The sequence below is a fragment of the Oncorhynchus kisutch genome, linkage group LG1 (genome assembly GCF_002021735.2).
Source record: "Oncorhynchus kisutch isolate 150728-3 linkage group LG1, Okis_V2, whole genome shotgun sequence".
NCBI lineage: Eukaryota > Metazoa > Chordata > Actinopteri > Salmoniformes > Salmonidae > Oncorhynchus > Oncorhynchus kisutch.
The window spans coordinates 17,647,281-17,718,475 of NC_034174.2; the positions used below are offsets into that span (position 1 = coordinate 17,647,281).

Below are 71,195 nucleotides of genomic sequence, written 5' to 3' on the forward strand. Positions count from 1 at the left end.
GATGATCATTTTTATTTATTTAATAAATCTGCACACAATACCCCATAATGACAAAGCAGTAACAGGTTTTTGCAAATGTATTAAAAATCAAAAACAAATCTCTTACATAAGTATTCAAACCCTTTGCTATGAGATTCAAAATTGAGCTCATGTGCATCCTGTTTCCATTGATCATCCCTGAGATGTTTCTACAAAAGTCCACCTGTGGTAAATTCAATTGGTTAGACATGATTTGGAAAGGCACACGCCTGTCTATATAATGTCCCACAGTTGACAGTGCATATCAGAGCAAAAACCAACCCACGAGGTGGAAGGAAATGTCCGTAGAGCTCCGAGCCAGGATTGTGTTGCGGCACAGATCTGGGGAAGGGTATCAAAACATTTCTGCAGCAGCATTGAAGGTCCCAAGTAACATGGTGGCCTCCATCATTCTTAAATGGAAGGAGTTTGGAACCACCAAGACTCTTCCTAGAGCTGGCCACCCGGCCAAACTTAGCAATCGGGGAGAAGGGCTTTGGTCAGGGAGGTGACCAAGAACCCGATGGCCAGCCTCCCGAGTGGAGCAGCGTTCTAAGGCAAAGCATCGCAGTGTTGCAGCGTCACTACAGCCTGGGGTTCGATCTGGCCGTGACCGGGAGTCCCATAGGGTGGTGCACAATTGGCCCAGCGTCGTCCGGGTTAGGGAAGGGTTTGGCCGGGGGGGGCTTTACTTGGCTCCTCACGGTCTAGCAACTCCTTGTGGCGGGCCAGACGCCAGAAAGCTGAATTCGGTCATCAGTTGAAAAGTGTTTTCTCCGACACATTGGTGCGGCTGGCTTCCGGGTTAAGCGAGCGGGTGTTAAGAAGCGCAACGTGGCGGGTCATGTTTCGGAGGATGCATGACTCGACCTTCGCCTCTCCCGAGCCCGTTTGGGGAGTTGCAGCGATGAGACGAACATAATCATAAAAAGGGCGTAAAAAATTATAAAATAAGGAACTCAATGGTTACTCTGACAGAGCTCCAGATTTCCTCTTGTGAAGATGGGAGAACCTTCCAGAAAAACAACCATCTCTGCAGCACTCTACTAATCAGGCCTTTAAGGTAGAGTGACCAGACGGAAGCCACTCTTCAGTAAAAAGCACATGACAGCCCGCTAAAGGACTCTCAGACCATGAGAAACAAGATTCTCTGGGCTGATGATACCAAGATTGAACTCTTTGGCCTGAATGCCAAGTGTCACATCTGGAGGAAACCTGGCACCAACCCTACGGTGACGTGTGGTGGCAGCATCATGCTATGAGGATGTTCTTCAGCTGCAGGGACTGGGAGACTAGTCAGGATCGAAGGAAAGATGAACAGAGCAATGTACTGAGAGATCCTTGATGAAAACCTGCTCCAGAGCACTCAGGACCTCAGACTGGGGCGACGGTTCACTTTCCAACAGGACAACGACCCTAAGCACACAGCCAAGACAACGCAGGAGTGGCTTTGGGACAAGTCTCTGAATGTCCTTCAGTGGCCCAGCCAGAGAAACTCCCCAAATAAAGGTGTGCCAGGTTTGTGGCATCGTACCCAAGAAAACTTGAGGCTTTAATCGCTGCCAAAGGTGCTTCAACAAAGTACTGAGTAAAGGGTCTGAATACTTATGTAAATGTGATATTTATTTTTCATTTTTATACATTTGAAAAGATTTCTAAAAACCTGTTTTAGCTTTGTCATTATGGAGTATTGTGTGTAGATTGTCCCCCCCCCCCATCAACGTAATCAATTTTAGAATACGGCTGTAACGTGGAAAAAGTAAAGTGGTCTGAATACTTTCTGAATGCACTGTATAAAGTGCAGTACATGCAGAGCATTTGCATGTTAGAATATTACTAGTTTATACTAGTCTTCAAGGTAGTACATATTGTGTGTGTGTGAACATATTAATTTAATGTATTCCTCTGGATCTCCATTCTGGTTTTCAAGCTTATGTTGCTCCCTACAGGAGAATGCCAATACATCCACTGTAAGAGGCGGACCGAAAGAAGCAGGCTTCCACAAGGCTGTCTCTCCTCAACAGTCAAAGACCCCCAAAAGTGAGCCAAACACCCCAGGAGGTGAACTGAATACCAGTAGCTGGGTGGTGGACAGCTCAGGCTTCCTCTCTCCCAACGGCCCAGCATTAAAAGAGGTGATGGAGATGGTGGATGGGGTAAGAGGGCTGGATGGGGTCATAATACCTCTGTTTTCTGAATTTCACCATGTTCATCTTCTGCTTTGAATGGAACACCAAAGTGATCTCATTTGATGATCAGATATGGCAGACAAGATGTCTGACTATTTTGGTATGAATTAGTTTGTCAAATTATATTTATTTTCATAAACGTCTTTACTTTGTTTCTGTTTCTTTTCCTCTACCAGGACTTGGATGGCTGGTGTAACATGGCTGTCTTTGATCTGCCCGAGGAGAGCCAGAGCCCAGAGCGGACCCAGTTCCGTCTGGAGGGCAGTGCCCTACAGGAACTCAGTAAGGGTAACCGGGGGGAGCTGATCCCCATCTCCCCTGGAGGAATCACCCCACCTTCCATACTGACCCGCCGCAGCCGCCGTCGCATAGCTCTGTCCCCTGACTCCAACAACTCCAGGACCCCTAAGAGCACCCCGGTCAAGATCCTGCCCTTCTCACCCTCACAGGTAATGGCTCAACCACAATAACCTAACACAGTAAAATGACTCGTCGTTGCCATTGTTTTGTACAGAATCATGTGGCCAAAAACACATTTTTACCATGTTTAATTTCCCTAAAATGAAATTCCATATTTTTATTTTAAAATATATATACATATATATTTCACCTTAATTTAACCATGTAGGTTAGTTGAGAACAAGTTCTTATTTACAACTGCGACCTAGCCAAGATAAAGCAAAGCAGTTCGACACATACAACAACAACAACAACAAACACAGAGTTACACATGGAATAAACAAACATTCAGTCAATAATACAGTAGAAAAAATCTATATACAGTGTGTGCTAATGAGGGAGGTAAGGCAATAATTAGGCCATGGTAGCGAAGTAATTACAATATAGCAATTAAACACTGGAATGGTAGATGTGCAGAAGATGAATGTGGCAGTAGAGATACTGGGGTGCAAAGGAGCACGATAAATAAATAAAATACATTATGGGGATGAGGTAGTTAGATAGATGGACTGTTTACAGATGGGCTATGTACAGGTGCAGTGATCTGTGAGCTGCTCTGACAGCTGGGGCTTAAAGCTAGTGAGGGAGATATGAGTCTTCAGCTTCAGTGATTTTTCCAATTCGTTCCAGTCATTGGCAGCAGAGAACTGGAAGGAAAGGCGGCCAAAGGAAGAATTGGCTTTGGGGGTGACCAGTGCTACGAGCGGGAGCGCGTGCTACGGGTGGGTGCTGCTATGGTGACCAGTGAGCTGAGATAAGGCGGGGCGTTACCTAGCAAAGACTTGTAGATGACCTGGAGCCAGTGGGTTTGGCGATGAATATGAAGCGAACGCCAGCCAATGAGAGCGTACATGTCGCAGTGGTGGGTAGTATATGGGGCTTTGGTGACAAAACGGATGACACTGTGATAGACTGCATCCAATTTATTGAGTAGAGTGTTGTAGGCTATTTTGTAAATGACATCGCCATAGTCAAGGATCTGTAGGATGGTCAGTTTTACGAGGGTATGTTTGGCAGCATGAGTGAAGGATGCTTTGTTTACGAAATAGGAAGCCGATTCTAGATTTAATTTTGGATTGGAGATGTTTGATGTGAGTCTGGAAGGAGAGTTTACAGTCTAACCAGACACCTAGAATATGTGGACAACTACAAATACCTAAGTCAGAATTGTCCAGAGTAGTGATGCTGGGCAGGTGCCGGCAGCGATCGGTTGAAGAGCATGCATTTAGTCTTACTTGCATTTAAGAGCAGTTGGAGGCCACGGAAGGAGAGTTGTTTGGCATTGAAGCTCGTCTGGAGGTTAGTTAACACAGTGTCCAAAGAAATGCCAGAGGTATACAGAATTTTGTCGTCTGCATAGAGGTGGATCAGAGAATCACCAGCAGCAAGAGCGACATCATTGATGTATACAGAGAAGAGAGTCGGCCCGAGAATTGAATCCTGTGGCACCCCCATAGAGACTGCCAGAGGTCCGGACAACAGGCCCTCCGGTTTGACACACTGAACTCTATCAGAGAAGTAGTTGGTGAACCAGGCGAGGCAATCGTTTGAGAAACCAAGGCTATTGAGTCTGCCGATAAGAATGTGGTGATTGACAGAGTTGAATGCCTTGGCCAGGTCGACGAATACGGCTGCACAGTAATGTCTCTTATCGATGGCGGTTATGATATTGTTTAGGACATTGAGCGTGGCTGAGGTGCACCCGTGACCAGCTCTGAAACCAGATTGCATAGCGGAGAAGGTACGGTGGGATTCGAAATGGTCAGTGATCTGTTTTGTTAACTTGGCCTTTGAAGACTTTAGAAAGACAGGGTAGGATGGATATAGATCTGTAGAAGTTTGGGTCTAGAGTGTCCCCCCCCTTTGAAGAGGGGGATGGCCGCGGCTGCTTTACAATCTTTGGGAATCTCTAGACGATACGAAAGAGGTTGAACAGGCTAGTAATAGGGGTTGCAACATTTTAGGCAGATCATTTTAGAAAGAGAGGGTCCAGATTGTCTAGCCCTGCTGATTTGTAGGGGTCCAGATTTTGCAGCTCTTTCAGAACATCAGCTTTCTGGATTTGGGTGAAGGAGAAATGGGGGAGGCTTGGGCGAGTTGCTGTGGGGGGGTACTATTGCAAATGGACGTTAGGTGTCATTTTAGTGAAATGGTTTCTAAATGCAGTGTGTGTTTCCAGTTCCTCAACATGTGGACCAAACAGGACAACTTTGAGCTGGAGAATCCATCTCTCACCTCTACGCCAGTGTGCAATCAGAAGTCTGGGGTTACCACACCACTACACCGTGACAAGACTCCACTCACACAGAAGGAAAACTCTGTTTGCGCATCCAAGCTGTACCCAAACTCAGTGTATGTAATAAGGCATTATTGACACACAATTGTCTTGTATGTGCTAAGTTATTATTGGCATGCGATACGATTAATCTCTCGTAGCAGTAGAGAATTATATTTAGTTTGTCTTTTTATCAAGGTTCATCACACCCAACCACAAGTCAAATCTTGACACCACCCCAAGGACTCCAACTCCATTCAAAAATGCCATGGAGAAGTATGGTTCTCTGCGACCAATGGTGAGTCCCTCACTTGCTACTGTTGTCAATGAAAGCACCTGGATTGTCAGACGATAATTTCTTCAATATCTTGCTGAAAATAGTTTATTTCTGTATGTCTTAGCCTCAGACTCCGAATGAGGAGGACTTGAAAGAGGTCCTCTTGAAAGAGGCTGGGATTGAGCTGATCGTGACGGATGAGAGTCCACCTGAGCAAAGACGCAAGCAGGTGGTGAGTACGATGAAATTTTACGATAATTTACTTTCACAGATGATGCTTCTCAGTCTTATGGAATGGTCTGACTGTGGTCCATTCCTTTGCTTTCAGCATCGACCTCCAATGAAGAAAGTGCGTAAATCTCTGGCTCTGGATGTCATGGACTGCAAAGAGATAGTCACTGCGAGGCGTCAGTCCATGAAGTCCGAGCCCAAAACCTTTTCTAAGGTACATTAATTAGAAATGGATTTAATTCTGCTGTTATTGTTGATGGTGATTTCCTCCATTGATTTGTATATTGTTATCCTTGTGGCAGGCTGAGATGTCTCTCAACTCCTCGTCCTTTTGTATGAAGACTGAAGATAAAGAGGAGAATGTTCTGGATCAGGGCTTCTGTTTAGGACCCAGTGAGAGTGGTGCATATTCCAACCCAGTGCCCCCAACCCCAGTGAGTACTCTAATGAAACGCTACCATTGGCTGCTATCTAAGTGAAATTATTATTAAATAGCTGTCTTTTCCCATGTTTATTAGTATACTATATCATAATCAGGAGTTTTCTAATAGCCTGTAATGCATACATATTTTGTTGTTGTACATGTCTTTTATCATCTTTTGTAATGGTTTTCATTTCCCTCTATTTGTCTGTTTTGCATCTGAAGTTATTGATATGCTTTGCTGTGTTCTCAGATGTCCAAGGCATGGGAAGCAGTGGTATGTGGACGTACTAAGGACCAGCTCATAATGACAGAGAAAGCAAGACGTTACCTCCGTTTACTGAAATCCCACGCTCCTAACCGGGCCCTCATCCTGTCCTGAGCCCTCACTAACCTCGTTGTCCTCTGTGCAGACATTTCCATTGTGTTAAATATAGGGTTGCAAAATTCTGGTAACTTTAAATTAATTGCCTGGTTTTCCCAAAATCTTCCTCAAATCTTCCTCAAACCATGATTTCTAGAAAACCAGGGAATTTATTGAAAGTTCCCGAAATGTTGCAACCCGAGTTAAAAAAAACTCCCCCGTGTCGATGTATTCAGAGCCCTTGACTTTTTCCACATTTTGTTACGTTACAGCCTTATTCTAAAATGGACTAAATCGTTTCCCCCCTCAATCTACACACAATACCCCATAATGACAAAAAAAATACATACCACATTTACATAAGTATTCAGAACTGTTACTCAGTACTTTGTTGAAGCACCTTTGGCAGCGATTACAGCGAGTCTTCTTGGGTATGGCGCTACAAGCTTGGCACGCCTTTATTTGGAGAGTTTCTCACATTCTTCTCTACAGATCCTCTCAAGCTCTGTCAGGTTGGATGGGGTGTGTCGCTAAACAGCTATTTTCACGTCTCTCAAGAGATGTTCAATCGGGTTCAAGTCTGGGCTCTGGCTGGGCCACTGAAGAACATTCAGAGGCTTGTCCCAAAGCCACTCCTGTGTTGTCTTGGCTGTGTGCTAAGGTTGGGAAGAGACGCATTGAAACATGGTCATTGTCAGGGGTCGTTGTCCTGTTGGAAAGTGAACCTTCGCCTCAGTCTGAGGTCCTGAGTGCTCTGGAGCAGGTTTTCATCAAGGATCTCTTTGTACTTTGTTCCGTTCATCTTGCCCTTGATCCTGACTAGTCTCCCAGTCCCTGCTGCTGAAAAACACCCCTACAGCATGATGCTGCTACCACCATACTTCACTGTAGGGATGATACCAGGTTTCCTCCAGACGTGATGCTTGCCATTTAGGCCAAAGTGTTAATTCTGGTTTCATCAGACAAGATAATTGTGTTTCTCATGGTCTGATAGTCCTTTAGGTGCCTTTTGGCAAACTCCAAGCAGGCTGTCATGTGCCTTTTACTGAGGAGTGGCTTCTGTCTGGCCACTCTACCATAAAGGCCTGATTGGTGGAGTGCTGCAGAGATGTTAGTCCTCTGGAAGATTCCCCCATCTCTACAGAGGAACTCTGGAGCTCTTTCAGAGTGACCATCAGGTTCTTGGTCACCTCCCTGACCAAGGCCCTTCTCCCCTGATTGCTCAGTTTGGCCGGGGAGCCTGCTGTAGGAAGAGTCTTGGTGGTTCTTGGTGGGGACCTTCAATGATGCACAAAGTTTTTGGTACCCTTCCCCAGATCTGTGCCTTAACACAATCCTGTCTCTGAGCTGGTCTGAATACTTATGTAAATAAGGTATCTGTTTTTATTTTTAATACAATTGCAAAAAAAATCTAAAAATCTCTTCTCACTTCTCTTGTCGTTATGGGGTATTGTGTGTAGATTTAGATTTTTATTTCATCTATTTTAGAATAAGACTATAACGTAACAAAATGTGGGAAAAGGGAAGGGGTCTGAATACTTTCCGAATGCACTGTATATATGGAGATAGTTTAGTGCCTTTTAAAATAAAGGGTTAAATACACCCCAGCTTAGATTCTTATGGATTAAACATGGTAAACATGTTTCAATGCGTCTCTTCCCAAACTTAGGCACCATTTACACAGGTAGCCCAATTCTGATATTTGGGCTGCCTGAGTAAACCCAGCCTTGATTGTGTTGGTATCGATGATAGCATGGTTTTAGGTTTCTAAAACAACATTTTGTAAAAAATTGATCTCGTGCTGTGTTGAGCGTGCTCAACTGAAGTAATGTTTTCTCAGTCCTGGATACTTGTAAATATGGAAAGAATTGTATTGTAGGGCAACTTTATGGGTATATAAGTGTTTCAAATGTAATGCAGTTTGAATCTACAAACATCGTTCTCTCGTAAAGGTCTTAACACTGTACAAAAACAATTTAATCCACATTTTATATCAAATTTGTCATACTCAAATGTAATAGAAAGGTCTAAATGTTTTCCTTTTGATATCTAAAGTTCACATGTCATTTTGCACTTACATCTATCAGTATTGGAGTTGTTTGTAACTGGGTTTGTCATGGTTGCGTTTGATTACCTGATCAATCAATAATGAATCTAAACAAGTTGACTCACACAAGTGACCAGATGGTTGGTGAGGTTGCAGAAATGTTTGTTTCCAATGATCTATTTTTACATACTATGTTAAGAGTAGAAGCATGTGACGTGAATATGCATCACCATAGAAGAATCATACACTCGTGTTGTCCTATTCTCATGTCCAAAATGTTAAGAGGTACAGGATTTTTCTATTGAAACCTGATAATGTTTTGTGCAGATAACAAAATGTATGAGAATCTCTCTTTTTTTTTTTCTAATGTAAACAAACTAAAAATATTAAATTATATGAACAGTTTGTAAAATTGCCTGTGCATTTGCAATGTGTGATTGAAAAATATTAAATGTATGTTGTCTTTTTATTGACTTAATCGGTTGGTGAGCTATTGATTTTGTGATAAATCAAAGATGGGCCAGATTAGGAATTTTGAGTGGGGTTTGTTTCTTGATGAGGACCAATGAAAAACGGACACAATGCTTATGTGAACCTGCCCCTTTTTGTGTTGAGGGGCAGTCACATGAGCCCGGTAACGTTTGAAAGGCACTGAAATAGAATGTAAATGTATAATATTTGCACAGATTTTACCCGATCATTTGATCTACATTTTTTTGTTTTGTTATTCTGGCCCACATTTCCGACATGTCCAACAACCCTCTGGGTCTGATATCAGAACGCGTTCATTCATTTGCAGCAGTTAGTTGTAACCAATTATACGAATAGGGGTAACGACACTAGCTGTTAGATTTGGCATTTCATAAAACAGCATCTGAGGATATATGATTTTAAAATGTTATTTTATTGTAATATATTTGGGAAATAATACGTTTTGTAATAGGTGGTTGTTTAATAATAACACATACCAAGTCTGAAAATGCAATTACCACCCCATGTCTTTGACATTGTAGTCTCCATGGCTTGGAACCCGGAAGCAATTGCGGCTCTTAGGTGACGATACATTAGACGACAAGAGTGAGCCAATGATCTATCTATACATCATTGGAGTGGACATGGCCCAGCCTCGTAAGTATAAAGCGTTTTTTATCTAAATACGATCGATGTAAACTTCTTATTACTAGTTGCCACCCATATGTAGTAATATAGTCTAGCGCTGATTTTGCCAAAGTCTACAAATGGTGCGTGCAAGTATGTAACGCCTGGACTCCAGGCTGGAGTGACAGGACCAATGTGGAAGCTAACGTTAGCAGGTAGCTAGGATGTCGTAGACTCGTAGCTAACTAGATATTGCTATACATGTACCTTGCATGTACATCATCATGAATTGGATTGTATACAAGTGTACGCTGTCTGTATTATGATTCCCAACGTTAGTTTTCCACAACGTTGTGTGAACTCTATCGCTCACGTTAGCTGGTTAGCAAGCTTTCTAGCTGGATCCTCTAGTTAAGAAATGGGAGTGTTATGCATCGGTTACTGTGCAATGGTTGCATGATCGAGACTACAAACAAGTCTACACTTCTAAAATGGGAACTCAAATAGTTGAAATCTTTCCTCTCCTACTGACCTGGCTGTAACCATCATGCATGTGTCCCCACAGGTGTGTTCTGCTTAGTCCTCCTCACCGTGGCTCTCGGGGCACAGGCTCTGACCCCATCCCATCACCTCTCCCTGTCAGACGTGGAGAGACTTAAAGGCCTCCTGAGCCAACCCTTCACAGACCTGGCATCAGCATACTACTCCATCGTTGGTTTGAGCAAGCTTGGAGCCGCAGTTGCTGATGAAAATGTAAGAAAATTAGCTTCTAATTATTGAAGGAAAGTGGCTTGATTGTTGTATCCAAAACGTGTAGCCTATGGCATGTTTAGTTACCTTAGGCTATTCACTTCTATAATCACCACAATGTTTACCTATGTGTTTTACTGTACAGATTGTTGCCTTATTAAATCCTTGTTTTTTTTATTTTGCAGGATGCTTGTCAGTTTCTGAAGGCCCAATTGGACCCCATGAGTGTCGACTCCCTCTTCTTCGCTGCTGAGGCCAGTCAGGCCATCGCAGACTGTGAGGTAAGTAGTCCTATAGGGAGCTTACTTATGTATGACAAAAAAAACATGTAATTTGCTCTTCCAGTAACATAAATGGTGGCTTGCATGGAATTAAGTCAACATTTATAATGGTGGTTTTGGATGCTCTGCCAGTGAAGTCCTTGCTTAGCTCTGTGTTCTCCCTCTTTATGAATGACTTATTTAGATGCCAGTATCCAACGAGACCCGTGACATCCTTCTGGCAGCAGTCAGCGAGGACTCTACAGTAACACAGATCTTCAGAGCTGTCAGCGCCCTCAGTTCCCTGGGGCTTCCTCTGGCTTCACAGGAAGTCGTCGCTGCCCTCGTCGCCCGTATTGCCAAGGAGGACAACGTCTTGGCGTGAGTAATACCCGCTGGCCTGGCAGATAGAACAGACTTGCTGCTGAATCGTTTCTTTGATCATTTGGGTTTTTGAACTTCATTGTTACTTTGTCCTTTCTAACAAACTTTGCTTTTGAACAGATAACGCATTCCTATGGCCATTGATCTAAAGACTTGACACCGTTTTGCCATAGTAAAGGGACTGTTTTTTTTCTTGTCTCTCTGTACAGGATCACTACTGCACTCCAGACTGCCACCCGTCTCTCCCAGCAGGCTGAGCTTGGAGGAATCCTGGAGGAGATTGAGGTGAGTTTCACAAGTCCACTAGGTGGTGCTGTGCTACAGGTTTTGTCAGATGAATTACTTTGCAAAGTTGCACATTTCCCACATGCAAACTTGTTTCTCAAGCAGAGATGTTGTATTTGAACCTTTCTCTCCCTCGTAAGGATCTGGCAGCACGATTGGATGACTTGGGTGGAGTGTACCTCCAGTTTGAGGAGGGACTTGAGGCGACCGCCCTCTTTGTGACAGCAGCCTACACACTGTCAGACCATGCGGACACGGAGCCTCCTCTGAAAGAGGTAACCTGCTGTCACCATTTATGTGGGTGGTAGAAGGGACGCAGGTTGCATGAGGCGGTGTGACTTTTTCCCGATCATGTGTTCTGTATTAGATCTCTGGAATGGAACTCCAGAGTAGCTTGCTTACTTTCTCGTGTTTATTTTATGTTTCTCGTGTCTTTTGTTCTACTTGACTTTTACATAGTAAAATAGTACTACTGATATCGATTACTGCATTGTTGGGAAAGAGCAAGCAAGAAAGGATTTTCAGTGTACTTGTGCAAGTGACAATAAAACTTGATACCCCAGCTATCTTATCAGATTACTATAAATGTGAGCTTTTATCCCCACAGGACCAGGTGATCCAGCTGGTGAACTCTGTGTTCAGTAAGAAGTCCTGGGATTCCCGGTCTGAGGCGTTCAGTGTAGCCTGTGCTGCTGCAGCTCTCTCCAGCAACCGCTTCCACGTGCCAGTCATCGTCAGTACCCAGGGGCCTGCAACAGTCTCCCACAGCCAGCCAATCCTGCATGTATGCTCTCCTCTACTACTCCAGTGTTTATCATCCAGTGACATAAAAAAAAGAAGTCTTTTTTAAGTTTATGATTTAGATGTCATCAATTGGAAACACGTTTGAAGGATGTCACATGAATAGTGTTTCTTACTTGAGCCCTAACCTTGTTGACCTTGTTCAGTGCCCTTGCTAGTCCACCACTGGGTAAGGGTCTCCACCCCATTTTCTTTTCACTGACCCTTTATCTGCCTCCTTCTCTTTACCCACAGCTTCTGGTGACAGACATCCTGTCCAATCCTCTTGCCTCAGCCAATCTGCTGGTGGAATCTGCACAAGCTGTTGCCTCTAAGAGTGTTGTACTCAGCCAGGCACCTTTCTCCCTCAGAGAGTAAGTATGGTAGACAGACTGATTTTGAATTTGTCTGGGCAATAATTTTGTGTAGATTAATATTGAGTGTTATAGAATCCAAGCTTTAATCAAATCTTTGCAGTCAAGGAAATATCTCTGCTGTTCATGCATGTTATTTGTATGTCAGCGTTGAAGTGTTTAATAATTATGTCCAACTGTTTTACAGTGGCATTTTTGAACTTAACTTTATGGCTAGCCAGCCAGCCAGTGGATATTACCAGTTTACTGTGGCTGTCACCGGGGACAGCCGATTGGTTGCCAATCAGGTTGAGGTGAGCTCGTCTTTTATTCAAAAGACATTTATTGGGAATCATTTGATACCCACATAGATGTAACATAAACATAATCTTCTATATAGTATTTGGTAGTTTAGTATTTTCTTAAATGGGGGCATGGTACACACAAGGCCAAGTAAAGAAGATCTATAGTTTTGGATTTGTTATTTTGAGAACCATCAATTAGTCTAAATGTTGTTGGAAGTTAAGTCATAGTTGCCTCTTTGGGATTGGTCAGAAGGTTAGCAGTTCATTGTGCTTGCCAAGGAAGGTTATTCCTACAAAGTAGCCTTTTCCATTAGCGTACATAACCTTTTATGTTACTTGACCAGGTATGAAAACTAACTAATACATGTGACAATCACTCTGCTTCATTCTAATTTCTTCATATGAGTTCCATTTTATTCCTTCATTTCTCACTCTCCACCTGTCTTCAGCTGAAAGTAAAGGTGTCCACTGAGGTAGCCGTCACTAATATGGACCTGTCTGTAGTGGATAAGGACCAGAGCATCGGCACCAAGACATCCAGGTCAGAGAGCCCAATCATGTATATGAAGGCATTTTAATACTGCCCTTGTGAGACCCATAACACAGAGGTTGTCCTTACCCATAGCCACACAGAATAAATCTAAAGTATGTCATTTTCAGGGTGGACTATCCCTTCAAGGCCAAGGGCTCCTTTACTGCAGACAGCCATCAGAACTTTGCCATGAATTTCCAGTTAGTGGATGCCAACACTGGAGTAGAGCTCACTCCCCACCAGGTATTTAGCTTTTTCTGTGTTAACATTTTTCTGTTCCTGCTCTCATTCTGTCAACATTGCATTGTGCTACACCTCTTGAGGGTATTTTTTTTTCTTTACAGACCTTCGTGAGGTTTCACAATCAGAAAACTGGCCAGGAGGTTGTGTTTGTTGCTGAGCCGGACAGTAAGAACCTTTATAAGTTTGAGCTGGACACAGCAGAGAGGAAGTCTGAGTTTGACTCCATGTCTGGGACCTATGTCCTCCACCTCATCGTGGGAGATGCCACCTTGGAGAACCCCATTCTGTGGAACGTGGCTGATGTTGTCCTGAAGTTCCTTGATGAGGAGGCCCCAGCAGCCATCCAGTCCAAGACCCTTTACATGCCCAAACCAGATATTCAGGTTAACAACAAGCCAAACACTTGCATATAATTGAACATTGTGATGAGTTATGTAACATTTTGTTTCGCTACTCTTGAGGCTACTAGTCATAGCTTGAAATGACTAATGAAGATAAGATAAATCTAACTCGGGTGCATAGTCGCTGATAGATAAACTAGTTAAGTGATAATGCCCGAGAAGCTGGTGTTTTCATATATTGGCAAACTGTGCCAATAATATATATACTCCAAACACTGGCTTCGAGGGCATTATCACTTTGATACAACATATTCAAATACTGATTGGCATATTTTCATTAACATTATTTTGATGAATTTATTCATAATATTTTATCCCTCCACAAGATTTAGTCCCAACGCAAATCTAGGGTTGCTACCCAAGCCGGCTGGTCATTTGTTCTATCGGTTCGGTTGCTAGAGACGTGACCCAGTCGTTCAGTCTTTTTGTTCTGTATCTATGGACGCAACCCAGTTGTTTGTTCTAAATGTTATATTTCCACACTGGCTGGCAATGTAATTATCCATTACTTGCTAGCTAGCAAACCAGGGCTAACTTAGTCACGTCAAAAAAACTGAATAACAGAGTAGCCGCATTTGTTTAAGCTGTTTCTAATGCCATTTATCTGGACACATCCATAACAATGAGCTAATGAGGCGCGCATAGAAAATGTGCTCACTCATCAGGACACTTGTTTAGAGGAGCTAGTCAACAACACAGCTAACACAATAACTTCAAACTGAAACTGGAATGACTGCAAACTAGCTGCACATTGTTTAGTTTGATATTTTTTCAATTGACATTTCTTTGTGTATATATCCATAAAAATGATGCTGATTCATGATTGACTGGCTGAGAAAAGCTCCCTTCCTGTCTCTCATCCCGACTCCCGACACATTCATTACTATGGGACAGCTGGAGATCGATTTTGAATATTGAAACAATGTTGGAAATGTCGGAGAGACAGACAGCAAGGTTTATACAAAGCTTGGTTGTTGAAAGCTAAATATTAGTCTAAAAGAAATGTGAGCTAATGTTTAGATTCTTTTTATAGTGGAGATCAAGTTTATAAATTGCTTGGCTGGGCAATTGCGTAGTCAAATGGAACACAGTAAATAGGCATTTTAACTTCATAGATTTAGCTGGTGGTAACTTGTGGAATAGACACCGGCTGCTATGCAGTTTTAACCAATCAGCATTCATGATTAGACCCACCCGTTGTGTAATAAATGGATAAATAACTGGACTTGAATGATGTTCTCCTCCTCTGTAGCACTTGTTCCGGGAGCCTGAGAAGAAGCCACCCACGGTGGTGTCTAACACCTTCACAGCCCTCGTCCTCTCTCCGTTCCTCCTGCTGCTTATTCTTGTGAGGCTCGCTTTACTTCTCTATGTTTGGAATTGTTCAATGGTAACCTTTTAGAAAGGGTTCAAATCTGCCTCTATTCAGTCTGAATGTTTTGTATTTACCCAGGCTTAGAATAAAGCCTTGGTACATCCTGAATGAACCTAGGTTTTTGATTTAACTGAACACTGATTTTAATTTGAAATTGCAATAGCAATGCTGTATGACATAAAATGTATTTTCTATGACATATACAGTTTTGAGTGACGACATTGTCCTTGCTGTGTAAGGCTTGGATCACTGCATTGTGTGCTACCTGGACAATCTATTTTCAGACCCTTTGTACTGTTGTGGTTTTTGTACTGTTGTGGTATAGTTTATTCTTCTCTCTCCCTCTCTGTTCAGTGGTTCAAACTCGGGGCCAACATCTCAAACTTCAGCCTCTCCCCCAGCTCTGTGCTCTTCCATGTGGGCCACGCATGTGAGTACTGAGCAATGATGTAGTTCTGAGTCTAGGGTTACAATGGGAACTACTGGCATTGTCACTCCACAGATACAGTGCCTTCAGAAAGTATTTACACCCCTTCACTTTTTCCACATTTTGTTGTTACAAGGTGGGATTCAAATTGATTTAATTGAAATTTTTGGTCAACGATCTACAAAAATGAATCAGCAATGTGAAAGGAAAAATTATATACTTTTTTTAATGAATAATAGAACACTAATATATCTTGATTAGATGAGTATTCACTCCCAGAGACAATACATGTTAGAAACACATTTGGCAGTGATTACAGCTGAGTCTTTTTGTGTAAGTCTCTTAAGCAATTTACACACCTGGATTGTACAATATTTGCCCTTTTTTATTATAAAAAAACTTCAAGCTCTGTCAAGTTGGTTTTTGATCGTTGCTAGGAAGCCATTTTCATGTCTTGCTGTAGTTTTAAGTCAAAACGAACTATTCACTCGGGAAAGTTCAATGTTGTCTTGGTAAGCAACTCCAGTGTAGATTTTGCCTTGTGTTTTAGGTTATTGTCCTGCTGAGAGGTGAATTCGTCTCCCAGTGTCTGTTGGAAATAACATTTTCCTCTAGGATTTTGGCTGTGCTTAGCTGTATTCTGTTTATCCCCCCCCCCCCAAAAAAATCCTTAGTCCTTGCCAATGACAAGTATACCCATAACATGATGCGGTTACTTTTTGAAGGCTGTGTATATCTTTTTCCTAGTTGATCACCTTTACTCTGTTCTTGTTGTTCCAGGCATGCTGGGTCTGATGTACGTCTACTGGACTCACCTCAACATGTTCCAGACCCTCAAGTACCTGGCTATCATTGGCAGTCTTACCTTCCTGGCTGGAAACCGCATGTTGGCCCAGAAAGCAGTGAAGAGGTATGGCCAGAGCTCTACGCTGACATTTTTTACAAGGCGCACGTGTGAAAATTAGAAAAATGTTGGCGCACAGTAAGAAATTTAGGAGCACAATTAAACATGTTTCAGGTACTTAAGCTAGAATCCTTCATTTCTCTAGGCACACTGGTGCTCATAAATAAAAAATGCCAGGCTGCGCAGCCAAATATTTAGGCGCATATGCAAGTAAAATGGTCGCACTGTAGAGCCCGAGGTTAGGTATGGCTCCTGTTAGCGATCGCAACACAGACTGTCAGTTTCTCTCTAGAGAGCTCTCGACCACATGTAGAAAGTTTGATGTCTTTTTAATATGACAAGGACTCTGGGGGCATTTAATATGACAAGGACTCTGGGGGCATTTAATATGACAAGGACTCTGGGGGCTTTTAATATGACAAGGACTCTGGGGGCTTTTAATATGACAAGGACTCTGGGGGGCTTTTAATATGACAAGGACTCTGGGGGGCTTTTAATATGACAAGGACTCTGGGGGGCTTTTAATATGACAAGGACTCTGGGGGGCTTTTAATATGACAAGGACTCTGGGGGGGCTTTTAATATGACAAGGACTCTGGGGGGCTTTTAATATGACAAGGACTCTGGGGGGGCTTTTAATATGACAAGGACTCTGGGGGGGCTTTTAATATGACAAGGACTCTGGGGGGCTTTTAATATGACAAGGACTCTGGGGGGCTGTTAATATGACATGGACTCTGGGGGCTTTTAATATGACATGGACTCTGGGGGGCTTTTAATATGACATGGACTCTGGGGGGGCTTTTGGACCTCTTTGTTGGTTGTCAGAGATGTGGCTGACTACTATTCACTCAGGGCCTTTGAGAGGGTGTGTAAGATCCTACAGTGGCGCACTGCCCCCTTGGTGTATGTCACCTGTGACCCCCCCCCCCCCCCCCCCCCCTGACCGTGCCAGGCCAGCAGAATAGTGGAGCCTCCACTGTAGAGCGTATAACCACTGGGACCATGAGGGCCTGGCCAGATTGCACCGTGTGGGTGATTCCCCTCATACCTTCTCTCCAAAGGCCATAGAGACAGAGGTAATATGTGTCACTGGCTGAAGACGTTAGTCTAATTGGCCAATTTTACTGTGGAATTACTGCACCTTGTTCATGCCATTTTCTAACCGAGTCCTTTCAACCATTTGCTAGTCTAATGATCCTTCTGGTTGATGATGTGGTGTCAGTGGATTTAATTTAGATTTGTTTCTGCTTGCCTGACTTGCTTTTCTTTCTTTAGCCACTGTCTCTTATAGTGACTGCCTGTCTCCTTAACTCTCCTGTGTACTCCTTGCTACATTTATCTTTTTCAGGATTGCTGCAGAGCAAAGTAGTAGGTTGGCAAAGTATAGGAGCCTGCGGTAAAGGCCTGTTTTCTAATAACAAAGGGCCAGTCTTCCAGGCTGAAGTAAGGGCATCTCTATGGACTGCATCCCAGTGCATCCCCATTGCCCTGTATAATGCATGGCTGTGTGGTGCAGTCAGGACTCACTCTCTATCTAGTGTTCTGGCCAGCATCTTGCTCATCCCACCACAAAATCATCTGCTCACCTTTTACAGCTGGGACTATAAACAAAAAATAATCGACATCAACCATACCGATCACTCATCGCAGGCATTTTGCTGATATCTTTCATTACGATAAGTAGCCTATACTAGAGAGATTTGAAATGAGTTTGCTAATATGGGTTATTTGTTAATGGGACAATTGATGGCTACAACCATCAAACTAGTAGTAGTTTAAAGGAAAAAAATAAAAAATAAATAAAAAAGCTATGATGCACATTGTTATTAACCTAGAGCTCTATTTATCTTTATTGCAATATGGATTTTTGACCTTTAACATCCTGTCTGTCACCATTTTATTCATCTTCATATTGCCTGCCATTGTACATAGTTATTCTCAGATGCAACATGTGTGGTGTCATTATTGGCTGAGCTCAGAATTGACCTATGTCATCCTGATTGTTCTGCAGTTCATGTTCTGTTGCTGAGAAAGTCCTGTACACTTCATCTTTATGCTGTAAAGAAATGCATGAGGAAGTTTAACACATCAGATGTGTTAAACATGTATCCAGGACTTGTCATTCAGTTAAAAGGCTTTAAATTAGATGATTGTTTAAAGCTTACAAACATTCTAATGTATGTATTTTCTTCTCTTTCAGACTTGCAAGTAAATGACAAGATTGAAGAAGATTTAAAGATGCTTAATTTTTGGTTTTCAAGGATTTGTTTGACACATCGTCAACCATCAGACTATCAGAGGTTATACCATGAATCCAATGGACAATTTGAAATGCAGTTTCACTTTTCTTTTTCAACTTGAAAAGAATACATGTTATAATCCAAGGTGTTGGTAGAGGGTCCGGACAGACTCTGACACAATACTCTTACTGAGGACTGGAAAGAACCATCCTTGCACTTCATTTTTCTGTAACTTTGTTTGGCCTTTTTTTTCATATTTTTATTTTTTTCACAACTGGCTTGGTTGGATATCATTTATGGTTTCAAAATGTAATTGAGATTTTTTTTCTACGTTCCACGTTCTCTGTGCCCATCTTACTATGGCTATGTATCAAAAGGTGCATCAAGAAGTAAGCCATAGATTTTTTTTTTTTTACAAGTCCTTTTGATTAAGTTTATTGATGGTGGCTTCACTGACATGTTCATCATAAGTCTGTAATGTATGCTTGTCTTCTCAAGGAATTACATGTGGAGGGTGTGAGCTATTTTCCCCTTACAATAAAGACCTAACCCCCTCTAGAACAACATTTTGATGGGCAATTCAATAAAATCACATGTTTTTGTAATGAAATAAATAAAGAAATGGGGATTAAGTGTACTGCTTTTTCTTCTGGGTGCAATACACCCTTTGTAGTGTTGTAATATATATTTTTAAAGTACTTAATTTTATTTATTTATTTAACCTTTATTTAACCAGGTAGGCTAGTTGCGAACAAGTTCTTATTTGCAACTGCGACCTGGCCAAGATAAAGCATAGCAGTGTGAACAGACAACACAGTTACACATGGAGTAAACAATTAACAAGTCAATAACAGTAGGAAAAAAAAGAGTCTCTATACATTGTGTGTAAAAGGCATGAGGAGGTAGGCAAATAATTACAATTTTGCAGATGGATGCCCTCACCTCCTCCCCGAAGGCCGTCTCGTCGTTGTTGGTAATCAAGCCTACCACTGTTGTGTCGTCCCCAAACTTGATGATTGAGTTTGAGGTGTGCGTGGCCATGCAGTCGCGGGTGAACAGGGAGTACAGCAGAGGGCTCAGAACGCACCCTTGTGGGGCCCCAATTTTGCAGATTGATAACACTGGAGTGATAAATGATCAGATGGTCATGTACAGGTAGAGCTATTGGTGTGCAAAAGAGCAGAAAATAAATAAAAACAGTATGGGGATGAGGTAGGTAATATTGGGTGGGCTATTTACCGATAGACTATGTACAGCTGCAGCGATCGGTTAGCTGCTCAGATAGCAGATGTTTGAAATTGGTGAGGGAGATAAAAGTCTCCAACTTCAGTGATTTTTGCAATTCGTTCCAGTCACAGGCAGCAGAGAACTGGAACGAAAGGCGGACAAATGAGGTGTTGGCTTTAGGGATGATCAGTGAGATACACCTGCTGGAGTGCGTGCTACGGGTGGGTGTTGCCATCGTGACCAGTGCACTGAGATAAGCTGGAGCTTTACCTAGCATGGACTTGTAGATGACCTGGAGCCAGTGGGTCTGGCCACGAATATGTAGCGAGGGCCAGCCGACTAGAGCATACCGTTCGCAGCGGTGGGTGGTATAAGGTGCTTTTGTAACAAAACGGATGGCACTGTGATAAACTGCATCCAGTTTGCTGAGTAGAGTGTTGGAAGCAATTTTGTAGATGACATCGCCGAAGTCGAGGATCGGTAGGATAGTCAGTTTTACTAGGGTAAGTTTGGCGGCGTGAGTGAAGGAGGCTTTGTTGCGGAATAGAAAGCCGACTCTAGATTTGATTTTAGATTGGAGATGTTTGATATGAGTGGAAGGAGAGTTTACAGTCTAGCCAGACACCTAGGTACTTATAGATGTCCACATATTCTAGGTCGGAATCATCCAGGGTGGTGATGCTAGTCGGGCGTGCAGGTGCAGGCAGCGAACGGTTGAAAAGAATGCATTTGGTTTTACTAGCGTTTAAGAGCAGTTGGAGGCCACGGAAGGAGTGTTGTATGGCATTGAAGCTCGTTTGGAGGTTAGATAGCACAGTGTCCAAGGACGGGCCGGAAGTATACAGAATGGTGACGTCTGCGTAGAGGTGGATCAGGGAATCGCCCGCAGCAAGAGCAACATCATTGATATATACAGAGGAAAGAGTCGGCCCGAGAATTGAACCCTGTGGCACCCCCATAGAGACTGCCAGAGGACCGGACAGCATGCCCTCCGATTTGACACACTTAACTCTGTCTGCAAAGTAGTTGGTGAACCAGGCAAGGCAGTCATCAGAAAAACCGAGGCTACTGAGTCTGCCGATAAGAATATGGTGATTGACAGAGTCGAAAGCCTTGGCAAGGTCGATGAAGACGGCTGCACAGTACTGTCTTTTATCGATGGCGGTTATGATATCGTTTAGTACCTTGAGCGTGGCTGAGGTGCACCCGTGACCGGCTCGGAAACCAGATTGCACAGCGGAGAAGGTACGGTGGGATTCGAGATGGTCAGTGACCTGTTTGTTGACTTGGCTTTCGAAGACCTTAGATAGGCAGGGCAGGATGGATATAGGTCTGTAAGAGTTTGGGTCCAGGGTGTCTCCCCCTTTGAAGAGGGGGATGACTGCGGCAGCTTTCCAATCCTTGGGGATCTCAGACGATATGAAAGAGAGGATGAACAGGCTGGTAATATGGGGTTGCGACAATGGCGGCGGATAGTTTCAGACATAGAGGGTCCAGATTGTCAAGCCCAGCTGATTTGTACGGGTCCAGGTTTTGCAGCTCTTTCAGAACATCTGCTATCTGGAGTTGGGTAAAGGAGAAGCTGGGAGGCTTGGGCGAGTAGCTGCGTGGGAGGGGGGGGGGGGTGGAGCTGTTGGCCGAGGTTGGATTAGCCAGGAGGAAGGCATGGCCAGCCGTCGAGAAATGCTTGTTGAAGTTTTCGATAATCATGGATTTATCGGTGGTGACCGTGTTACCTAGCCTCAGTGCAGTGGGCAGCTGGGAGGAGGTGCTCTTGTTCTCCATTGACTTCACAGTGTCCCAGAACTTTTTGGAGTTAGAGCTACAGGATGAAAAGTTCTGCCTGAAGAAGCTGGCCTTTGCTTTCCTGACTGACTGCGTGTATTGGTTCCTGACTTCCCTGAACAGTTGCATATCGTGGGGACTATTCGATGCTATTGCAGTCCGCCACAGAATGTTTTTGTGCTGGTCGAGGGCAGTCAGGTCTGGAGTGAACCAAGGGCTATATCTGTTCTTAGTTCTGCATTTTTTGAACGGAGCATGCTTATCTAAAATGGTGAGGAAGTTACTTTTAAAGAATGACCAGGCATCCTCAACTGATGGGATGAGGTCAATATCCCTCCAGGATACCCGGGCCAGGTCGATTAGAAAGGCCTGCTAACAGAAGTGTTTTAGGGAGCGTTTGACAGTGATGAGGGGTGGTCGTTTGACTGGGGATCCGTAGCGGATACAGGCAATGAGGCAGTGATCGCTGAGATCCTGGTTGAAGACAGCGGAGGTGTATTTGGAGGGCCAGTTGGTCAGGATGACGTCTATGAGGGTGCCCTTGTTTACAGATTTAGGGTTGTACCTGGTGGGTTCCTTGATGATTTGTGTGAGATTGAGGGCATCTAGCTTAGATTGTAGGACTGCTGGGGTGTTAAGCATATCCCAGTTTAGGTCACCTAACAGAACAAACTCTGAAGCTAGATGGGGGGCGATCAATTCACAAATGGTGTCCAGGGCACAGCTTTGAGCGGAGGGGGGTCGATGGACCTGGAAAGTATGAAATGACTTTGCAGGCTATCTCTGCAGTAGACTGCAACTCCGCCCCCTTTGGCAGTTCTATCTTGACGGAAAATGTTATAGTTGGGTATGGAAATCTCCGAATTTTTGGTGGCCTTCCTGAGCCAGGATTCAGACACGGCAAGGACATCAGGGTTAGCAGAGTGTGCTAAAGCAGTGAGTTAAACAAACTTAGGGAGGAGGCTTCTGATGTTGACATGCATGAAACCAAGGCTTTTTCGATCACAGAAGTCAACAAATGAGGGTGCCTGGGGACATGCAGGGCCTGGGTTTACCTCCACATCACCCGCGGAACAGAGGAGTAGTATGAGGGTGCGGCTAAAGGCTATCAAAACTGGACGCCTAGAGCGTTGGGGACAAAGAATGAAAGGAGCAGATTTCTGGGCATGGTAGAATATATTCAGGGCATAATGCGCAGACAGGGGTATGGTGGGGTGCGGGTACAGCGGAGGTAAGCCCAGGCACTGGGTGATGATAAGAGAGGTTGTATCTCTGGACATGCTGGTTGTAATGGGTGAGGTCACTGCATGTGTGGGAGGTGGGACAAAGGAGGTATCAGGGGTATGAAGAGTGGAACTAGGGGCTCCATTGTAAACTAAAACAATGATAACTAACCTGAACAACAGTATACAAGGCATATTGACATTTGAGAGAGACATACAGCGAGGTATACAGTAATCACAGATGTTGATTGGGAGAGCTAGCTAAAACAGTAGGTGAGACAACAACAGTTAATCAGCTAGCACAACAACAGCAGGTAAAATGATTTTGACTAGGCAGAGAGGGTCGGATTAACCACACACAGAGCCTGAGTCCATAATAGTGCTTATGCAATAAATGTATTGGACGAAGGAAACAAACTCTGCTTTGTGAAAACTGTGCGGTTACGTCCTTCAGTACAATTGTGTTTGGCAGAGTAGTGTATGAACTGAGCAATGTGTTCATTTGAACTCTAAGCATTGATAGGAAAACAGCATTTTCTTTTCTCCTACAAAATAAACAAAATATCGTGTTGACATACTTTCAGGTCATTTGAAGAGTGATGTTTAGGGTCAGAGAACCAGATTATACTTTGTCCTCACTTACATTCGCTACATAGAAGTCTGGACGAGAACCGTAAGTAGGAATGTCAGTCAAATCCTAAAATGCATTTCCATGTGACAACACACTTCACAGATGACAAATTGGTAATGTACACTCCCCTATGTATTTATTTGGACAGTGAAGCTAAAACTTTTAATTTGGCTCTATACTCCAGCATTTTGGTTTGAGAATGATTTGTGAGGCGACAGTACATAATGTCACCTTTTATTTGAGGTTATTTTTAATCTGTTTTACCGTTTAGAAATTAAAGCACTTGATGTATCAAGTGAATTTGTCAAAGGTTTAGTATTGGTCCAATATTCCTAGCACGCAATGACTACATCAAGCTTGTGACTCTACACACTTGTTGGATGCATTTGCAGTTTGTTTTGGTTGGGTTTCAGATTATTTTGGGCCTAATAGAAATTAATGTTAAATAATGTATTTTGTCATTTTGTAGTCACTTTTATTGTAAATAAGAATGAACACTTCTGAACACTTCCACATTAATTTGGATGCTACCATGAGTATGCATAATCATGAACTAATTGTGAATAATGAGTGAAAAATTAGAGGCATAAATATCATACCTCCCCTGTTATTGGTAATGTTACCAAATACTAAACTTTTGACTAAATTGACTGTACTATAAGTGAATGTCTCCAAATATGTTGGACACCTTAAAATGGGGGACGAGATACATAAAGTGCATTCATTTCTAAACAGTAAAACAGATATGCATGAAAATAACCTCAAATAAAAGGTGACACTTTACTATAGCTTCATATAAAAAAATAAACGTTTGCTCTCAAATCCAAAATGCTGGAGTATGAACTCGACCTTGAACTCATCTGTGTGTTTGCCAGTACTGTAGTACTGTAGTACAGAGACTGATAGATCCAGATTGCAGAGAGGACTGTGGGTTAGAGGGATACGATTCTGAGAAAGCGTTGTCGCCACACAATTGACTGTGACTTCATTGTGCCAATACTAGATACGTTTATTTTTACTTAGTTTTAACTGTTAGTTTGTTTTGCCATAATCTCATTTGTTGTCAAGTTAAGGTTTCTTTTATTTTCAAATATCAGTTACTGGCCGTGTTCAAGAACATAAAACATGTGATTTAAGATTAGGATCACTTTATTGGTCAATAACACACAAGGTCCAACCAAAATGTTACTTCAGCTTTTAACCCAACCCCTCTGATAGACACATACATGTTTTGGAGAGGTGTAGGGAGCTGCCACACTGGGCACCTGTGGAGCTGTTGTTGTGGGGGGTTATGTGCCTTGCTCAAGGGCAGGCAATGTTATCTAGGATCTGATACCAGCAACCCTCTGGTTGCCAGCTCACTTCGTGCCAGAGTTTTCTTATTGACCAAGGATTCGAACTGGCAACCTCGCCGCTCTAACTGGTAGGTTACCTGCCACCCTATTCATAGGTAAATAGTGTCTGACTGACTGATCTGCAAATAATATTGAGTAGTTATTTATGATGCAAGGTGATTTGTGAATCAGTTAGTCTCGACTTGCCTTTAAATTCTGCACACCCCCGTTGTCATCAGTCAAAATGTATAATGGATTGCCCCCTGCTGTTTATCTATGCGATTACGTCAGTGTTCAAATGTCAACCCCCCCCCCCACACACACCCCCACACACGCACAAATAAAAAACATATGCTATGTGCCCGTTGGGAACTTTATATTTGTTGAGATGAGACAGGGACTCAAACTAATACAACTTTATTCTCCATATGAATTTTCTGTAATTTCTTAACTCCCTCAGATAACGTACATCACACTGACACACAGAGCACAGGATCAAGCCAGGCCGCAGTGCCGCAGTGCCGCAGTGCAGCACTGCACCGCAGGCCGCAGTGCAGCACCCCTGGATGGAGAGCATGTTGTTGGTTCCTTGGGGACAACTTACAACTCTTCAGTGATCACCTTGACGTTCCCATTGACTATGAGCTCTATGGTTTCCCAGTCAAAAATGTTCCCTCTGGGAATACGTTTCCCAACATGCAAAGCCTCTATCATGGCATCGGAGAGCACGTAGTCCCACATGTTGACGTCTGTGATCTCTCCGACGAAACTCTGCTTGCTGTCAAAGTCCTTCAGGAAAGAGTCTGGATCCTGTCCCAGGATGACCTTACCTCCATTCTGCACTTTGTGTCCTGGTTTATACATCTTCCTAATGCTCCTCTTCCCATCTACGTGGAACGCGGCCATACCTGACTTCGAGTCCCAGGTGAGACAGAGGTGGGTCTGGAAGGTGTTGAGCTCAGGTAGGTGGAAGAAGACCCCTTCCCCACTCATAAACAGACCGTACCTGCCGTCAGCTTCTCTCCACATGTTGAGCTCGTCGTAGTACAGTGTACGGTAGGCGAACAAGATGATCTCACGGTTGCCCTTTGCCAGTTCTGTGGCCACCCGCATGCACAGGGTGAAGGCTCCCATGTCAAGATCCTTCTGAGGGACCAGCTCCACGTAGCTGTTGTCATTTTCCTTTGGGAACACCAAGGATCTTCTCATGGGCCTCTCTATAGAGAGACAGAGAGAAGAATCATGCAGGCCTGGGTTCAAATTAAATCTTTGTGGCAGATGGCCAGGGTTTGCACTTTCAAGAGTTTTCTATTGGTTCCATTGCGACAGGCAAGCTCAATCCAACACAGCTAAAGTATTTGAAATGATTTCAAATCGTATTTGAAACTAGGTGTGGAGTCATGTGACAGTGACACAGGCTTGAGGGGTCAATTCCATATGTCATTCAGTCACTTCAGGAAGTGTAGTGACATTAATTGCTCGAAGCAAATTAAAACAACCCATTTTCAATTCAGGAACATAGGACGACAGTTTCCTTATCTAAATGTGCACACACAATGCTAGAAGAGTAAAATGTCCCCCATTGTGTGAATATTGTGTGAATATGAATATAAATGGACCAGATTTGTGTTTTAGGAACTGTATTAGTACCCGTCCTAGACTGTTCACTGTTCTGGGAAGCTTTATAGCACCACATTTGGTTAAGCTCACACCTAAATTCTCTAAACAATTATCATAATAGATTAAATTTGAAGCGCTTTTCAAAACACCAAAGTCACTTTACAATAGTGACACAGAAATTAATAAATAACACAAGTGATTGACTATCTACAAATTCGACCACAGAAGTGAAGTTCAGACTACCTGCAGAAGCTAAGGAGAGAGAGACACCAAAGATGAGAAGAGTTGCCAGCAGCCCCATTTTATCCCACAGAGCCTATGAAGATAAATACATTAAATACATGATAAATATACATACATACATAAATATTATATACATTCATTACAGCAGAGACAGTTTTAGATGTTTTTAGATGTCTTTTTGTCACTACAATGTCCTATTATTACAATACCCACATGGTCAGATGAAGCAGATGCTAAACTACAGGACGGTTTTGCTAGCACAGACTGGAATATGTTCTGGGATTCCTCCGATGGCGTTGAGGAGTACACCACATCAGTCACTGGCTTCATCAATAAGTGCATCGATGACGCTGCTGCTACTCTCTGTAATTATCTATGCATAGTCACTTTAATAACTCTACCTACATGTACATATTACCTCAATTACCTTGACTAACCAATGTCCCGCACATTGACTCTGTACTGGTACCTCCTGTATATAGCCTCGCTATTGTTATTTTACTGCTGCTCTTTAAATAGTTGTTTCTTTTATTTCTTATTGTTCTTTTTTTGAGTAATTTTTTTAAAACTGCATTGTTGGTTAAGGGCTTGTAGGTAAGCATTTCACGGTAAGTTCTACACCGATTGTATTCGGCGCATGTGACAAATAACATTTGATTTGATTTGAACGTAAATGACGCATTCAGGTTTTAACCACTAATTATGAGGTATTAGGTAATGCAGGAAAATGATTTGTCTACTTACCATTGTTGATCCGCCTTATCAAATGGTTACCTAGTGTGCCTCTCAAACTGTACAGTATATATACACTCACCCAAACTCTTAGAAATCCATTTCAAAACATGTGACACTGATAACCCAAACCCTGAATTCCAAGTTATTGATTGTGTGTGTGTTGTGAAACTTAGTCTAGCTAAAAGCAAACAACAGACCCAGTGTCTGTGGCATATTACATTTTTTTGGGTAATTTGAAAACTCTTAGTACAAAACCCCCAACTGGTAACATTTGTAATGCAGCCAATCTTACATTCAAAACCTTTCACTGTGCATTCATTTGGTTTGTAGACATCTTTCATCACACAACTATTGATCCAAAAGATGCACTGAATGTACAAAACAGCGTATATAAATTGAGTTGCACCCCTTTTTGCCCAATCTCAATTCCCTGAGGGCATGGACTCCACAAGGTGTCGAAAGCGTTCCACAGGGATGCTGAACCATGTGACACAGATCTGAACTGGTGTGGGACAGTGACTATGCATTTTTACCAACCAATACAGAAGTCACAAACTATGTACAGTGGGGCAAGAAAGTATTTAGTCAGCCACCAATTGTGCAAGTTCTCCAACTTAAAAAGATGAGTGAGGCCTGTAATTTTCATCATAGGTACACTTCAACTATGACAGACAAAATGAGAAAAAAAATCCAGAAAATCACATTGTAGGATTTGTATTTATTTGCAAATGATGGTGGAAAATCAGTATTTGGTCACCTACAAACAAGCAAGATTTCTGGCTCTCACAGACCTGTAACTCCTTCTTTAAGAGGCTCCTCTGTCCTCTACTTGTTACCTGTATTAATGGCACCTGTTTGAACTTGTTATCAGTATAAAAGACACCTGTTCACAACCTCAAACAGTCACACTCCAAACTCCACTATAGCCAAGACCAAAGAGCTGTCAAAGGACACCGGAAACAAAACTGTAGACCTGCACCAGGCTGGGAAGACTGAATCTGCAATAGGTAAGCAGCTTGGTTTGAAGAAATCAACTGTGGGAGCAATTATTAGGAAATGGAAGACATGCAAGACCACTGATAATCTCCCTCGATCTGGGGCTCCACGCAAGATCTCACCCCGTGGGGTCAAAATGATCACAAGAACGGTGAGCAAAAATCCCAGAACCACACGGGGGGACCTAGTGAATGACCTGCAGAGAGCTGGGACCAATGTAACAAAGCCTACCGTCAGTAACACACTACGCCGCCAGGGACTCAAATCCTGCAGTGCCAGACGTGTCCCCCTGCTTAAGCCAGTACATGTCCAGGCCTGTCTGAAGTTTGCTAGAGAGCATTTGGATGATCCAGAAGAAGATTGGGAGAATGTCATATGGTCAGATGAAACCCAAATAGAACTTTTTGGTAAAAACTCAACTTGTCGTGTTTGGAGGACAAAGAATGCTGAGTTGCATCCAAAGAACACCATACCTACTGTGAAGCATGGGGGTGGAAACATCATGCTTTGTGGCTGTTTTTCTGCAAAGGGACCAGGATGACTGATCCGTGTAAAGGAAAGAATGAATGGGGACATGTATCGTGAGATTTTGAGTGAAAACCTCCTTCCATCAGCAAGGGCATTGAAGATGAAACGTGGCTGGGTCTTTCAGCATGACAATGATCCCAAACACACCGCCCGGGCAACGAAGGAGTGGCTTCGTAAGAAGCATTTCAAGGTCCTGGAGTGGCCTAGCCAGTCTCCAGATCTCAACCCCATAGAAAATCTTTGGAGGGAGTTGAAAGTCCGTGTTGCCCAGCAACAGCCCCAAAACATCACTGCTCTAGAGGAGATCTGCATGGAGGAATGGGCCAAAATACCAGCAACAGTGTGTGAAAACCTTGTGAAGACTTACAGAAAATGTTTGACCTCTGTCATTGCCAACAAAGGGTATATAACAAAGTATTGAGATAAACTTTTGTTATTGACCAAATAATAATTTTCCACGATAATTTGAAAATAAATTCATTAAAAATCCTACAATGTGATTTTCTGGATTTTTTTCTTCTCATTTTGTCTGTCATAGTTGAAGTGTACCTATGATGACAATTACAGGCCTCTCTCATCTTTTTAAGTGGGAGAACTTGCACAATTGGTGGCTGACAATTTTTTTTTTTGCCCCACTGTATATGTATTGGGAAGACATGGTTGTGTTAACTAAAATCTATTTGAAATGTACTTGGGAACATATATATGTAATAAATGTATTATTTTTTATAGAGGACCTGTGGTTGCGCCACCAATATAATCTAACCTGAGCCAGATGTGGGCGTACACAAGCCAGTACTAAGTCATAAAGATAATGGCGATGCAAGGCTAAGGGGAGTTAATCATTTACATAGGAAGGAGGGAACATGTCTGGTGGAAATGTATAAATACTGATGTTCTGAACAAGAAGAGTCAGTTCTTCCATGGACCAGCTCGGCTTGTTACTGTTTGTAATAAAGTCTATTTCAATTCACAAGCTCCGGAATCTGAGAAATATTTGATTCAATATTTCCACGACAACTGCTGCACCTCACATAGTAAATTCTCTATTAGATACAGAGGTTCTATACTCTGGAATTCCTATCTCCACAATGCCAAAGCATCATCATCCCTCAATAACTTAAAGCATAGACTAGAGGTCAGCCTGAAGAACCAAACTACCCAGTAGTCTCCTCCATGTAGCCTAACTCTCTCTCGCGCACGCGCACACACACACACACACACACACACACACACACACACACACACACACACACACACACACACACACACACACACACACACACACACACACACACACACACACACACACACACACACACACACACACACACACATAATCAAAGAAGGTTTTTCTTCTATACTGTACAATTATAATTAATATGATTTGTTTAACTGATTGACATTTTTGTTTTGACTTATATTTGTGGTGTGGTTTTCATACAAGCCCTTCAGGTCTTGCTTTTGGGCTTCCAACCTCACCTGCACAACATTTGTAAAAAAAAATGTTTATGTGTGCTGTTTTGTCTTTCACATATTTTCTTTGCTGCAAATAAATAAAACCAAAAACCTTCTCATAAGTGCTTTTGTTGCTATACAGTAGTGAATAATTGAATAATAACAATAAGGTTAACCGAACTTTCAAATTCTATACATTCTATCCATCAAATGATCTGTCATGTGCTCCCTCCCATCTTTCATCTCAGATCAGGAAGACATGCTGATGCGATCTTCACCAACAGCTACAGGAAGGTTCTAGGCCAAATCTCAGCCAGGAAGTTCCTTCAGATCATTCTGGAAAAACAGCTACGGGGAGTAGTGCATGTTTAGGACACACTTTATTTGGATAATCCAGATGCTCTACAGATGGTCATACCATCAACAACCTATCTGTTGATAAGCAACTGCTTGCTAAGGTTACGGTTAGGTTTTGAATACAGGTTAGGGTAAGGGTTAAGGTTAGGGTCAGTGTTAGGGCTAGGGTTAGGATAAGAGTTAGGTTTAGGGTTAGGATAAGAGATAAGAGATAAGGTTAGGATTAGGGCTACACTCTAAAAATTAGGGGTTCAACAAGGGTTCTTCTAAGTTCTTTGAAGAACCTTAGGGTTCTTGGCACTGAAAATGGCCCCCAAAAGGTTATTCCAAGTACCCCATAGGAGGTGGGGTTCATCGAGGAACCTCCGTAGTTGTTGGAGGTTCTTGCAGGAACGTAACTGCCCAACTGAAACACTTGGATTTGAATATTAAAGGACAGAATATGCAGTCACTTAACTGAAAAATGTAAAGAGCTCCTCAATTTAAGGTTGTTCCCTTGTATGATTTAAATTGATATTGTTTTATGATGATACCATCTGTCTTTTCATATCTGTGCAGATCTTTCTAAAACATAGAATGGACACAATTCAATAGATACCAATCAACAAAGAGGTACGAATATGTAGGCTATAAGAACATGTTGAAGGCTATAAGAATATGTTGAAGGCTATAAGAACATGTTGAAGGCTATAAGAATATGTTGAAGGCTATAAGAATATGTTGAAGGCCATAAGAATATGTAGGCTATAAGAATATGTAGGCTATAAGAATATGTTGAAGGCTATAAGAATATGTAGGCTATAAGAATATGTTGAAGGCTATAAGAATATGTTGAAGGCTATAAGAATATGTTGAAGGCTATAAGAATATGTTGAAGGCTATAAGAATATGTAGGCTATAAGAATATGTAGGCTATAAGAATATGTTGAAGGCTATAAGAATATGTTGAAGGCTATAAGAATATGTAGGCTATAAGAATATGTTGAAGGCTATAAGAATATGTTGAAGGCTATAAGAATATGTAGGCTATAAGAATATGTAGGCTATAAGAATATGTAGGCTATAAGAATATGTAGGCTATAAGAATATGTTGAAGGCTATAAGAATATGTAGGCTATAAGAATATGTTGAAGGCTATAAGAATATGTAGGCTATGAGAATATGTTGAAGGCTATAAGAATATGTTGTAGGTTATGAGAATATGTTGTAGGCTATAAGAATATGTAGGCTATAAGAATATGTTGAAGGCTATAAGAATATGTTGAAGGCTATAAGAATATGTAGGCTATAAGAATATGTTGTAGGCTATAAGAATATGTTGAAGGCTATAAGAATATGTTGAAGGCTATAAGAATATGTAGGCTATAAGAATATGTAGGCTATAAGAATATGTAGGCTATAAGAATATGTAGGCTATAAGAATATGTTGAAGGCTATAAGAATCTGTAGGCTATAAGAATATGTTGAAGGCTATAAGAATATGTAGGCTAAAATAATATGTTGAAGGCTATAAGAATATGTAGGCTATAAGAATATGTTGAAGGCTAGCTGTATTGGGTGCAGATGACTGCTCACTTTTGTGTTTGTGTCTGCAGGTATGCAGACAAGGAGACAAACAATGGTACGTCAATTGGTACTGGTATGTTATACATATCCCATTTACCGTTCTCCTTCCTTACCTCATCAATGAATATCCCATAGGCCTCTAGATTACAAGGTATGTGTCTGAAAACCATTATCAAAACAGTTTTTTTCATTCACCACAAAAACCTATGTATTTATTTAACTAGGCAAGTCAGTTAAGAACAAATTCTTATTGGCAATGACAGCCTAGGAACAGTGGGTTAACTGCCTTGTTCAGGGGCAGAACAACAGATTTTTAACTTGTCAGCTCAGCAATTTGATCTAGCAACCTTTCGGTTACAGGCCCAATGCTCTAACCACTAGGCTACCTGTCTCTAAGCACTAGGCTACCTGCCTCTAACCACTAGGCTACCTGCCTCTAACCACTAGGCTACCTGCCTCTAACCACTAGGCTACCTGCCGCCCCAAAAGTATGAATACTGCCGTGTGCATATTTTGTCAATCATCTGTATAACTACTATTGTTTGGATTCACAGACCTCACCCTCCCTACACCTCTGATGAATATAAGGGGAATAAAAATGGCATAAATAGGAAAGTATACCAGTTTCATTTGAGGACCAGGATGTTGACAACTGTGCCATACAGATTGCAAAATAGTTGGGAAGAGATTTTTGAGTTGAGTTGATATATAAAACAACACAAGATTCAAGACTTCGTGTTTTTCAGCTAAAATTATTGTATAGAATTCTTGCCACCAACAAAATGTTGAATATTTGGGGCATAAAATCATCGAAGCCCTGCAGATTCTGTTGTGAGGATACAGAATCAATAGACCATTTATTTTGGTATTGCCCTCAGGTAGCCTGTTTCTGGTCTCAGGTTCAGGAATGGTTGAAAATGCATAGCATAGATCTTAAATTGACCCTAGAAATAGTACTGTTAGGAGATCTGGAGAGACCGGGTCAGTCAATTACTAATATACTAATACTCTTAGTAAAAGTATTTATCTTCAACACGCAATCTGTAGATTCTATTCGATTAGATAGATTGAAATTGTACGTTAAACATCACAGCATAGTTGAAAGATATGTGTTGCGTAGAAACACGAAGTGGGTGGCCAGCAGAGAGAGGTGGGATGGGCGGAGGGAAGCTGAGGGTTGGGATGTGGAAATGGAGACAAGTGGGAGTGGAGTTGTTGTGGGAGATAGAATGATGGTCAAAGATAAAAATAAAAAATAAAAAAAGTAAAAATAAAACATAGAAGTACATTTGAATGACACTAAGTGGCAGTGTTTTTACAACTAATGCCGGTTTGCCTGAGGCTGATGCCGTGCAGGTGTTTGTACACATGCATATACACACACGCTCATTCAAATAAACACATACAGAAACACACACATACATGTAATAGTGCCAGACATGCACACAAACACATACAGTTGGCATTGCTGTTATGATTTCAGTTGTCCTTCATGTCCTTTGTTATAAATGTATTGTTTAGTTTTATTTATTTATATATTATTGTTGCATTGTTGTTTGCTGTTTTCTTCTGTCTTTTCCTTTTTTCTCCTTAATTCATTCTCTTGGTTGTTGGTGCATAGGGATCTTGGGGTGGGGGTTCATTCTCTTGGTTGTTGGTGCATAGGGATCTTGGGGTGGGGGTTCATTCTCTTGGTTGTTGGTGCATAGGGATCTTGGGGTGGGGGTTCATTCTCTTGGTTGTTGGTGCATAGGGATCTTGGGGTGGGGGTTCATTCTCTTGGTTGTTGGTGCATAGGGATCTTGGGGTGGGGGTTCATTCTCTTGGTTGTTGGTGCATAGGGATCTTGGGGTGGGGGTTCATTCTCTTGGTTGTTGGTGCATAGGGATCTTGGGGTGGGGGTTCATTCTCTTGGTTGTTGGTGCATAGGGATCTTGGGGTGGGGGTTCATTCTCTTGGTTGTTGGTGCATAGGGATCTTGGGGTGGGGGTTCATTCTCTTGGTTGTTGGTGCATAGGGATCTTGGGGTGGGGGTTCATTCTCTTGGTTGTTGGTGCATAGGGATCTTGGGGTGGGGGTTCATTCTCTTGGTTGTTGGTGCATAGGGATCTTGGGGTGGGGGTTCATTCTCTTGGTTGTTGGTGCATAGGGGGGATCTTGGGGTGGGGGTTCATTCTCTTGGTTGTTGGTGCATAGGGGGGATCTTGGGGTGGGGGTTCATTCTCTTGGTTGTTGGTGCATAGGGGGGATCTTGGGGTGGGGGTTCATTCTCTTGGTTGTTGGTGCATAGGGGGGATCTTGGGGTGGGAGTTCATTCTCTTGGTTGTTGGTGCATAGGGGGATCTTGGGGTGGGGGATCATTCTCTTGGTTGTTGGTGCATAGGGGGGATCTTGGGGTGGGGGATCATTCTCTTGGTTGTTGGTGCATAGGGGGGTTCTTGGGGTGGGGGTTCATTCTCTTGGTTGTTGGTGCATAGGGGGGATCTTGGGGTGGGGGATCATTCTCTTGGTTGTTGGTGCATAGGGGGGATCTTGGGGTGGGGGATCATTCTCTTGGTTGTTGGTGCATAGGGGGGATCTTGGGGTGGGGAATGGAATGAATTAGATTTTTTAGTAGCTGTCGAATGGTTGAGGGACAGCTATTGGGGAACTGGGGGGGGGGGGGGGGGGTTCAGGGTCATGTTTTTTGGCATGGTGGTAGATTGGCCAACATGCCCTTGAGCAGGGCATTGAACCTGGATGCTTGTGTGTGTCACTCTGATCTGTTGGATGACTGGTATGATGTAGTTATTGAGCGGCTTCACTGCAAGTATATTGTATGTTTCGAATATTCAATAAATAATAATAAAAAAATACTTATCTCTCGCACTCTCTCAATTATACTCTATGAAAGTAACCATATCTACATACTACCTCAATCAGCCAGACTAACCGATGTCTGTATATAGCCTCGCTACTTTTATAGCCTCGCTACTTTTATAGCCTCTCTACTGTATGTAGCCTCTCTACTGTATATAGCCTCGCTACTTTTATAGCCTCGCTACTTTTATAGCCTCTCTACTGTATGTAGCCTCTCTACTGTATATAGCCTCGCTACTTTTATAGCCTCGCTACTTTTATAGCCTCTCTACTGTATGTAGCCTCTCTACTGTATATAGCCTCGCTACTTTTATAGCCTCGCTACTTTTATAGCCTCTCTACTGTATGTAGCCTCTCTACTGTATATAGCCTCGCTACTTTTATAGCCTCGCTACTTTTATAGCCTCTCTACTGTATGTAGCCTCTCTACTGTATATAGCCTCGCTACTTTTATAGCCTCTCTACTTTTATAGCCTCTCTACTGTATATAGCCTCGTTGCTGTATATAGCCTCACTACTGTTTTTCACTGTCTTTTTACTGTTGTTTTTATGTCTTTACCTACCTATTGTTCACCTAATACCTTGTTGCACTATTGGGTAGAGCCTGTAAGTAAGCATTTCACTGTAAGGTCTAATACACCTGTTGTATTCGGCGCATATGACAAACTTTGATTTGATTCAAATGTTTCATTTCATGTCCATTTCAGGTGCTTATAATGGCGTATGAGTGCTTTTATAGGGATTATGAGACACCATCATCACTGGGGCACCATGTTCAGACCTGCTCTGCACTGTGACTGACTGGCCTGTCTCGAATACAGATAACATCAGCCAACTCAGAGAGCCTGAGAGGCCAAGCCCTCAGCCACACCTCTGAGTGACACAGCTACACATCTATCTGACCATCACGGACAACTGGCTTCAGTCTGACCCACCAACACAGTGTCTAGTCCTCTGGTCCTCTGTCCTCTGTACCCTGAAGGTGAGTGTGGAGTGGACATCCTTTGTGGCACCACGGTGCTGAGCAGTGCTTTGCTGGCTTTTTGTGGGCATAGCTCGTTATAAAGCCAGCAGTTGATGGACAAAGATGTTACCTCAAACCAGAGACAACAGACTGAAGAAGATTGTTGTCGAATAAAATAAAGCTTTACTGATATTTGTTTATTTATACAAATGTATTCAATATAAATTACAACATTGAATAGTAGTGGAATACTGAAAAGATTGGAAGATACAGTATTTCATTTCAGAATGTGGTGCATTGTTTGAGAGTATATATGTACAGTATAATAGATTTGATTTGCAAACATTAATTACATGTCTCATTGGTTTGATTTGATTTATGATTTGATGCATGATCAATCATCGATTAATGATGACTTGCACTGGGATTTACATGGCACTTATCCTGTGAACTGAACGTCTGTCCCAATCAGCATGTAGTCCTGGAGACAGAGGAGCAACAGTAGTTTGTCAAATATAGGACACACACTGGCTATAGTATAAGAGCTATTGGACATGAGAAGAGATGTAGGAAGCAATGAGCTCTTAGATATCTGATTGTACCTTCAGGACTTGCAGTTGAGTGTTGATAAGGTTCATCTTTCCAATAGTGGGCAGGGGAAAACCCTTCTCTAGGCGAGCTATAAGATACAAACACATGGTTTTCCAGTGGCCAATCAGTGCAGAAACAATGATTATTCATAAACATGGAAATAAAGCACTCACCATTGACCTTAGGTATCACAACCACTTTCAGAACCATCAGGAAGATGTTGTCAAGGGGTTGAACCTGTTTGATATAATTTCATTGTTTAGGTTCAGTGGTTCAGTGTTAGCAAGTTATATGCATGTCATAAGCTCTGAAAATATCATTCTTACCTGAAACTGTCCCACATAACTAGTTCCCAATGTCATCTCAATTCTGTGAAAAGCAGACAGTATTAATTTACTTTGGTCAGTGTTTAAAGGGCTTTTCCCACCCTTTTGCACCAATCATACTCACTTGTTCAGAGTGATAGCCCCAGCCAGCTTCACCCCAGTCACGTTCATTTGAGCGCTGACACTACCCTCCTGCAGAGATAGAGAAAGCTTGTAGAGTTAATTATCACTCTCACAGTCTAAGCTACAGTATTCTACTTCCTGAGTGACTGACAGACTGACTGACCATGTTGAGGACAAAGAGGGGAGAGAGCGTGGTGTTGGGCTGGATGGCGTAGGCCGTCACTGTGCCGCTGGCCTGGACTGTCACGTTGTTGGGCTCAAGAGAGATGGTGGGCTCCTTCACAGTCTTCACCAGCAGTTTCATCATCATTCCAGGAAAACGCTTCGCTATCTGAAACAACACACATAATCTTTCTTTAATCCTGAGAAGAATGTTAACTTTATCTTCTCTTAGATACAAACACAGAGTAAATGTGTTTGAACAAAAGGCTAATTTCCATCTCTGGATGGACACTAAAACCAAACTAATTTCATAGATCGTTTTTTCTAAACAAATGAAGTCATATGATATGGAGGTAGAATAGTGAACGTGGGGTCTGGTGTATCACCTCTGGAATGAAGACTCCAAACGTTCCAGTGTTCAGACGGATGGGAGAGCTAGGAGGGATCTGTCGGGGGAAAACAGTTATGTTTAACCTCACCCCTGAGGCAGATGGGACTATGTTAAACCTCACTCCCTGTAGATGGGAATCAGATTCAGACTCACCATATCATCTGTGACATATAGGCTGAGTGCTCCAGCATTGTTGTACACAAAGCCTGCAGAGTTGGGGGTGAAGGAAGAGACCCCGATGTAGAGCATGTTGTTGTCCTGAGGAGGCAGGGAGAAGGGCGTGGGAGAGAACGGAGGCTCCCGGTGCTTCCCAATGTTGTAGAACTCACCCTGCAGAGAGAGAAAGAGAGAGAGACAGAGAGAGACAGACAGAGAGTGAGTTAGAGGGAGAGTCAGAGAGAGAGAGGGAAACAGAGAGAGAGAGAGGAAGACAGAGAGAGAGAGGGATACAGAGAGAGAGAGAGGAAGACAGAGAGAGAGGGATACAGAGAGAGAGGAAGACAGAGAGAGAGACAGAGAGAGACAGACAGAGAGTGAGTTAGAGGAAGAGTCAGAGAGAGAGAGGGATACAGAGAGAGAGAGAGAGGAAGACAGAGAGAGAGTTAGAGGGAGAGTCAGAGAGAGAGAGGAAGACAGAGAGAGAGAGAGGAAGACAGAGAGAGAGGGAGAGTCAGAGAGAGAGAGGGATACAGAGAGAGAGAGGAAGACAGAGAGAGAGGGAGAGTCGGAGAGAGAGAGGGATACAGAGAGAGAGAGAGGGATACAGAGAGAGAGAGAGGAAGACAGAGAGAGAGGGAGAGAGAGGGAGAGTCAGAGAGAGAGAGAGGGATACAGAGAGAGAGAGGAAGACAGAGAGAGACAGACAGAGAGTGAGTTAGAGGAAGAGTCAGAGAGAGAGAGAGAGGGAGAATTGACATCTCACCTTACTGAGCCCATATGTTTGTAGCGTTGAAAGGTAAATTGGGAGTCTGAAGTTTTTACCTTTAAGCTGAATTCAATGGAGGACTTTGAAATGGTGGGTGATGTCACCATGGAATATTCAATTTCAGCATACTGGTCCACTTTGGCTAGAACTTCAAGATGGCAGAAAATAAATATTTAGGATCCATTTAGTAGCCTATGAATACACCATAATTTGTCACTTTAATAACATAAAAGAAAATATTTATTTTACCAGGCAAGTCAGTTAAGAACAAATTCTTATTTTCAATGACAGCCTAGGAACAGTGGGTTAACTGCCTTGTTCAGGGACAGAACAACAGATTTTTAACTTGTCAGCTCAGGGATTCAATCTAGCAACCTTTCGGTTACTGGCCCAATACTCTAACCACTAGGCTACCTGCCGCTCCCGAAATAACTCTACCTCAACATTGACTCTGTACTGGTACTCTCCTGTATATAGTCTTGCTATTGTTATTTTACTGCTGCTCTTTAAATACTTGTTACTTTTATTTCTTATTCTTTTTAAAAACTGCATTGTTGGTTAGGGGCACGTAAGTAAGCATTTTCACCTGTTGTAGTCGTCACATGTGACTAATAAAATTTGATTTGATTTATACAAATATGTTCATGAGGATAAGTGCTTAAAGGCCCAGTGCAGTCAAAATTATGTTTTTCCTGTGTTTTGTATCATATTGTACAACAGTTGATGAAATAACACTATTAAAACACTAATAAAAACATGTATCAGTGTTATTTCCTGATAGTTTCTGGTTAAAAATACAATCCACACAGGACCTTCTAATCATCAGGTTTGCATGGGCGGGAGATTTGGCTTTCCATTGTGACATCGCCATGCTGTAAATTGGTTAATAGACCAATAACAAAGCGAGTTCCAAACCTCTCTGCCAATAACAGCTTGTTTTCAGTTTTCCCCTCCCACCTCAGACCACTCCCAGACAGTCCAAGCAAAATTTTTGCTTGAGAAATAATTGTTTTGCTTAAAAGCTATTTTTGTTCATTTGAATATAAATATATTACAATAATGTACTTCATTGTTACCCTGAAATAATTTGATATAAAACTGGCTGCATTTGGCCTTTAAATCTTGTTTTACCATTGAACGTTTTGAGGTGTGGGTTCATGTCAGTAATAACATCAGCCACTAGGGGGCAGATCTGTAATATTAAACAGAGGCATTGTTATTGTCAAGAGAACCAAACAAGATTAATTTGAGTTTGAAGTCTGGCATTACACTGTCCCTCACCTGTTTCTGCAGAGCACTGCGCAGGGCCTTGTCAATGTAGGACTTGAAAAGATTGTAAAGCCAGCTGGAAAACAGGAACCAAAGCATTTGAGGAAACAAGTAAATCCACATTGCAATCATTTTTAACATTGTGGTTTGATGATTCCTAAATCTATAACATGTGTTCTCACAACGTGAGACAGCATAATGTTAAGGGCCTCTATATACTCCATGGGGTGGCAGGGTAGCCTAGTGGTTAGAATGTTGGACTAGTAACCGGAAGGTTGTGAGTTCAAACCCCCGAGCTGACAAGGTACAAATCTGTTATTCTGCCCCTGAACAGGCAGTTAACCCACTGTTCCCAGGCCGTCATTGAAAATAAGAATGTGTTCTTAACTGACTTGCCTGGTTCAATTAAGGTTACATTTTTAAATGTACCTGGCCCCGCCATGGAACTTGATGCTGGCGCTGCCCACGTTGGCCACACAGTTGACAGTGCTGACCGTTGGCCTGCCAGTTTCATCACTCTTGATTGCAATATCGGCAGTGATGGTGAGTCCATTTACCGTCAGGTCGAAGGAGCCACGGTCTTGTCTAGATTGTTAACAAGAAAATAATGTTGTTTGAGTCCTTTGGGGTATGGATAGGCAGACCCAAGAGAAAATTGTGCAGTGTTTTAGTCTTGTTCAATCCTGGTCCTGGGGATGCACCGGGTGTTCAGACCCTCCCTCATGAACTCACATGAACCTGAAGTATCGGACCCTCCAGTTCCCGTGCAGGTTGATGAAGGCATTAGTAATAGCCAGCCTGACTCCAGTACCTGGCATCAGTACCAAAGCAGACTTGGGAAGTCCCAGATTCACTATCGTCATTCTGGAGGTTAGAACACAGTACATAGTTGGTAGGATAGTGGCATGTTGTGAACACAACAGCATTGGTAAACACAGTTGATAATCAACAAGTGATGACATGAGATAAGCAGACAATTAACAATGTGCTGCAATGTATTTTTTGGGGGAAAAGACATTGTTCTCCCTTACCCTGTCAAACTGTACTTGACCTTCCCAATGGGAGGCACTTTCTCTGTTCCAGAGAGATCTGGGACCTTAATGGTCTTAAGTTTCTGTTGCAGAGATGCCATCCCAATCTGTTTACCTGTGGACAGCACAGAGCAAGGCATTGAGGCAGAATGGGCTGTGAGGAGTATAGTACATTTATTTGCCACATGATCATAATACACAGCCTCATCTTGATCTAAAACCATGTAATGTTATTGCCCTTTCCTCAAACATACCATATTCAATGCCCTTGTCTGTGAGTTTGACCTTGACTCCAGGGCTGGCAGCCAGAGTTAAGGAGATTACAGCCAACAGAGCCAACAAACAGCATGGAGACATTTTGACTGCAGTCACCTGTAGGGAAGATGAACAAACAATAATATATCTACATTACAATACAGGTGTATTGTTTATTGTCTAATGAATAGAATTGGGGACAATCATATCTTATGACTTTTAGGCTTCTGTTTTCATGGGAGGAACATTAAGGTTGAACAGTTTCTTGTGTAAAGCCTTATTTTCCACTGCACTGTAGTTTCAACACTAATATTGACCTACGTCTGACTTGGTTTCTTTTGACCAATAATGAAACCATATTTTGCCACAATCTTATAACTGAGCAGGGGAATTTCTAGAATGGACAAATACTTCCTGTTTTGTTGCATGCAGCTTCCCTTATACCATCAACACTTTGTGACACAAAGTCCCATATTTGAAATTGTTTTTACGGAGCATTGGCACCTTCTTGGGTTCACAGACATGTGACTGGTGTGTTTCTCAAGGAACTCTGTATCCAGTGAAAGACAAAGTACCCCATTGTCATACTTGAGTAAAGTATAGATACCTTAATAGAAAATGATTCAAGTAAAAGTGAAGTCACCCAGTAAAATACTACTTGAGTAAAAATCTAAAAGTATTTGGTTTTAAATATACTTAAGTATCAAAAGTAAAAGTATAAATACTTTCCAATTCCTTATATTAAGCAAGGCAGACAACACCATTTTCTTGTTTTAAAATGTACAGATCGCCAGGGGTAGGCACACTGCCACACTTAGACATCATTTACAAACAAAGCATTTGTGTTTAGTAAGTCTGCCAGATCAGAGGCAGTAGAGATGACCAGGGATGTTCTCTTGATAAGTGTATGAATTGGACCATTTTCCTGTCCTGCTAAGCATTGAAAATGTAAAGAGTACTTTTGGGTGTCAGGGAAAATGTATGTAGTACATTATTTGTTTTAGGAATGTAGTGAAGTAAAATGAAAAGTAGTCAAAAATAGATATAGTAAAGTACAGATACCCCAAAAAACTATTGAAGTAGTACTTTAAAGTATTTTTATTTAAGTACTTTACACCACTGTCTGTATCTATAGAAAGTTAGCTGTTTGCTGATTGCTTCCCCATTGGAATCAGTTTTCTGTGTTTGTTTTTTTACCTCGCTTGAGCAAATGAAGAATGTTTAAAACCGCTAATGGAGAATGTTTAAAACCGCTAATGGAGAAGGTTTAAAACCGCTAATGAAGAATGTTTAAAACCTCTAATGGAGAATGTTTAAAACCGCTAATGGAGAATGTTTAAAACCGCTAATGGAGAATGTTTAAAACCGCTAATGGAGAATGTTTAAAACCTCTAATGGAGAATGTTTAAAACCGCTAATGGAGAATGTTTAAAACCGCTAATGGAGAATGTTTAAAACCGCTAATGGAGAAGGTTTAAAACCGCTAATGAAGAATGTTTAAAACCTCTAATGGAGAATGTTTAAAACCGCTAATGGAGAATGTTTAAAACCGCTAATGGAGAATGTTTAAAACCGCTAATGGAGAATGTTTAAAACCTCTAATGGAGAATGTTTAAAACCGCTAATGGAGAATGTTTAAAACCGCTAATGGAGAATGTTTAAAACCGCTAATGGAGAAGGTTTAAAACCGCTAATGAAGAATGTTTAAAACCTCTAATGGAGAATGTTTAAAACCGCTAATGGAGAATGTTTAAAACCGCTAATGGAGAATGTTTAAAACCGCTAATGGAGAATGTTTAAAACCGCTAATGGAGAATGTTTAAAACCGCTAATGGAGAATGTTTAAAACCGCTAATGAAGAATGTTTAAAACCGCTAATCATATAGACAGTTTCTCAACTACCCAGGGACAAAGATAGCACTTTTGAAATACTGTATAATTTCCACACTGTATGTCCATGTCAACCCACCATCTAGGCTGCTTACTTAGTGGAGATTGAGGAGTGACAGCTTTCATAAAATTACCCTACAATACATTTTCCCCGAATACCTGCAAAACACTTCCACCTACAGTATGTACATATTAGCTCAAATGATAAAATGGGGTTCTCACCTCAACCTGACACACTTCTGTAAAAGAGAGAACTTTTAAATTGACAGAGAGAAACAGGCCAGTCTATGTTGTATGCACAACTCTGTAGTTACCTACCTCATGCACTGGTAAGAAAGTGGATCTCTTCTGTTGTTGTCGCTCCCTAGCTGGCGGCAGAGCAGAGTGAAAGGAGAAGAGATTCACATGGCCTTTGATTCACTTCTCTGAACCAGGAAGAGCTGCTTGAGAAATGGGCTGACTGATATCCATTCTGTAAATAATGCAGAGAGCATGGAGCAAACATTGTTCAAAGAAGAACAATCTAAGCTATTCCCTTAGTTATGTCTGCAAATCTAATAGATTCATATTTTCAGACTCCCATTCATATCATTCAGAGAAGGATTTGTTCAGGACATGCAGTAAAGAGAAAGTAAACAATGGCATGTTTATGAGTGCCATTGAGAACTAGGTCACAAGGTTTGATACAAATCCAACCAATAATTGCAGTAATAAAGTAATGTCTTGTAGAGTGTATAATTCGGTCATAAGCTCTTATCAAGAACATAAGAATTACTGTGGTCTGGCTTCTTGAAGTCAAACTTGTCCTGAGGAGGCAGGGAGAAGGGAGTGGAGGAGAACGGAGGCTCCTGGTGCTTCCCAATGTTGTAGAACTCACCCTGCACACACAGAGGGAGGGAGGGAGGGAGGGAGGGAGGGAGGGAGGGAGGGAGGGAGGGAGGGAGGGAGGGACGGACAGACGGACGGACAGACAGACAGACAGACAGACAGACAGACAGACAGACAGACAGACAGACAGACAGACAGACAGACAGACAGACAGACAGACAGACAGACAGACAGACAGACAGACAGACAGACAGACAGACAGACAGACAGACAAACAAACAGACAAACAGACGTACAGATAGAGATACAGACAGAGATGCAGACAGAGATGCAGACAGAGAGAGAGATACAGACAGACAGAGATACAAACAGAGATACAGACAGAGATACAGACAGAGATACAGACAGACAGACAGACATTTACCATCACAGTCTTTTCTGTAATGTTACACAGAAAGTAAGAACTTTTGATTGAGCCCCTTGGAGTGTGGATAGACCCAAGAGGAAATTGTACAGTGTTTTAAATGGCTAGTGTGCTATTCTTGTGCTGGAACAAAAGCCTGCACAACCCAGAGGTTCCCTGAAACCAGAGCAGAAGAACACTCATGAACTCACATGAACCTGAAGTATCGGACCCTCCAGTTCCCGTGCAGGTTGATGAAGGCATTAGTAATAGCCAGCCTGACTCCAGTACCTGGCACCAGTACCAAAGCAGACTTGGGAAGTCCCAGATTCACTATCGTCATTCTGGAAGTTAGAACACATAGTTGGTAGGATAGGGGCATGTTGTGAACACTATAGCATTTGTAAGCACAGTTGATTATCAACCAAGGCGTAAATGAGATATGCAGACAATGTATTTGACCGCAATATATTTTAAAAGGATACAATTTGTTCACTTACCCTGTCATGCTGTACTTGACCTTGCCAATGGTTGCATTCTATTTTCTCCAGAGAGATCTGGGACCTTAATGGTCTTTCTGCTGCAGAGATGCCATCCCAATCTGTTCCCCTGTGAATAGGACAGAGCAAAGCATTGAGGCAGTATGGGCTGCGAGGAGTATAGTGTACAGTGCCTAGTCTTCACATTGTGCTGCCTTAAAGAAGGCAAAGTGAAAAGAAAGCTATACTTAAACCTTAAATATGTTTATATAAGCAGATTTAAGCCAGGACTGAGACTGGACCACTCAGGAACACCTAGCATCTCTTGGAAAGCCCTTCTTGTGTGTCTGGCATTAAAATGTGTGTTTGTAACTTACCAGGGCTTTGCTCCTTTCCTATTTATTTTGATCCTAACAAACTCCCCAGTCCCTGCTGGTGACAAGCATACACGTAACATGATGCTGCAATCACAATTATAGGTCGACCGATTAATCCGAATGGCCGATTAGTTAGGGCCGATTTCAAGTTTTCATAACAATCGGAAAATCTGTATTTTTGGACACCGATTTGGCCGATTTTTTCCAAATTAATTATTATTTAATCTTTATTTAACTAGGCTAATTAGTTAAGAATACATTCTTATTTTCAATGACGGTCTAGGAACGGTGGGTTAACTGCCTTGTTCAGCGGCAGAACAACATATTTTTACCTTGTCAGCTCAAGGATTCAATCTTGCAACCTTACAGTTAACGAGTCCAACGCTCTAACCACCTGCCTCTCATTGCACTCCACGAGGAGCCTGTCTGTTACGTGAATGCAGTAAGCCAAGGTGAGTTGCTAGCTAGCATTAAACTTATCTTATAAAAAACAATCAATCAATCAATCATAATCACTAGTTAACTACACATGGTTGATGATATTACTAGTTTATCTAGCGTGTCCTGAGTTGCATATAATCAATGCGGTGCGTATCGTTGCTCCAATGGGTCCCTAACCAGAAACATCAATGCCTTTCTTAAAATCAATACACAGAAGTATATATTTTTAAACCTGCATATTTAGCAAAAAAAAATCCAGGTTAGCAGGCAATATTAACCAGGTGAAATTGTGTCACTTCTCTTGCGTTCATTGCACGCAGAGTCAGTGTATATGCAACAGTTTGGGCCGCCTAATTTGCCAGAATTGTACGTAATTATGACATAACATTGAATGTTGTGCAACGTAACAGGAATATTTAGACTTATGGATGCCACCCGTTAGATAAAATACTGAACGGTTCCGTATTTCACTGAAAGAATAACCGTCTTGTTTTCGAGATGATAGTTTCCGGATTTGACCATATTAATGACCTAAGGCTCGTATTTCTGTGTGTTATCATGTTATAACTAAGTCTATGATTTGATAGAGCAGTCTGACTGAGCGATGGTAGGCACCAGCAGGCTCGTAAGCATTCATTCAAACAGCACTTTGTGCGTTTGCCAGCAGCTGTTTATGACTTCAAGCCTATCAACTCCCAAGATTAGGCTGGTGTAACCGATGTGAAATGGCTAGCTAGTTAGCGTGGTGCGCAATAAATAGCGTTTCAAGCGTCACTCGCTCGGAGACTTGGAGTGGTTGTCCCCTTGCTCTGCATGGGTAACGCTGCTTCGAGGGTGGCTGTTGTCGATGTGTTCCTGGTTCGAGCGCAGGTAAGGGCAAGGAGAGGGACGGAAGCTGTACTGTTACACTGGAAATACCAAAGCGCCTTTATTTTGACAGTTACCTGTTTATTGTATAGGTAAGTGGACATCCTGAGATTTAGAACTTGTTCTTTAGTTCAGTTAGTGTTTAAGTGGACCCTCAGTGACGGCTTTTGGCTCTGTGTTGTATTATAGACAGAGTATGACATCACAGACCATCTGGATTCTGGAGGGAAACTCTACCACTGGCTGATTCTGCATGTTCATACTCACCACAATACACACTTTTAGAAAAATATGTGCTAATCAAAAGAGGAATAGAAACTGATAATGACTCAATGTAGATGGTGGTACACTACTCTGACAATCGTATATGTGGACAGAGTTGAACTTAGGTACTGTGGTCGCCTGGTTGTCGTGACTTTTCACCAAATATGTAGAAGTATGGCATTAACGCTGTATAAGAAAATTAGCAAAACTAAAATAGTCATGAACATTTAGCTAACTCTCCCAACTTCACACACACACACACACACACACACACACACACACACACACACACACACACACACACACACACACACACACACACACACACACACACACACACACACACACACACACACACACACACACACACACACACACAGAGGGGGAAGTTGATACGGAGGGAGAAAAACATTGTAGAGTAGAGAATCCTTCACATGCGCAGATGGTTCATTTCTTTGCTATCGGGAAGAGGCGTCAGATGTTTTTGGCAATGCAGCCACTCCATATATAAAAAAAGAATCCATTGCAGCATAGAGTGACACATCATGTAAGCTATTGAGTTTGGGGGGCACATCTGCTCTAAACCTGTAGAGAACTTAGATGACAGTAACAAGTTTTGGCCCAACACCTGGAATCACTGATATCAGGACCAGACTAAAAATCATGAAATTGTAATTGAACATACATGTAAAACAGGGACTTCAGCAACAAGAAAAAACAGTCTTGCCTCCTGGGAAACTCATAATTAAGATGAATTATCTCTCTATATTTCATTTCACATGTCAAATAAAACAATGAATGTCAAGTAGTTATGTATATCTTTTGACTTTTACCTTACTTGGTAGATTTTGCTGCACCTAGAGGTAGAAAGGAATATGTAGATTCAGTGTTGTATTCTAATGCATTCAAGATCATTGTGTACAGTCTTGGGTCAAAGTAGGCTTTTTTGCTTCTACATATGGAATTGAATAAATCAGTAATGTAACCGTATTGGAAGCTCGTCTCAGTGAAGACAATAATAAAGGAACAGAGAAGAACATTTCAGTTGATGATTTGTATATTTATTCAGACCGACTAGAATACCCACATTCAGGGGAAATATTTCAACAGAAATAAAGTGAACAAACATCACATTAAAAACGTGGATACATCTTTATACTCCAACAGACTATAGGATACACAATAACTGTCTTTAAAAAAGACAACATTGTTTAAACTAATAAGGGTTTCACATTAAAATAAAACATTTTCTCACCTTTACAATATCCACATCATTCAAACAGCGTGAGCAACATTTTCACACTTAAAGTCTGATCTTTAAACAAATCAATTAGTTCTAATCACAGAGTGATGATAACAGGTACAATTCCCAGTTTGGGTAAATAATCATCATGGAGAATCAGTGATTCTGGAGCTCAAGTTGATCAATAACAAATGTTTAACTAATACTGATACATACCTCACAGAAGATGCTCAATAGAATGTTAATATGACCATATCATTACAAAATAGTGGTTGTAACAACATTTTGGGTTCAAAGTCCTCATGGAGGACCATTGATGTTGTAGCTCAGGTTGAACATGATCACATATATAACTGATACATGCGACACAGAACATGCTCAATACAATGTCAATAATGATATATCACTGTTGTAAAACATTGTTGTCTTATACCTTTTCACCTTAAAACAGATCAATCATAGAAAATCACAAACAGATTGATGATATAACACCTATTTTGCGGTAAAAGTTCTCATGGAGGACCATAGAAGTTGATGCTGATCATGTTGATCATGAATGAACATATGATCAATATCAACACGTTTTACAAAACATAAATGTTATTATTCAATTTGATCAATTTGATCATTATCTTAGAAAAACATTACAACTTGTTCAGTACAACAGAAAATAAGTCTTAATAATAGCAAGACTTTGAAAACAACCTGCACAAGCATAATATGAAGAAGATCTCTGATCACTGTCCATCACATTAATGTTAGACCAACATGGTCCATTGAGTTTGTTTGAGAGTGGAGTTCCAGTCTGTAGGACTCTACCAGAGCCTCCAGAGAGCAGTGTGGACTGGACTCTTCTCTTTGCTGGTGCTGTACTGGGCTGGGAGCTGAACTGAGGCAGGTCACTCTCCCTCCTGTTCTTATCAGAGGATGGATGCAGGCTCTGGAAGTGGCTCAGCAGTCTTCTCTGGGTCTGTGTCTTCACCTCGTCCTTGGTCAGGAAGTGCACAATCTCTTGGACACAACTGGAGTAACCCTGATTGACAGCTGCTGAGCAGGAGGAGGAGCTAACTGGCTGGTTCTGTTGCTGTTGTCTCAGCAAGAAAACTGGCAAATCCTGGATGTCGGCTATCTCCAGTTTGGAGTCCGACTGCTGGTTGAGGATCTCTGGACCCAGGAGAGACTTGAGCTGCTCGATGCTGTTGTTGATACGATATCTGTGTAACTTATCCCTCAATGGCTTCGTTAACAACGAGCTGATCTTATTCAGAAATTGGGCATTATTGAAACTAATAAATAATCAATCAAATTGGATGAATTTCCTTTAATTCGATTATTCAATTTACCTTGTCAGAGTCAGGTGCTCATTAGAGTAGATCATAGCTGAAGTGATTGTAGGTGCCATGGCTGGATCTCTGTGCTGTACTGGTCTCTATGTAGAGTGAATCTGATGTCTAATGCATTCATCTCTCCTATATATAGTCCATAATCTGCATATGAATGTGTGGGTCTTGGGCTTATTGGAGTTTCTCACAGTCTGTAGCCAATGGGTGAGCTTGGAAGGACAATGAGGAATGTGGAGCTGCCACATGCTCAGTGTTCTTATTGCTGGGGGACAATGGTCACGTCTCATGGAACAGGTGGAGAGGTGGGGGGGGGGGGGGGGGGGGGGGGTGATGGGGGGGGGTGGAGAGAGACTTAGAGTGTTGTGTGAATCTGGGAAACCAGTGACCCTCAGATCTGCTGCCTGATGTTGGAATCAATGATGCTGAGAGAGCACACACTCATCATCACAACTTACACGTTTGAGGCTGACGCAGATAATCTACATGAAATGTACAGTGTAACTTAGCCCCCACCTATGAAGACATTGTTGAATGTATAGTGTTTAAACACATCACATTATCTAACAATGAATGTGACCGCTGACAAAAATGATATATTGTATAGGTTTACATTTTGTCACAAAAGCTGCTCAGTGGATCCTCAGTGACGGCTATTGGCTCTGTGTTGTATTATAGACAGAGTATGACATCACAGACCATCTGGATTCTGGAGGGAAACACTACAACACTTGATTTTATGCTAAGTGTGTGCTGCAAGACATATACTGTACTTTATCAGTGTTCAGTTCTACATAATTTAATTTGAACCACAATGATTTTGTATTTTATTTGTACATTTATGTTCAAATTGCTTTATATGTTTACATTCAGATTTACATCTTGCAGAAGCTTAATATTAAAATGAACATTTCTAAGTCATTCATGCACAGTTACACACACATTTGGTTTTAGATCTAATATCATGTGCCTTGATCCAGCTTCCACCCGAAAGGAATACAGAAGAGAAGGAGAAAGAAAGAGTTAAACCCTGGAGAAACTGATGTATTCAGCTAATGTTGAATTCCCTTCTATAAGTGTGGCTATTCCCCAGTGACTCTGGGTGTTCCCCAGACAGACGGGTGCTGGTCGGACTGATGATGATGATGACACTAGACTGAGACTCTGCTTTCCAGAGCTTTCCCACACTCTGCCCATTGACAGAGCTTCCACCTAACAACAGAAGTGTGCCTTGTTAAATGTTAATTCATCTCTATACAAGCAGTTCCCATTAAGCCCCTGGGGGAGAAAATAAATAAATCTGACATACATAAATTAAGAATGTAGTAAATACAAATATTTTGACTATCGGATGATATAGACTTGTACAGCACATGGCCATTCAGAGATGGTCAAGATTGGACTGAAAACTGAAGATATTTAAAGCGTTTACGTTTTAGATATAAGATTTATAATCTTCGATACAACATTCACATTTTAGCAGACACTCTTATCCAGGCATATATTTTCATACTTTTTTGTTGTTGTTGTACTGATCCCCTGAAGGTCTTGAACCCACAACCCTGGCTTTGCAAGTGCCATGCCCTACCTACTGAGTTACACAGGACTACTACAATGTAATCATGTTTGTATAAAGTGTAATATAATGTATTTCCTGATCTGTTACCTAATTCCTCTTACACCCTGTAATGATAAAAAAACACTTGTGCAGTCCTTATAATTCATTATATCTGTGATATAATTAATTTCTAGAATTCAGTGATGAAACCTTAGAAGTGAAATTCCTTCTCACCCCTCATCATACAGGGTACAAAAGTCTATTGTCCCAAAGGCAGTCTGTGAGTGAGTTTTCCTTGGTTTCCCACACTCTCTCCATTCACTGCTCTCAATGGTGGAACAATAGAAGTGTGCCTTATTATAATGCATCATATTAGGTATTCAGTTTCGTTCGGATTCTAGGCAACCATTAAATATGCTTCAATTACCAAAACAGCATCTGATCCTAGAGAAGGTTCCCTGAAAAACTTGGATTGAAGGAAATTATTTGAGTTAAAGAACAGTAAGCACTGTAGAGTAGCACTTGTCTTGGTTCTGACCTAAATTGAATCAATGAGAGACAAGTGACATGTTGATTTTAGCCATCACCTTAACCCTAACCTTAACTCTAACCCTAGTTTTACTGTATGTCCACACCCCTTCTGAACCCTAACACTAACCACAACCATAACTCTAGATTCATGTCCACACCCTGTTTCAACCCTAACCCTAACCCTAACTCCAGCTTCATGTCCACAGCCTGTTTCAACCCTATCCATAACCCTAACTCTAGCTTCATGTCCACACCCTGTTTCAACCCTATCCATAACCCTAACTCTAGCTTCATGTCCACACCCTGTTTCAACCCTAACCATAACCCTAACTCTAGCTTCATGTCCACACCCTGTTTCAACCCTAACCCTAACTCCAGCTTCATGTCCACACCATGTTTCAACCCTAACCCTAACTCCAGCTTCATGTCCACACCCCCGTTTCAACCATAACCCTAACCCTAACTCCAGCTTCATGTCCACACCCCGGGTTAAAGTCTTCTTCAATGAGACTGATAGGCATGCCTTGCTACATAAGGCAAGTTATCATCCAAAACATACTTTCAGAGGGATTATTAAATCTCAGCTGATTCGGTTCAATAGAATCTGTACATTAGGTGAGCACGTGGAGGAGGCCATAACCATTCTTTTTAGAGCCCTGGGGCCATGGGGATATTCCAAAAGTTTCCCTAGAGGGATAAAGGCAAAGGTAGGTGAATTATTAGGCAGGGAAGGAGGTTACAATTAAACAGTGGAAACACATAATCTGATACCATTTGTTCCAACATACTCTGGGAGTTTGGGTGGATTTAGTAGGAACTTGAGGTCTAACTTCAGGGAAGCTCAACAAGCGGTGGAAGGACTGGTAGATTGTAGAGTAATCTCAGCATAGAGAAGAAACAAAAACCTCGGGGACAGTTTGGTCCACTCTGCCTTCCAGACGAAAAATGCGCCTAATAAATTGGATAAATATTTGGGGAGACCAAAGTATATTGTTAGCACCTTCTCGGGGCTGGGGTCCCTCGTAAGACAGAGGATCGAATTGTCCACTGTAAACTTGATCTATGGAATTTAGTGAAAATTATTGATTTACCTTGGCTTACCTAACTGATGGAAGGGGTCATCTTCGGTGCAGTGACATGGGTTATTTGGTGGGGGGGAGGGAAGGGGGGAGGTGCTCATTATAAATGTTTGCTTATTGTATTATTTATTTATTTATGTTGATTCGTCCATGGTGGATTTGCCATTGTCTGATAGCAAAAAAATTAATATATATGTATCTACTCTCTGACCATAAATACGATGGCACTTATTTTTATCATATTCTTTGATCTTTTAGTGTGGCGTGGCTTCACCATATTTATTTTTTGGATACTTTTATAGCACTTATTTTGAGTTGAAAGTATTTTCTTTGTTTGATGGCACTTATGATTGTTTTAAATATGTTCTTTTTATTTGTGTATTCATTGGGTGGTTCATCTTGTAGACCCTAATCCCCCACCCTAACCCTGGGATCCTCATGCCTAACCCTAACCTTAACCCCTAGTTACCCTAATCCCCCACCCTAACCCTGGGATCCTCATGCCTAACCCTAACCTTAACCCATAGTTACCCTAATCCCCCACCCTAACTCTGGGATCCTCATGCCTAACCCTAACCTCTAGACCCCCATACCTAATCTTAGGTTAACCCCGACCTGTACTCTTATACTGACCCTAATCCCCCACCCTAACCCTGGGATCCTCATGCCTAACCCTAACCTCTAGACCCCCATACCTAATCTTAGGTTAACCCCGACCTGTAATCTTATACTGACCCTAATCCCCCACCCTAACTCTGGGATCCTCATGCCTAACCTTAACATCTAGACCCCCATACCTAATCTTAGGTTAACCCCGACCTGTACTCTTATACTGACCCTAATCCCCCACCCTAACCCTGGGATCCTCATGCCTAACCCTAACCTCTAGACCCCCATACCTAATCTTAGGTTAACCCCGACCTGTACTCTTATACTGACCCTAATCCCCCACCCTAACCTTGGGATCCTCATGCCTAACCCTAACCTCTAGACCCCCATACCTAATCTTAGGTTAACCCCGACCTGTACTCTTATGCTGACCCTAACCCTCACCTTAACCTGAATTCTAACCTTAACCCCTAGTTACCCTAATCCCTCACCCTAACCCTGAGACCCTCATGCCTAACCCTAAACCTCTAGACCATCATACCTTATCTTAATTTAACCCTGACCTGTACTCTAATCCTGACCCATACTGTAACCCCAACCCAAATTCTGACCTTAACCCATAGCTCCTAAATCCTTACCATAATTCCTAACCCTAATCTTATATCCCCATACCTAATCCGAATCCCTGACTCCCTATATCTATTTTAACCCCTAGATCCTCATACCGGACCTTTCGTCCTAGACCACCGCTCTGACCTTGGCACCTGGCCTCTATTCTTAGTTTAGAATCTGTGGTTCTTAACCGAAGCCATATTTTAATTTCGGATTCTGGTCTTCTTTTATAGCTTTTTTTAGTCATTTAAAGTATGTTATACACAAGTCTTACCATTTATCCTAAAGGGGTTGCCTGTGCCAGTGCACATCAGATTCGTCTGTCATTTATTGAACCTAACATAACCATATCTCTAGCTTTATGTCCACACACTGTTTCAAAGCTAACCCTAAATCTGGCTTCATGTCCACACCCTGTTTCTACGCTAACCCTAACCCTAACCCTAACTCTAGTTTCATGTCCACACCCTGTTTCAACCCTAACATAACCATATCTCTAGCTTTATGTCCACACCCTGTTTCAACCCTAACCCTAACCCTAACCCTAACTCCAGCTTCATGTCCACACCCTGTTTCAACCCTAACCCTAACCATAACCCTAACCCTAACCATAACCCTAACCCTAACCCTAACCCTAACCCTAAACCCTAACCCTAACCCTAACCCTAACCATAACCCTATAAACCTAAACCTAATCCTAAAACCTAATTTTAATTTTGACTATAACCCTAACCCTGACCTTAACCTCACGCTTAACCGCAGCAATCCCCACCCTAGCTCTAACCTTAACCCCGATCCTAAATTTAACCTCAGCTCTGACAATAACCTCAGATCTAATCCTGACCCTAAACATAATCCTAACCTTAACCCCACCTCAAACCCTAATCCCTAATCCCTAATCCTGAACCTTGACCTAGATTCTGATTTGAATTCGAACCCAAGCCTTTAAAACTAACCCTAACCTCAAGTCTAACCCCTTGGACTCAAAACGCGGACATAAGGAATCCCTTCAGGCCTGATAGAGATTAACCAGCCTAACCCTAAACCGGATTCTTAAACTTGAACTCGGGCTCCATAAAGAGGGATCCTGAAGAGCCTGGGAATTGGGGAGCAGGTGTCGATGTATTGCCTGGGGGTTTATCCTCTTGGAGGAAAATGTTAATTTTATTTGCTTTCCTTCCAGTATGAACCATAACCCCTTCTCTTGGGGAATATCTCCTAATTTCCCGTACAACAATTATGTATCCTTAGGAGCAATAGAATTAGAGAACAGGTGCCTGTGTACTTGGTCCTCTTGAAGGGCAATTTTCTCCTAAACCTAACCCTAACCCTAACCATAACCCTAACCCTAACCATAACCCTAACCATAACCCTAACCATAACCCTAACCATAACCCTAACCCTAACCCTAACCATAACCCTAACCATTACCATAACCATAACCATAACCATAACCCTAACCCTAACCATAACCCTAACCATAACCCTAAATCTAGCTTCATGTCCACACCCTGTTTCAACGCTAACCCTAACCCTATCCCTAACTCCAGCTTCATGTCCACACCTTGTTTCAACCCTAACATAACTATATCTCTAGCTTTATGTTCACACCCTGTTTCAACCCTAACCCTAACCCTAACCCTAACTCCAGCTTCATGTCCACACCCTGTTTCAACCCTAACATAACCATATCTCTAGCTTTATGTCCACACCCTGTTTCAACCATAACCCTAACTCCAGCTTCATGTCCACACCCTATTTCAACCCTAACCCTAACCATAACCCTAACCATAACCATAACCCTAACCCTAACCCTAACCCTAACTCTAGCTTCATGTCCACACCCTGTTTCAACCCTAACATAACCATAACCCTAACCATAACCATAACCCTAACCCTAACCCTAACCCTAACCCTAACCCTAACCCTAACCCTAAACCCTAACCCTAACCCTATAAATAGGGATAAAATGTAACTTGGTTCTGTTTGTGATGCCTGACTCGCTGCAAGTCCCGCCTCTCCCATCTCCTCATTGGTTTTTAGGACGATATACCCACATGCCATCTCCTCATTGGGTTTTAGGAGCATATACCCACGAGGGTGATTGAAAGATGAACTGAGGTACACACTCCAGTTCAGTTGATGGTGGTAATGCACCTTAAAGTTGGTTTCCAACCGCCATATAAGGTTCAACAAAGAAGAAGCCTGAAGGAGGAGAGATTACTTGAAACAAACTCGGTTGACCCTTTTATCTGTGGATTAATTGTTGGAGTAGAGGACATTGTTCATTTCAGCTAAGATAACAACCCAATGTTTATATCCCAGACAGATTAGCTAGCAACAGCAAGCTAGCTAGCTAACTTTCCATAAGTTTCATGCTTTTTGACCTGTCCCCATGAATAAGGTTGGTTCAGAGTTTGTTTTGAAATTTCAACCCTTCAGTTCCTGATCGTGTCTGTGAGCAACATCTTCATCCACAAAGTCTGATCTTTAAACAGTTCATTGAGTTCTAATCACAGAGTGATGATAACAGGTACAATTCCCAGTTTGGGTAAATAATCATCATGGAGAATCAGTGATTTTGTAGCTCAAGTTGATCAAAAACAAATGTTTAACTAATACTGATACATACCTCACAGAAGATGCTCAATATAATGTTAATATGACCATATCATTACAAAATTGTACTTGTAACAAAATTGCTTATTCCTGAATACGTGTTGACCTTTAAACAGTTCGGTAACAGATAATTACAAAAATATGATTAAATACCCATTTATGACATTTTCTTTGTAAAAACTTTTTTACTTCTTCAGTACAATTATAATGACAACTTTTAATCAAAACAAAACTTTTAAAACAACCTGCACAAGCAGAATATGAAGAAGATCTCTGATCACTGTCCATCACATTAATGTTAGACTAACATGGTGCATTGAGTTTGTTTGAGAGTGGAGTTCCAGTCTGTATGACTCTACCAGGGCCTCCAGAGAGCAGTGTGGACTGGACTCTTCTCTTTGCTGGTGCTGTACTGGGCTGGGAGCTGAACTGAGGCAGATCACTCTCCCTCCTGTTCTTATCAGAGGATGGATGCAGTGCAATGGAAGTGGCTCAGCAGTCTTCTCTGGGTCTGTGTCTTCACCTAATCCTTGATCAGGAAGTGCACAATCTCTTGGACACAGCTGGAGTAAACCTTATTGACAGCTGCAGAGCAGGAGGAGGAGCTCACTGACTGGTTCTGTTGCTGTCATCTCCAGGATGTTGGCTTTCTCCATTTTGAAATCTGGCTGCTGGTTGAGGCTCTCTCCATGAGAGACTTGAGCTGCTCAATGCTGTTGTTGAAACGATCTCTGCGTAACTTCTCAACCACTGGCTTTCTTATCTGCAAGAAGAGGAGAGTCATTAATAATATTATTCTGGATACAACAGAGCTGACATGAATGGATGATATCTAGAAACAAGTCTCTAGCTGATGACCTCACAGGTATTGTGACTCCATCAGAGTGCATCAGCTGTGAGGTGATGATGACCTGTCTGTCTGTCTGTCTGTCTGTCTGTCTGTCTGTCTGTCTGTCTGTCTGTCTGTCTGTCTGTCTGTCTGTCTGTCTGTCTGTCTGTCTGTCTGTCTGTCTGTCTGTCTGTCTGTCTGTCTGTCTGTCTGTCTGTCTGTCTGTCTGTCTGTCTGTCTGTCTGTCTGTCTGTCTGTCTGTCTGTCTGTCTGTCTGTCTGTCTGTCTGTCTGTCTGTCTGTCTGTCTGTCTGTCTGTCTGTCTGTCTGTCTGTCTGTCTGTCTGTCTGTCTGTCTGTCTGTCTGTCTGTCTGTCTGTCTGTCTGTCTGTCTGTCTGTCTGTCTGTCTGTCTGTCTGTCTGTCTGTCTGTCTGTCTGTCTGTCTGTCTGTCTGTCTGTCTGTCTGTCTGTCTGTCTGTCTGTCTGTCTGTCTGTCTGTCTGTCTGTCTGTCTGTCTGTCTGTCTGTCTGTCTGTCTGTCTGTCTGTCTGTCTGTCTGTCTGTCTGTCTGTCTGTCTACTCGCTCAAGTTTCCCAGGAGCCCCAGGCAGCACACTTACCTCCTCTAAGCTTCACAGCACAGCTGGCTCTACAGCACAACGCTGAGCGTGCCCCAGTCGCACGCCCTCCTCTCTTTGGAGATGGGAGCCACAGGGACACACGGCTTCCCACACTTCTGAATGCAGCTTGCTGAGCCGCGAGACATAATAGAAGTGTGTCTGCTCTCACAAAGACCCACTGGCTGTTCCCATGCACAGCCAGCCATGCTGGGAGAGAGATTGGTTTGTAAGGCAGTCTAGTACCAACAGACAAACCATCTGTATCCCTGATAACTCAGATTGGGAATACTTTAATGAATTGCACAATATTTTTTAAATATTTCTACAGAAGAAATTCTTAAAATATATGTTGAAGAGAAAGTTTACAAAATGTACCATTTTATGGAGACGCCAAAAGTTGATTATGTATCTGGGCCATTAGCAAATAGGATTGGTTAGCTGATCTAGTAGACTCTTGCCATGACCAAGTTCCCATGAAAAGGCCATTTCAGAAATATTACAGTTACACACATTTATCGTCATTATGTGATTTGGGATCTAATGCAATGATAGTTAGATGCTGTAGGATGAAAAAGACTGGTGATCCTAGCATGTGTCACATTTGCATTTTGTTGATTTGTGTCACAACTTGACATGGGGAACAGTCTTTTTCTGAGTACTCATGGGTATAAAGAGATGTTCTCAGGGACTAACGTGGCCATCCTCTTTTGCATATGGCTTAAAGAACATCCCACCTGTCCTGTGCGGAATCAGCTATTATTCCCACTGACTATTGTCCCACCTTCAGAGCCCTCTGATTGGCTGCAGAGCATGAGACAGTGCGAGAGGAGGCACATAAATACAGAGTGGAGTTGCAGAGTCACTATCGAATACGCTCTTAGCATAAGCTGAGCTAAGACCAGCAGCAACACAGCAGAACAGAGGAGCTATCAGAACACTAACTCCAGACCACCATCAAGACCTAGCAAGATCAACATCTCTACTTGATTTCCGAGCTGCAAACTCAAGGCCAACATCTGAAAATGCCTGCCTATTTGGACATTGCTCTTCAGGGCAGCATGAATGTGAAAGATCAGCACATTAGGTAAGCTCATGATCAATTACACTGAAATACTTCAGGTCATAAGAGTTCAAAATTAATACAACCTATGTGTGAGAAGAGATGTTCATGAGTGTCTTGTCTTGTTTTTCAGATGTAAACTCTCTCTGTTGGAGAGGAAGTGCAGCAGCGGTGTGGAGAAACTGAAGATAGTTATTGGAGAACACCTACAGAACGGGATCTCTACATCTCCCATATCTCCTATTCTGGAGAAAACCGTGTCATTTTTCACTCCCAAGAAGGTCTTGCTGTCACCCACTGGCTATTCCAAATATTCCAGGGACATGCTGCGTCTCTTTCCCACTCCAGAGGAGGACATTGTACCACTCTGCTTCGAACAATGAACTGATAGATGCATGGACGTGGAGGTTACCATTCAGAGCTCACAGACCCTGCTGTAATTAACTGTGGCTTTGGCTTAATGAATTCTCTTGTGATGCTGCTATAGACAGACTGCAACTGATTGGCAGATATTGGATCGCAACTGACAGAGAGACATAGCTAAATGAATAATATTTTTTTAATACATTTTGTCTAAAAGTACAATGATTTTGTGAAGCTTAGTTTTGTGTATGTTGCAAATTCTCTAGAAATGATTTGGAAATGCATTGCATGCATTGTTATAAGCAGTTGTACTGCTCTATCCTTTCCCTGAGAAAGTCACCTTTGGATGAATTTGTTGATCTATGTTACCTGAAAGAGAGCGGAGTTGGTTACTCTGATTGTAAACACTTGTCCTCAGAGTTTGAAATACAGAGTGCTGGCCACTCTTGTTATAAAGTAGAAGTATTGAAAATATGACCATTGGTTTATCCCACTTTCTTAGGGTATGTGAGTCAATGTATAATTTGAACCCTGTTTTCCTTTATACTAATGGGAAATGCTATGATTTTAATGTTAAAGCATATTGTTTATTTTGTTTTCAATTACTTATTAATGGCTTCACACATACACAAATGTGCCTAAAGGGTTTTCAAATGTGCCTAACATGTTTCATTCAAAGACTAAATAAATATTTTGATAATATATTTCACTTCTCTTTTCATATTGTATTCAAACCTCAGAGGGATGAGGAATATGGCATGACATCATTAGGTATATGCTATATATGTGTCTCATGGAGGAATGAATTGTTCTCCCAGTTTTATGCTCTTGACAAGAAATGACAGAAAAACTCAATGATATACAACTGATGAATATGTAGGGTCATTCATACCTCTACAGTATCCAACATCTGGTCAATTTTATCGCACAGAAAACATTAATTGAAGGATAAGAAACATAAAAGTGAATGCACATACAGTACAGGTCAGGTCTATTCTAAAACAAATACATTGGCATTGACATTCATTTATATAAAAACAATTGTGTAAATCCTTTCAATGTAGAACGTACTACCTGAACACAAGTGAATAACTTCGATAGTGCATGAATAAACACACTATACCTAAAGTGTTATGCACCTTAAGCAGTTCCACAAACTTCAGAAAACCTTTCACTGTCCAGCAAGCTTTATGCCGGAATTTGTTCAAGCATCAATGACTGTATATGGCTAAAACCACAATACCCACATAAGTACACATTTACTCCTGACTTACTACAATGCAACTATTCTGTTAATATGTGTATCAGAATATCCAGATGTTGTTGTGTCTAAAGTCAAGTCAGTAACATGCTCAACTTTTGAAAAATCACAACACTACACTAATTGGTTTCCTGATTTAAAATACCATAAGTAATTAACTGGTTATTCATAATGGTAGTTGCAAAATTTCTATTTTGTTATACTCTTGTACCTAGCGCACTTGCAGTTCAGTCATATTGAAATGGAGTAATATTTAATAACTAACAAGCTACTCACCAGGCACTTTTGGGGAATTGTATTAAGAGACAAAATAGCTTAATAAAGGCACACTTCTATTGTTTGAAGGTATTTCTGTCAATGGACAAAATGTGGGAAAGCTCTGGCGAGCAGAGTCACAGTTCAGTGTTATTGGCAACATCATTCCTCAAATCAATATAAACATTAATAACAATGTAATTTTCCACAGAACAGACAGAGAATATTATTCAGTAATATAGTCTGATGTTTTTTTGTTTACCTGAATAAAATGTAATAAATATCTGATTGTCAAACAGTATGGAAGGAACCTATGGTAGTTTTTCCCTCCAGAATCCAGATGGTCTGTGACGTCAGGCTCGGTCTATAGCACAACACAGAGTCAAAAGCCGTCACTAATGCTCCACTGAGCAGTTTTTGTAGTGCATTGATCACAGCACACAGGACTGTGGGAAACTCAGATCAGTTCTCTACTCACACTGACCAGCAGCCTCAAGACAGAGGACACATCTGCTACCTCCAGACTTCACTACCTCTGGCAGTAGTCTGTCAAATCTGTGAATACACAGACACAAGAGCGGTATTGCAACATAAATATACCAGGGGGTGAATGTCAACTTACTTACTACTACACATTATTACGTTTTAAAAGGGACAATGTTCATAAAGGCTCTGCTTCTAAAATGTAAATAAAAGTAGTCAAATTATTATAGCTAGAACATTATGTTAAAAATATGTATAAAAATCTATAAAGGTCTATTCCATTTCCAATAACTTAAATGCAACTGTAGGTTCCCTATTTTGAAACAATATTCACATAGAAATGCAACCATCAAAAACACATTCGTTTGATGTAGAGGATCAGCCAGTAAGTTGTGCTGATGAGCATGTGCTCTGTCAGTATCATTGATCCCAACATCCAGCCTGGTCTCATAGACTAGACATAACATAGGAAATGTAAATCAGGGACATTGACATTAGTATGATATGTTTAGTATGATTACATAAGACAGACATTTACTTAGACGGTGGGTGGGTGTATAGCGTGAACATCTAGTAACCCAAAGGTTGCGAGTTCAAATCTCACCACAGACAACGTAAGCATTTTAGCTAATAAGCACAATTGACAACTTTCTACTTTTTAGCTACTTTGCATCCACTTACTACCCTTCTAGTTAACCTTCCCCCTAACCCTTACCTTAACCCTTTTAGCTAACCTTTCCCCGAACCCTTACCTTAACCCTTTTAGCTCACCTTTCCCCTAACCCTTACCTTAACCCTTTTAGCTCACCTTTCCCCTAACCCTTACCATAACCCTTTTAGCTAACCTTTCCCCTAACCCTTACCTTAACCCTTTTAGCTAACCTTTCCCCTAACCCTTACCATAACCCTTTTAGCTAACCTTTCCCCTAACCCTTACCTTAACCCTTTTAGCTAACCTTTCCCCTAACCCTTACCATAACCCTTTTAGCCAACCTTTCCCCTAACCCTTACCATAACCCTTTTAGCTAACCTTTCCCCTAACCGTAACCCTTTAACTTAACTCCTGAATTTATGGACATCCACAAATTAATACATACCATATGAAACGTAACATACTAAATAGTGTCACGTATTTACATACAGAATAATATGAAAGGCTCTGAGACCAGGTTGCAACATCAGGCAGCAGATCTGGGGGTCACCAGTTTCCCAGATTCACACAGCATTCTGTGAGACACGCTCCACCCCCTCCACCTGCTCCCCTGAGATGTGACCATTTTCCCGCCTCAATAGGAACACTGAGTATGTGGCGGTTCCATATTCCTTCATTGTCTTTCCAAGCTCACCCATTGGCTACAGACTGAGAAATTCCAACAAGACCCACACATTCATATGCAGATTATGGACGATATGTAGGAGAGATGAAGCCAGTAGGAATCAGATTCACTCTACATGGAGACCAGTACAGCGCAGAGATCCAACCATGGCACCTACAATCACTTCAGCTGTGATCTATTCTAATGAGCACCTGACTCTGATCAACAAGGTAAATTGAGTTACAAATGGTGTCACATTGTTTCAGTATTTGCTTTTAGAATATAGCCATTAATGTCAGCTCTGTCGGATTCAGAATAATATTATTAATGACTCTCCTCTTCTTGCATCTAAGAATGCCAGTGGTGGAAAAGTTACGCAGAGATCATTTCAACAACAGCATAGAGCAGATCAAGTCTCTCCTGGGTCGAGATCCTCAACCAGCAGCCAGACTCCAAGCTGGAGAAAGCCGACATCTTGGAGATGACAGTTTGCTTCCTGAGACGACAGCAACAGAACCAGCCAGTGAGCTCCTCCTCTTGCTCAGCAGCTGTCAATCAGGGTTACTCCAGGTGTGTCCAATAGATTGTGCACTTCCTGTCCAAGGATGAGGTGAAGACACAGACCCAGAGAAGACTGCTGAGCCACTTCCAGAGCCTGCATCCATCCTCTGATAAGAACAGGAGGGAGAGTGACCTGCCTCAGTTCAGCTCCCAAGCCAAGTTCAGAATCAGCAAAGAGAAGAGTCCAGTCAACATCGCCCTCTGGAGGCCCTGGTAGAGTCCTACAGACTAAAGCTCAACTCAGAAAAAGTCAATTGACCATGTTGGTCTAACATTAATGTGATGGACAGTGATCAGAGTTCTTCTTCACATTATGTGTGTGCAGGTTGTTTTAAAAGTTGTGTCTCGATTTAAACTTTTAATTTCAGTTGTACTGAACAAGTTAAAAGTTCTGGCTATGGAAACAATGAAGTCTACAAACACTGCATTTTTGTAATGTTAATAACCTTCATGTTTTGTGAAGCATATGTTGATCAGTTGTCTACTCGTTATAAACATCAACTTCAATGGTCATCCATGAGGACCTTTAACCCAAAATGGGTATTTAATCATATTTTTGTGATGGTCTATTATCGATCTGTTTAAAGGTCAACACGTATTCAAGAATAAGCAATTTTGTTACAACTTAATTTTTAAAGATCAGACTTTATGTGTGAAAATGTTGCTCACATTATTATTATGAGCAGACTCATATCAAACATCTCCAATCGAAAATCAAATCAAGAGTCGGCTTTCTATTCCACAACAAAGCCTCCTTCACTCAAGCCGCCAAGCTTACCCTAGTAAAACTGACTATCCTACCGATCCTCGACTTCGGCGATGTCATCTACAAAATGGCTTCCAACACTCTACTCAGCAAACTGGATGCAGTCTATCACAGTGCCATCCGTTTTGTCACTAAAGCACCTTATACTACCCACCACTGCGACTTGTATGCTCTAGTCGGCTGGCCCTCGCTACATATTCGTCGCCAGACCCACTGGCTCCAGGTCATCTACAAGTCCATGCTAGGTAAAGCTCCGCCTTATCTCAGCTCACTGGTCACGATGGCAACACCCATCCGTAGCACGCGCTCCAGCAGGTGTATCTCACTGATCATCCCTAAAGCCAACACCTCATTTGGCCGCCTTTCGTTCCAGTACTCTGCTGCCTGTGACTGGAACGAATTGCAAAAATTGCTGAAGTTGGAGACTTTTATCTCCCTCACCAACTTCAAACATCAGCTATCTGAGCAGCTAACCGATCGCTGCAGCTGTACATAGTCTATTGGTAAATAGCCCACCCTTTTCACCTACCTCATCCCCGTACTGTTTTTATTTATTTACTTTTCTGCTCTTCTGCACACCAATATCTCTACCTGTACATGACCATCTGATCTTTTATCACTCCAGTGTTAATCTGCAAAATTGTAATTATTTGCCTACCTCCTCATGCCTTTTGCACACATTGTATATAGACCCCCCCTTCGTTTTCTACTGTGTTATTGACTTGTTAATTGTTTACTCCATGTGTAACTCTTTGTTGTATGCTCACACTGCTATGCTTTATCTTGGCCAGGTCGCAGTTGCAAATGAGAACTTGTTCTCAACTAGCCTACCTGGTTAAATAAAGGTGAAAAAAAAAAAAAAAAAAAAAAATATTGATGTATATACTTCCTATGATTGAAAACGGTTCTCTCTTATAAAACCTCTATTTTAAACTTGCGTATTTTATAAAGACAGTAACTATGTATCCTATACTATGTTAGAGTATCATAAGTCTTATGATCATATGATACTTAGATTCATATGTCTTAGATTTATTCAAGTTCTGGTTGAGATGTTTAATCACTTTATTTCTATTGAAATATTTACCTTAAATTAAGGTATTCGATGATGTAATTCAGTGAGTCAGTCTGAATAAACACACAAATCAAATGAAATCCTCTTGTCTGTTACTTCATTCGCCTTATCACTGAACAAGCTTCCAGTAGAGTTACACTACTGATTTATGATATTCCACATATACAGCGAGCTCCAAAAGTATTGGTACAGTGAAATAAACAAATACATGGTACATTGACTATGGGGTTAAAGTACAGACTGTCAGCTTTAATTTGAGGCTATTTTCATCCATATCAGGGGAACCGTTTTGAAATTACTGCACTTTTGTAGATTTCAGGGGACCAAAAATATTTTGTCAAATTCACATGTGTATTAAAGCAGTAAAACGTGAAGTATTTGGTTCCATATTCATAGCAGGCAATGACTACATTAAGCTACTTTAATGATTTGTTGGACGCATTTGCTGTTTGTTTGGGTTGTGTTTAAGATTATTTTGTGCCCAATAGAAATGAATGTTAATGTATTGTGTAATTTTGGAGTAACTTTTATTGTAAATAAGAATATAATATGTTTCTAAACACTTCTACATTAATGTGGATGCTACCATGATTACAGATAACTCTGAATGAATCATTAATGATGATGAGTGAGAAAGTTACCTTACCCCCCCCCCCAAAAAAAAAATACTAACCTCCCCTGTTATTGTAATGGTGAGAGGTTAGCATGTCTCGGGGGTATGATACTGTATGATACTTTGTGCGGCTGTGACTTTCTCACTCATCATTATTCACAATTCATTCAGGACTATCTGTAATGATGGTAGCATCCACATTAATGTAGAAGTGTTTAGAAGCATTCTATTTTTTATTTACAATAAAAGTGACTTCAAAATGACACTACATTAATACACTATAAAAGTGAATTTGTCAAAATACTTTTGGTCCCTTAAAATGGGGACCAAAAGTTGGTCGCATATGTATAAAAACTAAACGGTTCCCCCGATATGGATGAGAATACCCTCAAATTAAAGCTGACAGTCTGCACTTTAACCTCATAGTCATTGTATCATTTCAAATCCAAAGTGTTGGAGTTCAGAGCTAAAACAACAACAAATGTGTCACTGTCCCAATACTTCTGGAGGTCACTGTAGCTATATGGGGCTGAATAAAGAAAAGCCTACCATGAGCCAAGACTGCACAGAATGAGCTTGAAAGAAGGACACACTAAATGTATATATATATATATATCAAGTTCAAAACCTACAGAGTAAAATAAAATACATTTCTGCTCATATATTATTACTTTACATGAATTGGTTTGATGAGTCAGACATGACTAACTAACAATTTAGGCTGTTAATTTAACATATGCCACTAAAGTATAATGAAGTGTGTGTTACAGGCTTTAGTTTTTCCATTTATATTTAGGAAGTTAGCGCGTTAGCAGGTGGGGTTCCCCGATTGGTGTCAATATGTGTTACAGGCTGTATGTAACAAAATGTGTTATCCAGGCTGTATCACATCCGGCCGTGATTGGGAGTCCCATAGGGCGGTTCACAATTGGCGCAGCGATGTCTGGGTTTGGCTGGGGTAGGCCATCATTGTAAATAAGAATTTGTTCTTAACTGACTTGACTAGTTAAATAAAGGTTAAATATACAGTATATATATATATATTTTAATTACACATGTGCTGGTTTGTCATCTCGTTACTGGGAGGGTGGGAATGTGCTGTCCCAGGTGCAATTTAAGAGGCTGGTCCAGTGCTACAGTTGTCTTGAGAGATGCGGGGGGGAACACCTTCTGATCTTCCCTGTTTTTGTTTTGCGCCACTTTGTTTTTACTTCCTGTCTTTAAGTTTGGTGTGGGTTCTTTTGTTTACCTCTTCTTGGGAAAATGTAGTGGGCGCTCATGGTGGGTGTCTTTTTAGGTACCAGTTGTTGTTGCTAGTCAACTTTCAGTTGACACCCCCATGAGTGTATTTCAGCCCTTCCTAAAACACCACCTGCTTCATTTTGGTTATTATCAGTGACTCTGTTTGTTTCCCTTTCTGTTTGAGCGACAACTTTTGGTTGTCTTGCTGGGGAACGTAACAGTGTGTAAGAGATAATTGATCCCATGAGTCCCAGAGGTATGGTTGTGTTGTTTTTACTGAAACACCTGTTTTATGGAAATCATTTTTTTGCATATCATTGATTTCTTTTTTGTTTGTTCATGATATCAGTTATTCCAGGTGTTAGAACAGGCACTGTCGTCTTAGTGCTATAAAGGTTTAGGTCTGCAGGGCTGCATAATGTGATGTTCAATAAGATACTTCTATTGTCCCTCCATTTAAAGCAGTGAATGGAGAGAGTGTGGGAAGCCGAGGAGAACTCACTCACAGAGCCCCTTTGGGGCAATAGACTGGGACCTCTAACCTAGACCGTCAGAATGGGATGGGGTCTGATGGGGTCTGAATCTCTGGGAAAATTAATGGATCTATTGCTAATGATCCCAAAAATGTTCTGTATTTTGTGTCTTGCAGGAAGAAATCTGATAAAATATTTACATTATCACTAAAAAGGTTCAAGACATATTTCGATCATTTGCTTTTTTAAAACATATTCGAGCAATACTTACATCTTCTTCAAGATGAATGTAATATATTCCGTTTTTATGCCGTTTGTATGTGAGGTGTGGTTGAAAGTGAAACATGCCACACAAACACGCTTTCAATTTGAATTGATTCTCTGTAACAATGTCTTTCTGTTTCCTAAGAAAAATATTTCAGTAATGAGCTTTACCCCCAAGGGCTTGATGGGAACTGCTTGTGAAAGATGAATTAACATTTAACAAGGGACACTTTTGTTGTTTAGTGGAAGCTCTGTCAATGGGCAGAGTCAAGCTTTAGCGTCATCATCAGCACCTGACTGTCTGGGGAACACCCAGAACCACTGGGGAATCGCAACACTTACAGAAGGGAATTAAACAATATCTGAATACATCACTTTCTCCAGGGTTTAACTCTTTCTTTCTCGTCTGTCTTCCTATGGGGTGGAAGCTGGATCAAGAAACATGATATTAGATCTAAAATATAATTTGTGAGAAACTGTGCATACTTTATTTTAAACTTTTTAATTTGAATATTAAGTTTCTCCAAAATCACAATCTGAATGTAAACATAAAGCAATTTGAACATAAACGTACAAATAAAATCCCAAATCAATGTGATTAAAATGAAATAATGTGGAAATGAACACAAATACAGTACAGTATATGCTTTGCAGCACACTTTTAGGACAAAATCAAGTGTTCTAGTCTTTTCCTCCAGAATCCAGATGGTGATGTCATATATATGGTCTGTGATGTCATCTATCAGTACAACACAGAGCCAATAGCTGTCACTGAGGGTCCACTGAGCAGCTTTTGTAGTGCATTGATCACAGCACACAGGACTCAGTGTGGGAAGCTCAGATCAGCTATCTACTCACACTAACCAGTAGCCTCAAGACAGAGGACACATCTGCTACCTCTGGACTCCAGAGTGACGGTTATTTCCCTCCACTCTCAGTATAGAGAAGTGGTGAAAGTGTGCAGACAAAATATATTTTCTCTAATGAGAAAACCATAATTGATCAGTTTAATCCTTATCAGTTAGAAGCCAAATAAATGGTCTTATAATTTATCTTAAGTAGTTTGACAGACATTTCACGTCATATTTCTTATTCTGAGTGCAATGATTTGATTAACAGCCCTACCTTGAAATTAACCTGTAGCAGACCACAACACATTCATAACAGTGCAATCAGAGAGGTCAAACCCATCTGTACGTGTTTAGTGTGGTGGCAGGTAGCCTAGTGGTTAGAGCGGTAGACTAGTAACCGAAACGTTGCAAGATCGAATCCCTGAGCCAACAAGGTAAAAATCTGTCATTCTGACCCTGATCAAGACAGTTACCCCACTGTTCCTAAGCTGTCATTGAAAATAAAAATGTCTTCATAACTGACTTGCCTAGTTCAAAAAACATGACTCCACTGTATAAAAAAAAGCATGATATTCAACAATCAAAAGGTCTTCTGTATCACTTAATGTAGAGGATCAGTGTTATTAACACATGTAAGTTGTGATGATGAGTGTGTGCTCTCTCAGTAACATTGGTTCCAACATCAGGCAGCAGATCTGGGGGTCACCAGATTCACACAACACTCTGAGTCTCTCTCCACCCCCCCCATCACCCCCTCCCCACCTCTCCACCTGTTCCATGAGATGTGACCATTGTCCCCCAGCAATTAGAACACCGAGCATGTGGCAGCTCCACATTCCCCATTGTCCCTCCAAGCTCACCCATTGGCTACAGACTGTGAGAAACTCCAACAAGCTCAAGACCCACACATTCATATGCAGATTATTGACTATATATAATAGGAGAGATGAAGGCATTAGACATCAGATTCACTCTACATAGAGACCAGTACAGCACAGAGATCCAGCCATGGCACCAACAATCACTTCAGCTGTGATCTACTCTAATGAGCACCTGACTCTGACCAACAACGTAAATTGAGTTACAAATAGTGTTGCATTGTTTCAGTTTTTGCTTCTAGATATCATCCATTCATGTCAGCTCTGTTGTATCCAGAATAATATTATTAATGACTCTCCTCTTCTTGCAGATAAGAAAGCCAGTGGTTGAGAAGTTACACAGAGATAGTTTCAACAACAGCATTGAGCAGCTCAAGTCTCTCTTGGAGAGAGCCTCAACCAGCAGCCAGATTTCAAAATGGAGAAAGCCGACATCCTGGAGATAATAGCAATAGAACCCGTCAGTGAGCTCCTCCTCAGCACCATTCAATCAGGGTTACTCCAGCTGTGTCCAAGAGATTGTTCACTTCCTGACCAAGGATTAGGTGAAGACACAGACCCAGAGAAGACTGCTGAGCCACTTCCAGAGCCTGCATCCGTCCTCTGATAAGAACAGAAGGGAGAGTGATCTGCCTCAGTTCAGCTCCCAGCCCAGTACAGCACCAGCAAAGAGAAGAGTCCAGTCCACACTGCTCTCTGGAGGCTCTGGTAGAGTCCTACATACTGGAACTCCACTCTCAAACAAACTCAATGGACCATGTTGGTCTAACATTAATGTGATGGGCAGTGATCAGAGATCTTCTTCATATTATGCTTGTGCAGGTTGTTTTCAAAGTTGTGTTTAAATTGAAACTTTTCATTTCAGTTGTACTGAACAAGTAAAACAAAGCTTTTTTTCCCACGAACATTGCATTTTTGTGATGTTAATAACTTTTATGTTTTGTGAAGCATGTGTTGACCATGTGTTTATTCATGAGTAACATCAACTTCAATGGTCCTCCATGAGGACTTTTATCCCAAAATGGGTATTTTATCTTCAATCTTTTTTTGATTGTCTATAGAGGCCCACAGTGGAGGTGTCATAATACCCACCATTTATTTTTCCCATAGAGGATTTTAGAAACACAAAAGATAAGGGCTGCGTTTTGTGTAGGCTTACCCTGGCATAACGTTTTGTGTAGGCTTACCCTGGCATAACGTTCTGTGTAGGCTTACCCTGGCATAACGTTTTGTGTAGGCTTACCCTGGCATAACGTTTTGTGTAGGCTTACCCTGGCATAACGTTTTGTGTAGGCTTACCCTGGCATAACGTTTTGTGTAGGCTTACCCTGGCATAACGTTTTGTGTAGGCTTACCCTGGCATAACGTTTTGTGTAGGCTTACCCTGGCATAACGTTTTGTGTAGGCTTACCCTGGCATAACGTTTTGTGTAGGCTTACCCTGGCATAACATTTTGTGTAGGCTTACCCTGGCATAACGTTTTGTGTAGGCTTACCCTGGCATAACGTTTTGTGTAGGCTTACCCTGGCATAACGTTTTGTGTAGGCTTACCCTGGCATAACGTTCTGTGTAGGCTTACCCTGGCATAATGTTTTGTGTAGGCTTACCCTGGCATAACGTTTTGTGTAGGCTTACCCTGGCATAACGTTTTGTGTAGGCTTACCCTGGCATAACGTTTTGTGTAGGCTTACCCTGGCATAACGTTTTGTGTAGGCTTACCCTGGCATAACGTTTTGTGTAGGCTTACCCTGGCATAACGTTTTGTGTAGGCTTACCCTGGCATAACGTTTTGTGTAGGCTTACCCTGGCATAACGTTTTGCTAACCATTTAAAATCTCTCTCGGACAAGGTGACTTTCATCTGTATTTGCTCTCAGATTCAAAAATTACAATCAGCATCAAAGTAGACATCATGCAAAACTACAAATC

General features: G+C 41.6%; 3 protein-coding genes, 1 long non-coding RNA gene and 3 pseudogenes across 11 annotated transcripts in view; 4 read left to right on the forward strand and 3 right to left on the reverse strand.

The window, feature by feature from the left end:
- Positions 1 to 19,280, forward strand: part of LOC109898239 (dolichyl-diphosphooligosaccharide--protein glycosyltransferase subunit 2) — a 21,652-nt gene extending 2,372 nt beyond the window's left edge. The window contains exons 8-25 of one of the 5 annotated variants that reach the window (XR_004203015.1): positions 1,968 to 2,174; positions 2,384 to 2,656; positions 4,846 to 5,018; positions 5,140 to 5,239; positions 5,343 to 5,450; positions 5,547 to 5,663; positions 5,752 to 5,883; positions 6,124 to 9,111; positions 9,295 to 9,409; positions 9,945 to 10,132; positions 10,315 to 10,410; positions 10,595 to 10,770; positions 10,983 to 11,058; positions 11,199 to 11,333; positions 11,666 to 11,842; positions 12,094 to 13,037; positions 13,157 to 13,271; positions 13,373 to 14,897. Coding sequence is in view for 4 of the 5 variants with exons in the window: in XM_031790110.1 (XP_031645970.1) it covers positions 9,367 to 9,409; positions 9,945 to 10,132; positions 10,315 to 10,410; positions 10,595 to 10,770; positions 10,983 to 11,058; positions 11,199 to 11,333; positions 11,666 to 11,842; positions 12,094 to 12,212; positions 12,400 to 12,505; positions 12,946 to 13,037; positions 13,157 to 13,271; positions 13,373 to 13,654; positions 14,925 to 15,020; positions 15,402 to 15,477; positions 16,255 to 16,384; positions 17,730 to 17,781 (1,959 nt within the window). In the remaining variant the exon portion in view is untranslated. Of the gene's footprint in view, positions 1 to 1,967; positions 2,175 to 2,383; positions 2,657 to 4,845; positions 5,019 to 5,139; positions 5,240 to 5,342; positions 5,451 to 5,546; positions 5,664 to 5,751; positions 5,884 to 6,123; positions 9,112 to 9,294; positions 9,595 to 9,944; positions 10,133 to 10,314; positions 10,411 to 10,594; positions 10,771 to 10,982; positions 11,059 to 11,198; positions 11,334 to 11,665; positions 11,843 to 12,093; positions 13,038 to 13,156; positions 13,272 to 13,372; positions 14,898 to 14,924; positions 15,021 to 15,401; positions 15,478 to 16,254; positions 16,385 to 17,729; positions 18,184 to 18,581 lie in introns of those variants that run through there. The other 4 variants (XM_031790156.1, XM_031790110.1, XM_031790202.1 and 1 more) reach the window with 4 other exon arrangements.
- Positions 19,281 to 24,618: 5,338 nt separating this feature from the next.
- Positions 24,619 to 27,547, reverse strand: LOC109898232 (pentraxin fusion protein). Of its 2 annotated transcripts, XR_004203058.1 has the most exons (4): positions 27,429 to 27,547; positions 26,685 to 26,757; positions 25,366 to 26,038; positions 24,619 to 25,319 (listed from the first exon to the last, which is right to left on the reverse strand). XR_004203058.1 is itself a non-coding variant. In XM_031790337.1 (3 exons), the coding sequence occupies exons 1-3, from the start codon at positions 27,429 to 27,431 to the stop codon at positions 25,422 to 25,424; spliced, it is 693 nt and encodes a 230-aa protein (XP_031646197.1). In that variant the 5' UTR covers positions 27,432 to 27,547; the 3' UTR covers positions 24,619 to 25,421. The 2 variants fall into 2 exon arrangements, 1 of the variants encoding a protein (XP_031646197.1); XM_031790337.1 differs by having other exon boundaries at positions 24,619 to 26,038.
- Positions 27,548 to 36,323: 8,776 nt separating this feature from the next.
- Positions 36,324 to 44,686, reverse strand: LOC109898217 (bactericidal permeability-increasing protein). 3 transcript variants are annotated; one of them, XM_020493104.2, is made up of 17 exons: positions 43,886 to 43,998; positions 43,429 to 43,582; positions 41,220 to 41,337; positions 40,966 to 41,080; positions 40,667 to 40,798; positions 40,364 to 40,519; positions 39,947 to 40,010; positions 39,797 to 39,857; positions 38,722 to 38,813; positions 37,894 to 38,070; positions 37,736 to 37,795; positions 37,351 to 37,518; positions 37,189 to 37,256; positions 37,065 to 37,107; positions 36,912 to 36,975; positions 36,750 to 36,826; positions 36,324 to 36,628 (listed from the first exon to the last, which is right to left on the reverse strand). In XM_020493104.2, the coding sequence occupies exons 3-17, from the start codon at positions 41,320 to 41,322 to the stop codon at positions 36,587 to 36,589; spliced, it is 1,422 nt and encodes a 473-aa protein (XP_020348693.1). In that variant the 5' UTR covers positions 41,323 to 41,337; positions 43,429 to 43,582; positions 43,886 to 43,998; the 3' UTR covers positions 36,324 to 36,586. The 3 variants fall into 3 exon arrangements, with proteins under 3 accessions (XP_020348693.1, XP_020348701.1, XP_031646335.1); XM_020493112.2 differs by lacking the exon at positions 43,886 to 43,998 and having other exon boundaries at positions 43,333 to 43,498; XM_031790475.1 differs by lacking the exons at positions 40,667 to 40,798; positions 40,966 to 41,080; positions 41,220 to 41,337; positions 43,429 to 43,582; positions 43,886 to 43,998 and adding an exon at positions 44,554 to 44,686.
- Positions 44,687 to 56,715: 12,029 nt separating this feature from the next.
- On the reverse strand, positions 56,716 to 57,144 carry LOC109877671 (transcription factor HES-5-like; annotated as a pseudogene).
- A 1,450-nt stretch (positions 57,145 to 58,594) lies between these two features.
- Positions 58,595 to 59,931, forward strand: LOC116375989 (uncharacterized). The gene is made up of 2 exons (XR_004211395.1): positions 58,595 to 58,890; positions 59,000 to 59,931. It is a non-coding gene; the product is annotated as an uncharacterized LOC116375989 (long non-coding RNA).
- Positions 59,932 to 62,711: 2,780 nt separating this feature from the next.
- LOC109909457 (transcription factor HES-5-like) lies at positions 62,712 to 63,322 on the forward strand (annotated as a pseudogene).
- A 6,045-nt stretch (positions 63,323 to 69,367) lies between these two features.
- Positions 69,368 to 70,066, forward strand: LOC116376015 (transcription factor HES-5-like; annotated as a pseudogene).
- The last annotated feature ends 1,129 nt before the right edge of the window (positions 70,067 to 71,195 follow it).

Coding starts and splice junctions, on each gene's coding strand:
- LOC109898217 (XM_020493104.2), bottom strand. CDS start 41,322: ATGTCTCCATGCTGTTTGTTGGCTCTGTTGGCTGTAATCTCCTTAACT. Junction 37,519..37,735: donor TTGGAGTCTTCATTCCAGAG/GTGATACACCAG, acceptor GTGTTGTTTCAG/ATAGCGAAGCGTTTTCCTGG. Junction 36,629..36,749: donor CTCAACTGCAAGTCCTGAAG/GTACAATCAGAT, acceptor CTCTGTCTCCAG/GACTACATGCTGATTGGGAC.
- LOC109898232 (XM_031790337.1), bottom strand. Junction 26,039..26,684: donor TCTCTCCTTAGCTTCTGCAG/GTAGTCTGAACT, acceptor GTCTCTCTATAG/AGAGGCCCATGAGAAGATCC.